This window comes from Bos javanicus, chromosome 19 (genome assembly GCF_032452875.1).
Source record: "Bos javanicus breed banteng chromosome 19, ARS-OSU_banteng_1.0, whole genome shotgun sequence".
NCBI classification, from domain to species: domain Eukaryota; kingdom Metazoa; phylum Chordata; class Mammalia; order Artiodactyla; family Bovidae; genus Bos; species Bos javanicus.
The window spans coordinates 10438633-10509800 of NC_083886.1; the positions used below are offsets into that span (position 1 = coordinate 10438633).

The window sequence follows — 71168 nt, forward strand, 5'->3', positions numbered from 1 at the left end:
CCAATACTTTGGCCATCTGATGAGAGGAACTGACTCCTTGGAAAAGACCCTGATGCTTATAAAGATTGAAAGCAGGAGGAGAAGGGGAAGACAGAGGATGAGATGGTTGGATGGCATCACCAACTTGATGGGTATGAGTTTGAGCAAGGTCCAGGATTTGGTGATGGAAGGGAAGCCTGGTGTGCTGCAGTCCATGGGGTCACAAAGAGTTCGACACGACTAAATGACTGAACTGGACTGAACATAGGTAGCCAAATATTTCTCCAGGAAAGCTTGCTTTATTCAGGATCAGCAAAGAATTGCAATTCAGTGCCTGCACCCACCATTAGCAATATGCATGTTCCCTGTGGGAAGGGAAAAGAATGTATTTAGAGAGAGAAATGAGGCCGGAAGTCTGCAGTAAACAGAGGCCATGGCTTTTCATTGGCTGAGACCTTGCCGGGAAAGAATAGGAGACTTTCTTCTTCCTATTGGGCTCTTTGATTGTCACAGGGTTTGAAAGCTCCCCCTTCTGGTCTCTCAACTCTATTTAACTGAAATTTCTGTTTATCATATTTTACACAAAGATTTATTGAACATCCACAATGGGCCAAGTACAGTAAGTCCAAAACAATAAGCCACATAGTAGCCAATTTCTAAAACAGATTTATCGGGACTCTCCTGGTGATCCAATGGTTAAGAATCTACCAGGCAATGCAGGGCACATGGATTCTATCCCTGGTCAGGGAACTAAGCTCCCAGGTGCCACAGGGCAACTGAGCCTACATCTGCTGAGCCTGATCTCTCTAGAGCCCATGCTCTACGATAAGAAGCCTGCCCAATGTAACTAGAAAAGCCTCTGCATAGCTGCAACAAATACCCAGTGCAGCCAAAATGAAAAAACAAAAAAGTAAAAAAATACAACAGATTTTATGATCCACAATAATGCTCTAAGGAATCAGCTTTGGGTTGAAATGTGTTTACAAACAATTATATGCTGTAAGAGGAGAAATATATAAGGTAGAAAATATAAAGGGTTTCTTATTGAAAACCAAATCATAATAATAATGAATTAATCCAGGTAATTTAATTAGTCACTGTTAATAATGTTACAGTTAGTGACATCTGATAGTCCAGGAGGTGGATAAGACCTATTCTCTTCCCTAACATCAACTCATGCTATTTTAATGAGTGGTTGATTTTTAAAATGGAATAAAGCTCTAAATTTGGGAGAATTCATGTTTTTAAAATCTGTACTTCTTGTGGGCTGGAGGAAGCACAAGCTGGAATCAAGAATGCTGGGAGAAATATCAGTAACCTCAGATATGCAGATGACACCACCCTTATGGCAGAAAGTGAAGAGGAACTCAAAAGCCTCTTGATGAAAGTGAAAGTGGAGAGTGAAAAAGTTGGCTTAAAGCTCAACATTCAGAAAATGAAGATCATGGCATCTGGTCCCATCACTTCATGGGAAATAGATGGGGAAACAGTGGAAACAGTGTCAGACTTTATTTTGGGGGGCTCCAAAATCACTGCAGATGGTGACTGCAGCCATGAAATTAAAAGACACTTACTCCTTGGAAGGAAAGTTATGACCAACCTAGATAGCATATTCAAAAGCAGAGACATTACTTTGCCAACAAAGTTCCGTCTAGTCAAGGCTATGGTTTTTCCAGTGGTCATGTATGGATGTGAGAGTTGGACTGTGAAGAAGGCTGAGCACCGAAGAATTGATGCCTTTGAACTGTGGTGTTGGAGAAGACTCTTGAGAGTCCCTTGGACTGCAAGGAGATCCAACCAGTCTACTCTAGAGGAGATCAGCCCTGGGTGTCCTTTGGAAGGAATGATGCTAAAGCTGAAACTCCAGTTCTTTGGCCACCTCATGCAAAGAGTTGACTCATTGGAAAAGACTCTGATGCTGGGAGGGATTGGGGGCAGGAGGAGAAGGGGACGACAGAGGATGAGATGGCTGGATGGCATCACCGACTCAATGGACATGAGTCTGAGTGAACTCTGGGAGTTGGTGATGGACAGGGAGGCCTGGTGTGCTGCGATTCATGGGATTGCAAAGAGTCGGACATGACTGAGCGACTGAACTGAACTGAACTGTGTTTGGTTGAATCCAGAGCTTCAGATAGTGTTTTTCTAAGTTCTTGCTAAGCAGAAATATTTATAACAAAAGAACTCAGATCATCCTGGAAGTCCCATGTAGAATGGGAAACTCTATCAAAGAAATCACAGTTTTTACAGTGATTGTCATTGTTCAGTTGCTAGGTCAGGTCCAAATCTTTGGGACCTCATGAATTATAGCATGCCAGGCTCCTCTGCCCTCCACTATCTCCTGGAATTTGCCAAAACATGTCCATTGAGTTAATAATGCTGTCAAGCCATCTCATCCTCTGCTGCCTCCTTCTCCTCTGGCATTCAATCTTTCCCAGCATGAGGGTCTTTTCCAATGAGTCAGTTGTTCACATCAGGTGGCCAAAGTGTTGGAGCTTCAGCTTCAGCATCAGTCCTTCTGATGAGTATTCAGGGTTGATTTCCTTTGGGATGGACTGGTTGGATCTCCTTGCTGTCCAAGGGACTCTCAAGAGTCTTCTCCAACACCACAATTCGAAAGCATCAATTCTACAACACTCAGCCTTTTTTATGGTCCAGCTCTCACATCTGTACATGACTACTGGAAAAACCATAGTTTTGACCATATGGACCCTTGCTGGGAAAGTGATGTCTTTGCTTTTTAATATGCTGTCTAGGTTTGTTATAGCTTTCCTTCCAAGGATAAAGCATCTTATAATTTCGTGGCTGCAGTCACTGTCCATAGGGATTTTGGAGCCCAAGAAAATAAAGTCTGTCACTGCTTCCACTTTTCCCGCTTCTATTTGCCATGAGTGATGGGATCAGATGCCATGATCTTATTTTTTTTGAATGTTGAGTATTAAACCATATTTTTCACTCTCCTCTTTCACCTTCATCAAGAGGCTCTTTAATTTCTCTTCACTTTCTGCCATGAGAGGGGTATCATTTGCATATCTGAGGTTGTTATTTCTCCCGGCAGTGTCCAGCTTGTGATTCATTGAGCCCAAGATTATAAAACCACTAATCTGACTCTGACGGATTCATCACAATAAAAAAAAAATGCATTTCCTGTACTAGTCTTTGTATAAAAGGGAGGATTTTATTGAGTAATAATTCATATGTAAAGAGCTTTATAAATAGTGCGATAAAATTGCATATGGATGGGGAATTAATCTTGCAATCTGTTTGACAAAATAAAATGCAAAGTTTACAAGGTTTGTTTCCAATGTCTTATATAAACATTTTCTCATCTATGATGTTGTCCAAGTTAAGAACAATTAATTCTTTTTTAAAAATGGAACTGTTAAACCAGTTCTCTTGTGATGCTGTGAGACAGAACTGTTTATTGTGCTGACAAGAGCAGTGAAACTCAAAGTCAGTGGTTCTCAAAACCGTGACCTGAGATAAGCAGCATCGGTGTTAACTAAGAACTTGTTTGAAATGTGAATTTTCAGGCTCCACCCAAGACCCACCAATAAAAAATTCTGTTTGGGAGTTTCTGAGTTTTAACTTCACCTCCAGGTGATTCTACTGGGCTTTGCAGGTGGCTCAGTGGTAAAGAATCAGCCTGCAATACAGGAGACGAGGGTTCAATCTCTGGTTTGGGAAGATGCTTTGGAGAAGGAAATAGTAACCCACTCTAGTGTTCTTGTCTGGGAAATCCCATGGACAGAGGAGCCTGGTGAGCTACACTCCATGGGATCTCAAAGAGTCAGACATGACTAATCAATCTACATGATTATTATTCATTATATACTATATATATATATATATGTATATATATATATAATATATATTTGGACATGGGGTCGGACTTAGCAAATAAACAACAACAGCAACCAGGTAATTCTAATACATGGTCAAGTGTGTGAATCATTGTTCTATGAAATGAAATGGGTCCTTCCTAGAAATCCCAGAAATGTTGTTTCTTTTGGAGAGACTCTATCCTTTCTGATCTTGGTCTCCTAATCCTTGTTGCTCAGTCTCTCCAGTTCAGTTCAGTCGCTCAGTTGTGTCCGACTCTTTGCAACCCCATGAATTGCAGCACGCCAGGCCTCCCCGTCCATCACCAATTCCCGGAGTTCACTCAGACTCACGTCCATCGAGTCAGTGATGCCATCCAGCCATCTCATCCTCTGTCGTCCCCTTCTCCTCCTGCCCCCAATCCCTCCCAGCATCAGAGTCTTTTCCAATGAGTTAACTCTTCGCATGAGGTGGCCAAAGTACTGGAGTTTCAGCTTTAGCATCATTCCTTCCAAAGAAATCCCAGGACTGATCTCCTCTAGAGTAGACTGGTTGGATCTCCTTGCAGTCCAAGAGACTCTCAAGAGTCTTCTCCAACACCACAGTTCAAAGGCATCAATTCTTCGGTGCTCAGCCTTCTTCACAGTCCAACTCTCACATCCATACATGACCACAGGAAAAACCATAGCCTTGACTAGACGAACCTTTGTTGGCAAAGTAATGTCTTTGCTTTTGAATATGCTATCTAGGTTGGTCATAACTTTCCTTCCAAGGAGTAAGCGTCTTTTAATTTCATGGCTGCAGTCACCATCTGCAGTGATTTTGGAGCCCCCCAAAATAAAGTCTGACGCTGTTTCCACTGTTTCCCCATCTATTTCCCATGAAGTGATGGGACCAGATGCCATGATCTTCATTTTCTGAATGTTGAGCTTTAAGCCAACTTTTTCACTCTCCACTTTCACTTTCATCAAGAGGCTTTTGAGTTCCTCTTCACTTTCTGCCATAAGGGTGGTGTCATCTGCATATCTGAGGTGATTGATATTTCTCCCAGCAATCTTGATTCCAGCTTGTGTTTCTTCCAGTCCAGCGTTTCTCATGATGTACTCTGCATATAAGTTAAATAAGCAGGGTGACAATATACAGCCTTGATGTACTCCTTTTCCTATTTGGAACCAGTCTGTTGTTCCATGTCCAGTTCTAACTCAGTCTCTCAGTCATATCCAATTCTTTGTGACACTATGAACTGCAGCACACCAGGCTTTCCTGTCCTCCATTATTTCCAGGAGTTTGCTCAAACTCATGTCCATTGAATTGGTGACGCCATTCAACCATCTCATCCTCTGTCATCCCCTTCTCCTCCTGCCTTCAATCTTTCCCAGCATCAGGGTCTTTTCCAATAAGTCAGCTCTTCGAATCAGGTAGTCAAAGTATTGGAGCTTCAGCATCAGTTTCAGTCCTTTCAATGAATATTGGGACGATCCCCTGGAGGAGGAAATGGCAACCCACTCTAGTATTATTGCCTGGAAAATCCCATGGACAGAGGAGGATTAGGCTACAGAGAAGACTCTTGAGAGCCCTTTGGACTACCAGGAGATCAAACCAGTCAATCCTGAAGGAAATCAATCCTGAATATTCATTGGAAGGACTGTTCCTGAAGCTGAAGCTCTGATACTTTGGCCACCTGATGTGAAGAGCTGATTTATTGTAAAAGACCCTGATGCTGGGAAAGACTGAGGGCAGAAGGAGAAGGGGGCAACAGAGGATGAGATGATTAGAGAGCATCACTGACTCAATGGACATGAATTTGAGCAAGTTCTGGGAGATAGTGGAGGATAGAGGAGCCTGGTGTACTGCAGTCCATGGAGCTGCAGAGCTGGGCATGACTGAGGTACTGAACAACAAACCTAGGAGTAGAATTGCTTGGTCGTATCATAGTTCTAGGGGCTTCCCTGGGGGCTCAGATGGTAAAGAATCTGCCTGCAATGCAAGAGACCCAGATTTGATTCCTGGGTCAGGAAGATCCCCTAGAGAAGGGAATGGCAACCCACTCCAGTATTCTTGCCTAGAGAATCCCATGGACAGAGGAGCCTTGGTGGGCTACAGTCCATGGGGTCACAAAAACTTGGACATGACTGAGCGATTAACACACACACATGATAGTTCTATTCTTAGTTTTTTGAGTAACCTCCATACTATTTTCCATGTGGTTGTACCAATTTACAGTCCCACCAATAGTGCACAAGGGTTCCCCTTTTCTCTAAATCCTGGCCACCATTTGTTATTTGTGCTCTTTTGGGGTGATAGCCATTCTGACAGCTGTGAGGTGATGTCTCATGGTGATTTTGGTTTATATTTCCATGATGATTAACAACATTGAGCATCTTTTCACGTGCTCATTAGACATCTACATTTCCTCTTCGGAAAAACGTCTATTAAGTTTTGCAAATTTTTTCATTGGGTTGTTTGTTTTATTGAGATTGAGTTGCATGAGCTGTTTACATACGTTTGATATTAACCCATTATCGGTCCTATTATTTCCAAATATTTTCTCCTGTTCTGTAGGTTGTCTTTTCATTTTATCAATGATTTTCTTTGCTGTGCACAAAGCTGTTAAGTTTAATTCAGTCAGTTCAGTTCAGTTCAGTTGCTCAGTCATGTCCAACTCTGTGACCCACAGACTGCAGCAAACCAGGCTTCTCTGTCCATAACCAACTCCTGGAGCTTATTCAAACTCAGGTCCGTTGAGTCGGTGATGCCATACAACCATCTCATCACCCGTCATCCCCTTCTATTCCCCACTTCAATCTTTCCCAGCGGGTCTTTTCCAAGGAGTCAGTTCCTCTCATCAGATGGCCAAAGTATTGGAGTTTCAGCTTCAGCATCAGTCCTTCCAATGAATATTCAGGACTGATTTCCTTTATGATGGACTGGTTTGATCTCCTTGCAGTCCAAGGGACTCTCAAGAGTCTTCTCCAACACCACAGCTCAAAAGCATCAATTCTTCGGTGCTCAGCTTTCTTTATAGTCCAACTCTCACGTCTATACATGACTACTGGAAAAACCACAGCTTTGACTAGATAGACCTTTGCTGGAAAAGTAATATCTCTGCTTTTTATTTTTATTTTTTTTAATTTAAATTTATTTATTTTAATTTAGGCTAATTACTTTACAATATTGTATTGGTTTTGCTATACATCAACATGAATCTGCCACGAGTTGCTGTCTAGGTTGATCATAGCTTTGCTGCCATGGAGCAAGCATCTTTTAATTTAATGGCTCCAGTACCATGTGCAGTGATTTTGGAGCCCAAGAAAATAAAGTCTGTCACTGTTTCCATTGTTTCCCCATCTGTTTGCCATGAAGTGGTGGGACTGGATGCCATGACCTTAGTTTTCTGAATGTTGAGTTTTAAGCCAACATTTTAGGTTCTATTTGTTTATTTGTGCTTTTATTTCCTTTATTTTAGGAGACACATTCAAAAAAATATTGTGGCAGTTATGTGAAAGAGTATCTGCCTATGTTATAGTATATGGTTTACATTTAGGTCTTTAATCCATTTTGAGTTTATTTTTGTGTATTGTGTGACAGAATATTCTAATTTCATTCTTTTCCATGTAGCTGTTCTGTTTTCCCAGCACCAATGATTGAAGAGTCTGTCCTTCTCCATTGTGTATACTTGCCTCCTTTGTTGGAAATTAATTGACCTTAAATGCGTTGGTTTGTTTCTGGCTATCCACGCTATTCCATTGATCTATGTGTCTGTTTTTGTGCCAGTACCATTTCTATATTTTTGTAGTATATTCTGAAGTCAGGACGCATAATTCTCATTCTCAAGATTGTATTGGCTATCAGGGGTCTTTTTCACTCCCTACAAATTTTTTATTTGTTCTAGGTCTGTGAAAAATACCAATGGCATTTTGATAGGGATTGCATTGAATCTAGGTTGCCTTGGGGGGTATGGTCAAATAGTAATTCTCAAAGACTTAGAAAATTTTTAACAATTCCCATTGTTCCCTCATCCCCAGCAGGACTCATTCCGTCTCTGCTTCCTGTGCCCAGTCCAACAATTTCTCCCTGAGGATGCACACTCTTCCCCAGGGTCATGCCCGTGAGTAGTGTGTGTGAGGGATGGGCAGAGATCAGGAAGCTGTGAAGCTGCATAGAGAGGACCTTCCAGAAAGATGTAAGACCTCAAGTCTCTTTTGCATTTGGGCTGTAGGAAGGTGAGAGCCTGAAGGTTTCCACATCTGCCGATAGGTCAGTGGTAATTAGGTTCTTTAAACACCTGCTAAAGACTCTGATGCTGGGAGGGATTGGGGGCAGGAGGAGAAGGGGATGACAGAGGATGAGATGGCTGATGGCATCACTGACTCGATGGACGTGAGTCTGCGTGAACTCTGGGAGTTGGTGATGGACAGGGAGGCCTGGCGTGCTGCGATTCATGGGGTCGCAAAGAGTCGGACATGACTGAGCGACTGATCTGATCTGATCTGATCTGAGAGGCTGGAGAGAAAAGACAAGTGATAGACTTGATGGTACCAAGTTTAAAGGTGGAGGAGAGCCTTGGGAAGTAGCTGGGGTGCATATGCTTTCAAAATAATTGCTTCTGTTTGCATGTAAAACCCATTAAGTTTAACAAGCATGTATAGATCTGACCTTGTGAGACAGGAAACAGAAGATAAGGAAATTCAGTTTAAAAATCTCCGCAGAGTCAGTTGCCCACTTACTACATTAACTTGACAATATTTAAAGAGCACGTGCTGTGTCAGAGTTGCTGTTCCAAATTACAATGTAGGGAATGGAGGAGGGAAGCTGGGGAAAAAAAAAAAAAAACGAATGATGGTAAACCTATAACAGCGGTCAGTTCAGTTCAGTCGCTCAGTCGTCTCTGACTCTTTGCGACCCCATGGACTGCAGCACACCAGGCTTCCCTGTCCATCACCAACTCCTGGAGAGGAGGTAGCAGGGATAAATTCAAAATATTATAAGATTTATTATAAGACCTGAATAACAGAGGTAAATTCAAAATATTATAAGAACCCTGAGAAATGGGAATTTGTTCTGCATGGGAGAAATGGTGAAAGCAGAGACAGAGAGGGTGATGTTTAAGTGGGGCTTTTCCAAGGTTTCAAAGGTATGAACAGAGTTCCAGGAAATAAACCTGGAAATAAAAAATATGTGGCATGTTTGAGACTATAATCCATTAAAGAACTAGTGGCTCAGCAGAGACACAGATACTGACTTGAAACACAGAAGGAGGTTATGTTTTACAGCCATGTATGACATGCTAAGTTGCATGCACATGTGTATTTGTTTCTACCCTGACTTGATCCACAAAGTATTGGATCCACAAAGCCTAAAAGGCTCTGGTGGAATCTCTACAAGAATAGATATGAGAGGGGAAAGTGATCAGATCAGTGTTTAGAAAGGTCTCATGGACAGCTATGTAGAAGGCGGACTGGAGTGAAAAAAAGATGAAAGTGAAAAGTAAGAAGGCAGTGATCTCTAATGGATAATGGAATGGGGGAGGTCAGGGTGGGAGCTAAGTAGAAGCAGGGGGTGGGGAGGGCGCTTATCCTCACCTGTCACCTCTGTCTCTAACCCTGAGTCCTTTTTCATCTTAAGTCCCATTCACACCCCGCCACATCACCTCTCCATTCCTCTTCTAGTGTTCCATTTTCCTTTCTTGTAATTTCCTTCCTCCCTTTAATTCTTTATGTATTTTCATTTCTCCCCAACATTCTCTTCCTCTTGTACCCTTGAATTCAATATTATCTTCTAAAACTGCTGTTCTTTCAGAAGAACTCTAAGTCTAATATATTCATCTATTTCTTCACTAATGTTGTTACCCCTGTGCCTCTTTGTCTCCATCTATGACCTGGGGAGCTTCACCAAGTAAGGGGGCACTTACTGTGGAGGATGGAAAGAAATGGAATGTCCCAGGTGTCCAGCTGTGACCAGAGGCTATTCTGAATGGATCTGCACACACAGTAGCTTTTCACCCACTCAGCAGTTAACATCAGGTATTTATCAAGTACTAACTATGAGCAACAGAGAAGGCAATGGCACCCCACCCCAGTACTCTTGCCTGGAAAATCCATGGACAGAGGAGCCTGGAAGGCTGCAGTCCATGGGGTCGCTAAGAGTCTGACACGACTGAGCGACTTCAATTTCTCTTTTCACTTTCATGCACTGGGGAAGGAAATGGCAACCCACTCCAGTGTTCTTGCCTGGAGAATCCCAGGGATGGGAGAGCCTGGTGGGCTGCCCTCTATGTGGTCGCACAGAGTAGGACACGACTGAAGCGACTTAGCAGCAGCAGCAGCAACTATGAGCGAGCCCCAAGGAGAGGCACAGAAGGGCACAAATAAATTGTGACCCAAGACCTATGTCTGTAGCACATTATGAATTGGAGAGGAAAAGGGGGACACATGAGAAGTTCACTAACGTAATGATGTGTTAACTATTGCATGAAAAATGATTGGTATAAAAATCAAATAGAGGCTGGAAGAAGGGAAGATCTTTAGAGTAGGAGAATACACAGAGGAGAGTGATTACCACTTAATATTCCAGACACTGTTCTAGGAACCTCATGTGTTACTTTCCTTAATCTCCTAGACCAGCAGTCCCCAATCTCTTTGGCATCAGGGACCTGTATTGTGGAAGACAATAATTCCCCGGACCGGGAAGAGGGAGATGGTTTCTGGATGACTCAGGCACATCACATCCATGGTACTCTTTATTTCTAATTGGATGCTGCTGCTGATCTGACAGGAGGAACCGATCCATAGCCTGGAGGTTGGGGATCCCTGCCCTAGACTATTTCTACTAAGAAAACGTTTTTCCTATAGAAGTGGAAACTGAGATTCAGAGAGATCGAGCAACAAGCTCAAGGCCAAATCTCAAGGAAATAGAGGCTGTGAAATTGGACTGCAGGTCTTTTGCACTCCAAGTGTCTTCCCACCCGCATATTACACTGAATCTTTGAAAAGCAAATGACATGTGCCACTGGATGGCTCTAAGATATCTCAAGAATGTATATTCCAGCACCAACTAGTGAACTCGCCAGAGACAAGGCCATTTAATCAGCACCTGGTATTACAATCTGCACATAAACATCCATTATCTAGACCTGGACAATAAAAGCACTAAAAGGACAGGGAACAATTTCATGCATCTCTCTCTCTGGTGTGTTTCCTTTAGGTGTATGGAGAAGACACCATGGCATCAGGGAACCTCACATGGGTGTCAGAATTTGTCTTCCTGGGGCTCTCCCAGACTCAGGAGCTCCAGCTCTTCTTATTTCTGGTGTTCCTGCTAGTCTACACCACCACTCTCATGGGAAACCTCCTCATCATGGTCACAGTGACCTTTGATTCCCGGCTCCAAACACCCATGTATTTTCTGCTCCGAAACTTGGCTGTGTTAGAGCTCTGTTTCTCCTCAGTCACTGCCCCGAAGATGCTCGCAGACTTCCTCTCTAAGAAGAAGACCATCTCCTACCAGGGCTGCATGGCCCAGATCTTTTTCTTCCACTTTCTTGGAGGTTCCATGGTCTTCTTCCTCTCAGTGATGGCCTATGACCGCCTTGTTGCCATCTCCCGGCCCCTTCACTATGTCACCATCATGAACACTCAGGTCTGTGTGGGGCTGGTGGCGGTTAGCTGGGTGGGAGGCTTCATTCATTCCATTTCCCAACTGGCTCTGATGCTCCCACTGCCTTTCTGTGGCCCCAACATCCTAGATAACTTCTACTGTGATGTTCCACAAGTGCTGAGACTCGCCTGCACTGACATCTCCCTCCTGGAGTTCCTCATCATTTCCAACAGTGGGGTGCTGGTCCTCATCTGGTTCCTCCTCCTCCTGGTCTCCTACTCAGCCATCCTGGTGATGCTGAGATCCTACTCTGGGAAGGCGAGGAGGAAGGCAGCTTCCACCTGCACCACCCACATCGTCGTGGTGTCTATGGTCTTTGTTCCAAGCATTTACCTCTATGCCCGGCCCTTCACCTCCTTCTCCATGGACAAGGCTGTGTCCGTTAGCCAAACTGTCATGACCCCCATGCTCAACCCCATGATCTACACCCTGAGGAACCAGGAGATGCAGGCAGCAGTGAAGAGATTAGGGAGGTGCCGGCTGGCTTCTAGAAAGGAGTGACAGCGGGTGGGTCACTTTGGCTTTCTTTTCCATTAATAAGGTAGAGAGAAAGTTGCTGTATGCCTCTTCATAGCTTTGGAAATGTTGTGAAGTTCATCTTAGAACTTTATAATTTTGAAATTAAGCAACTCAGATTTTTAGGAAAAAGGATAATATCCTTATTATTTTTGTGTGAAGGTTGATTTGAATATTCCTATGACAATAAGATATGTTCTCTTGGAAAGCCACACCCTCCTTTCTCTCTTTTGGACAGTCTCCTCTTAGGATGATAGCATTTCCCCAGAAGAGAAGTCCTGTTTTCTGTGTTTTGACCTCTTTGCCCAGTAACCCTTTTGTTCTTTGTTCAGAATGATACAGCACACAACTTGGAGACTTAGCCCTAAACTGGGAGTCTGTGACCCACTATTTAACACACTAGTAACCTGGAATGACCCACCTGGTCTCTCTTGCAGTCCCCAATTCTTCCTCACCAAGCTAGCATAAAACAATATCTGTCTCATTAATCTCACTTTTGTTAAAGATTCAAATAAAAAATGTGTAACATATATTTTATAAATCATAGAACCTATGTAAGGATTATTTTTATGGCTAGTATTCTGAAACTATTCTTTATCAGTTGAGTAGTGTTTTGGAAGTAGGGCAGATATTCCTCAGTGCAGTGAGAGAGCTGTGGAGAGGGTGAGGGCTGGACTCCAGAGGGGCCACGCAACATGCCTAAGGGTGATATTGAGATTAGAGAGTGACATCAACCGAGCGCTATGTCTGCAAGACTCTGACTACCTACAGCTATTACCCCATCCACCCCAATCTTCAGACTCAACACTTTTTGCAACAGGAATGGGAAGATCCACTCACTTCCTCATTCATTAATTTGTATTTGTAAATATTCCAGCATCCATTTGGGACTTAATGCATTACTTTATCCATAGAAAGTGCTTTATGAAGGTTTGTTGATTATCTATCTCTCTATACACTCCTGTTCCCCTTCCTTTTTCCCTCTCTCCCTCCCTACACGATTTCTGCCAGTTTAGCCTTCCTATATCCATCTGAGCCTTTTCCCCCAGTTCACTGGTGTGTGTGCCTTGCTTCCTTTTTGCTTGGGCTTTCATAGTACACACCTGTCATGTCTTTCCTCCATTATCAAACTGGGGCTTTGGGGTCAGGTTATTAGAGCTGAAGAGAAGAAATAGTTTATGGTTAGAGTTGCAAGGGGCTATGAACCCAACAAATTTAAATAAAAAGAAGCCGTTTATTGTAATGATGTAAAGCTCTCACTGAAATAAGGTGAAGGCGGGTATTATGGGAATAAACAACTGTCAAGACTGACACAGCTGGTCCTCCTCCCCGCTCCCTCCATTCATCATTCCCTGCCTACGCAGTCACCTGTATATGGCTCAAACAGGAGCCTCTCCCGAAAAAGCTGAACTTTTCTTTCTGCTTTCACAATCAGCTAACTCAGTCTCTCTGGATTCAAATTCCAAAGTCTTTTGTTGAGGTTGGACCATGTATCCCAAGTGGCTGAGGAATGTAGGGGTCATGTGACATAAGCCCACCCCTTGAGCAGGGATTGTGGGTGAGGGTTGTCCCCTGAGAAGGAGCTTGTGGGTGCCAACTCCCCCAAAGCATGGCTATCATGAAAGGAACAAGCAACATACCTCTGACATGGCACCATCCAAGAAACCTGTCATTAGTTATGCCTAGACATTCATGTTTTTATTCATTCATCAGATAAGTATTTACTGTCTACAATTACTCCTTCTGTTCTACTTTGTTCTCTTTGCCCCCTAGGTCTTTGGGGAAAGTTCCTGAGTTTGTTTTGGCTGAACCAATTAAAGGAAAGACAGGAGCCTGAGGAAGTAGGGCATTCTAAGAGGACAGGTGGCTGCGGCTGTGGCAGTGGCAGGGGCTGACCCAGGAGGAGCCATCAGCAATTTCTGAGAGAGCTGGAATGGAGAGAGAGCTAAGAGCAGGAGGAGGCACCTGGACACCCAGGGACAATGATGTGACACCTGCCTGCCTGGATCTCAACCCCTGGCCATGTCTTCTAACTGCATGGACACTGGGACACACCAAGTACAGGGCAGAGGGTGCCCATGCAAGACAAAAGTGTTTTCTGTTTTCTTGTTGAATTTAAAAACAACAATAAAACTGACTAAAGGTGCTTGTTATAATTACCGTGTTCATGCAACTCTAAACAATGTCAGCACTAAAATAGTCCTTCCTGTCAGATGGGTTGTTCCTACCACCCTACTCCTCATAAACCCTGTGTGTTTGTGGGTGCATGTGTGCATGCACGCACGTGTGTGTGTGTGCACACGTGCATGTGTGTGTGAGAGAAACAGATGGGGTCCTGAGAATCTGGGGGTACATTAGAATTAGAGAGGGAAAACCAAGGGTATTATGAAGAGGAGTGTTAAGTGGTTGAAATAGGTGATCACATATACTTTCGGACTCTTCAAGGGTGTCAATAAAGCAGGTGAAGCCTTGGGTGAGGGAAAAGGTTGAGTTGGAGCCTGTCTCCCGTGACAGAGAATGTGCCCCAAGATCCCCTGTACAGCTCTCCCAAGAATCTGAACATGGATGGGCCCATGGCCTGTGGTTTGACCAGCAGCATGAACTTCATGTAGGAAATAGATGGGCTCCAGGTTAGACATTTACAACTGGCCTCCTGTTTACATTTCATGGGGTACAAAGAAGTGGGCTTCAGGCTGGATACTTAAAACTGTTAGCATTTTCTGAGACAAGAGATAGGTGGGCTCCAGTTAAGGCATTTACAATCAGCCTTCTGTTTGCCCTCCAAAATGGAAGCAACAACAGAAACAGGGTATAATAGGCAGCATTTGTCTCTTGTATACACCTTAAGGTAATAATCATGGCAATGGTCAAGGTAATAGCCGTGGCAAGGACAAAGAGGGGAAAACCTTGTTTGAGTGAACGATTAAGGGATCTGCTTCCTCCCTCTTTTGGGACAAAGGAGACACTACACATGCACAGAAAGACTCCTTGTGGGTTAGAAGTCAGGGGATAACACCAGACCATGATGAGTCTTGCTTCTCCCAGAAGCCTTCACTTTGAGATCCACCTCGGCTGAGGTGTGCATGCCCACTCCGAGGAAGGGTCCCAGAGTGGATCGGGTGTGGGAAAAGAAGCCAGATAATTGGCCTGAATTCAGTTCAGTTCATCTGCTTAGTCCAACTCTTTCCACCCCACAGCCTGCAGCACACCAGGCTTCCCTGTCCATCACCAACTCCTGAACCTTGCTCAAACTCATGCCCATTGAGTTGGTGATACCATACAACCACCTCATCCTCTGTCGTTCCCTTCTCCTGCCTTCAATCTTTCCCAGCATCAGGGTCTTTTCAAATGAGTCAGTTCTTTGCATCAGGTGCTTCAGCATCAGTCCTACCAATGAATATTCAGGACTGATTTCCTTTAGGATTCACTAGTTGGATCTCCTTGCAGTTCCAAGAGACTCTCGAGAGTCTTCTCCAACACTACAGTTCAAAAGCATCAAATCTTCAGCACTCAGCTCTCTTTATGGTCCAACTCTTACATCCGTATGTGACTACTGGAAAAACCATAGCTTTGACTAGATGGACATTTTTTAGCAAAATAATGTCTCTGTTTTTTAATATGCTGTTTAGATTTGTATTTGCTTTTCTTCCAAGGAGCAGGAGTCTTTTAATTTCATGGCTGTAGTCAGCATCTGCAGTGATTTTGGAGCCTAAGAAAATAAAGTCTCTCACTGTTTTCATTGTTTCCCCATCTATTTGCCATGAAGTAATGGAACCAGATGCCATGATCTTACTTTTCTGAATGTTGAGTTTTTAGCCAGCTTTTTCACTCTCTTCTTTCACCTTTCTTTCACTCATTAAGAGGCTCTTTAGTTCCTCTTCACTTTATGCCATATGGGTGGTGTCATCTGCACATCTGAGGTTACTGATATTTCTCCCAGGAATCTTGATTCCAGCCTATTCTTCATCCAGCCCAGTATTTCACATGATATGCTCTGCATAGAAGCTAAATAAGTAAGGTGACAATATACAGCCTTGACGTACTCCTTTACCAATTTGGAACCAGGAATACAAACACCTGGAAGAACTGACTTGTATAAATGACTTAGTCGCCTCTTTACTGTGCTCCTCCTCCCTAGAGGTGATGCCCACACCCTTTCTCTCTAGGTGTGCACCTCTGCCTTGCTTCTCTTAACTAAATGAACCATTTCCCTGTGTGCTCTCCCACTTGTTGTTGTGCTGTCTCTAATAATAAACTTGTACCTCCATTGACAGTTTCTGCCTTCATGATAAATGCATATTTCCCTGGGGGCAAAGATCCAGGGAAAATAGCTTCTAGCCTCTAGGCGTTGTTGGTCTGGTGGCTAGCATTCCTGGTTCTCATCCAGGTTACCCAGGTCCAGTTACAGGGCTGGGAATTAATCTCACTTCACACCACTGCTCACAGCTGCCTTGCTGAGACCAAACTGACAGAGCAGCCACAATGACCAGGAGACCTGCTCCTTCTCACTGGGAACTGTCATGAGGAAAGGATGTATTGTTTCCCTGTCTCATCCTCCCCACATCAACACCAGACAGGAGGGGCTGGAAAGAGGAAGAAAGAAGTATGAAGGACAGATAAGCAATAAAAGGACAAATAAGTAAATAAGATAATTTCATGGAATAAAAGCTTTGAAGGAAATGCTTTGGGGTAATGTGGCTGGTAGGATAGGCAGCATTATAAAATGTGGTCAGGGAAGCACTCTCTGAGGAGGGGATATTTGAGCAAAGACCTGGACAATGAGAAGGAAACAGTCAGACAAAGGTCCATGTGATGGGCACGTATTCCAGAAACAGCAAATGCAGAGGTCCTGAGGTAAGAATGAACTTGGTGCCCAAAGGAGAAAGAAAGAGGTCAGCATAACTGGAGTGTGATGAACAGAGAGGCTCTTGGGAGGAGGCGAAGTCTGAGGTGTTGTGTTAGTTATCTACCACTGCAGCTAAAAACAGTAATGTTTTTATCTCATAGTGTCTGTGGGCCAGGAATTCTGACAGGGCATGGTGGAGACAGCTCATCTCTGCTTCTGGAAGTCTTGAACCTCAACTGGAAGACTCAAGGCCAGGGACGGAATGGCTTGCAGTTTCATTCTCTCACATTGTCTAGCTGTTGAGGTTGGTGTTGGCTGGATGCATAGGTGAGGCTACTGACGTCTCTTCATGTGGCCTGGGGCTACCATCACAGCATGGTAGCTTCCAAAGGACAAGTGTCCCAAGAGAGAGAGAGCCAGGTGGGAGCTCAATTCTTTTTACACCTAACCTAGAAATCACATAGCATCACTTCCAATACATTCTATTAGACAGAAGTGAACAAGCAAATTAGACTCCATTTTTTGAATGAGGAATGTCAAAGAATTTGTGGGCATACCTTTAAATTACCACTGATTGGATAGGAACCAGATTCATGAAAGAGTTTGAATTTTATTCTAACTGCAGTGAAAGTATTAGGAGGGTTTGTGTGTAGAAAGGGGTGGTGGCGCTATAAAATTTATATTTTAAATAGGCCATATTGGTTTCTGGGCAGAGGATGGTGACAGGGTCAAACCTGGTAGAGTGGATTAAGAACTTGACTTGGATTCAAATTCAAGTTCCTACACTAATCCGCTGTTCATTTCAGTCACCCAGTCGTGCCCGACTCTTTGCGATTCCATGGACTGAAGCACGCCAGGCCTTCCTGTCCGTCACCAACTCCTGGAGCTTGCTCAAACTCATGTCCATTGAGTCAGTGATGCCATCCAACCGTCTCATCCTCTGTCGTCTTGGGCAAATCACCTACACTGAAGGGTAGGAGGACCCTTTTGCGTTTATATGGATTTACCTAGAGCTTTTTCCTTCCTCAGACCTGCAAGGGCATGTTTGTTTCATGGTTCTCCTTTGTTAGATGGCTGTTTTTGTTCACTACTATAACCCTACCACCAGCGCAGGCCCTGGATTGTGAAGACTCTCAATAAATTTTGGTCAAAAACATAAACAAATAAACAGTACTGTAAACCCCTCATTAGTCCTGGAAGACAGTATACATCAGCCCAATCAGCCTTCAGTAATTGGGAGAAGCGTTGGGGGAGCACCTGGCTCCATCTCTTCTGGGATAATCCTGTGCCCACGCTGGATGTGAGGCCTGATTCCATCATCACTGCCCAGATGGACACAAAGAAGTGAAGAGCTGCCCTAGCCCAGAGCCCAGTACAAGTGGCAGACCCAGGGCAGCCCACTCTGGTGTCAAGTCATGTTGCATTCATGAGACTTGTGCCCTCCAGGAACAGGGAAGAGCAGAGAAGGGTCTCATTTCTCCCCATGCCCATCTCAGAAGACTGAATTAGGGGTGTAGGATGGGAAGAGAGGAGAGAGAGAGCAGGCCTCACTTAGCACAAAAGGCTCTGGCCAGCGGATTGTCTGCCCTTGACATTGGATGCTGACACCTGCCACCTCCAGTGCTGCCAAGACACTGGGACCACCGACCCCCAAGCTAATAACCACACCAGAAGCTGAGGCGTCTGTGACTGGGGTGGGGCAGGACAGGCAGGGATAAAACCTCTACAGTCTTTCAAGCCATTGTTTGCATTTTTGAGCCTTCTAAATTATAAGTGCCCCAGGCAGAGACTATTGCATTCAATGGGGTGTCTAAATTCCTACAGCTTTCAGGCATTCATTCTTTCCGGAAGTATTGAGATGCCAGGAGGCAAAAATGGATGCCTCAGGCCCTTTCTGGTGGCAGCTGTGCAGCCAACACTCTCAGGCTCGGGACGCCTCCCCTGCCCGCTTTGCCCCAGATTGGCTTTCATCCCACGCACAGTGGCCACCCTAGAGGTGGGGGTTGGGGATGGGAATGGGAGCAGCCAGGGCGGCCTGCCAGCGCCCCCTCCAGGCCCTCTTGGGGGGACCTTCTCAAGCCTGAGGCCCCCTCCCAGCCTGTGTGAGGAGGCTATCTCATCAGGTCTCACCCACACCCTTGGGAGCCAGGGGGAGCAGAAAGGCTGGGAGAGTCAGACACTGGTGGAGAGCCCTTCCTGGCTCCAAGATTGTTCCCACTCTTTCCCCCAACAATAAAGCTAAGGTCTCAGGCGGCCAAACCTGCCTCGCAGTGGTGTTGCGAGAACTCAGCGAGAACTCACAGAGAATGGGCTGGCGGACAGCAAGAACAGTGGATCACCCCGAACCAGCTGCAGTCCCTGTTACTGGAACCCCACCTCCGGGCCTGTTACCCTACCAGTGGCAGTGCCCTCCGGCTCTTATGCCCCACAGAACCTGAGGTATAAGACAAATGGGCTCCAGGCGTGGTGTTTACAACGGGCCTCCTGTTCACATCTCCTGGAGTGAGGAGAGTTCCAGGCCCCCATTTACATTTCCGGAAGCAAGAGACAAACAGGCTCCAAGACTACAAATTCATGACTAGACTCCTGCTATATTTTGAGATCTATACCTTGATACAAAAACCAGCAACAGGAATAGGGTAAATAACTGGACACTGGGCACTTTTATGGCAGGAAAAGAGTGGGACTAAACCCTTCTAAAAGATTAAAGGTCACACACTTCCCATCCTTGGGGCAAGGAAGACACTGTGCTTGCTCAAAAGTCTTCATGGATTCAAACAGGTAGGGGATGCCAGGCCTTAATAAGTCTTGCTACCCTCACCCATAAGCCTTTTCTGTGAGATCTACCTCCACTGAGGGGGGCGTGTGCACCCAGAGGAGAGGCCCAGAGGCAAATTAGTCATGGGGTCAAAACAATACAACTGGCCACAAAGAAGACAGACCCGGAAGACTGGCCCCTTAAAGAGGACTTAAACTTCCCAAGAGTGCGACTCTCTCTGAGTTCGCCTGTGCATCTTTCCACATGTACTTATCTTTTCAACAAACTTTTTGCTTTACTCTTTACCTTCTGCCTCCTTGCCTGAATTCATTCTCGACAAGGCAGGCAAGAATGAAGGACTCAGGCCCTCACTGCTGGCCCCTGTGGTCCAGTGGTTAGGACTCCCAATCCCAGAAACAAAGACCTTGCTTCCAGCTACTGCTCGCTGCTGCTTGCTGCAAGCTGCCGCTTACTGCGGCCTGCCTCCGAGATCAAACCTTCTCACTCTTCACGTTGCTCATGCACAGCAGGGTCTGCCTGGTGAGAAAGCCCAGGGCCCTCCTCTCCTGCCCCAGGCCCTGCCCTTGGGAGTTTCCTGACTGATGGAGGAGGCGAGGCACAACTCTCACATGAGGTCAGGGCAGAAGCGAGGAGAAGGGAGGTGCAGTGGCCCTCAGTTGACCCTCATCCCTAGCCTGGACCTGCACATCTCTAGTTCTCACCAGGACTGCTCCTGCCTCCTAAATATCCCTGCCCATTGCTGATATTGCCAGCTGATCAGAGAGGTCAGGCAGCTGGGGTGGCATGGTGGGCTCCCAAGCCAGCTCGCCAAGGCCCCACAGTGAGTTTTTCCTGGTTTCACTAAAAACAGAACATTCAGAGCTGCCTCTCTCAGGGGAGTCCTCGACTCTAGAGCACACATGTATACACAGGCACACACATGCACACCCCAGCCTGCCCCAGCCTCAAGCACAGCCTGCAGCTGCAGCCACAGTCCCTCAGGCCCCCGGCAGACCTAAGTGTTCCTGTTATAATAACAGAGCCAAGGGCCTCATTCCCAGGAATCCCTGGAACCAGGTCCTGAGTCCTGGCCACCACAGTGTCTCCTCGGGGGTCGTTGGAGCTGAGCAGATAAAGAGCTCCAATCAGACCTGTGGCCAGCAGTTCTACCAAGCCTGGCAGATGGTTCCTGTGAAAGTGGTTGTAGAATCTCGAGGTTTCAAGAGGGCCAGAGGAGGGCAGGAAGAAAGGATCTTGGGAGTCTCAGCTGAAAGATGCCAGGATGGGAAGGCTCCCTCATGGTTAAGGATCTGGGGGTCAGCCTGGCAGGGCCAGGCCTGCAACAGCATCTACTGCCCCAGGGCTGGCCTGGCCCAGGAGCCACAACACCCCTGACCCGAGTCACCAGGTCTTAATAGATATACAGCACAAATCCACCCCTGACCCGAGAGCTGTGACAGGCGAGGTCACAGATGTGTCCCTTCCACAAATACTTGTTCAGGACCTGCCAGGCAGTGGGTTAGGTGCTGAGGCTACAGTGAGCAACACAAGAGGCATGTGTCTTCTCTGTGTGCCTGCCTCTCACAGATCTAATCAGATTCAAGCACTGAAATACAAGTATAGTCACAACGATGCTAAGCTCTAGGAAAGGAGCTGTAAGAGCTAGGATGAGGAAGACCTGGCTGCCCAAGTCATGGCCAGTGGGTGGGGACTGGAAGGTCAGCAGGAATCACCAGGCACAAAGGGAAAGGGGCCTTTGTGTTGAGACCCGTCGTGGCAGGAGACCTGTCTCTGGAGCTGAAGTCAGGGGTATGGGAGGAGTGGTTAGAGGACAGAGGAGCAAAGAGATGAGATGGGGCTCTGGAGAGGAGAGGTGGCAGGAGCCAGACTGCGTAAGTCCAGGGAGAGCCCGTCTCCTTAGAAGACACTGCGTGGAGGGCCAGGAGGTGTCCCAGAGGGGCCAGCATGCTGGGACCAGTGGGGTGAAGTCCCTCATGGCCTCATTTGGCCATGGTCACCAGGGAGGGATGGAGGGAATGCAGGTGGGGATCTGGCTGGTCTGGGCCACAGTCCCCAGACGTTCCTGACCCTTCCTACAGCCCCCTTATCCCTAGTGTCCAGGCAGCCTCATCCCCTGTCACCCTGTTAGGTAGTTAGAATAGGAAACAGAAGTCCAGAATGGCGGTGGCTAGGAAGGAAAAAGCCCGCAAAAATAAAACAAAGGAAGGTCAGGGACCGGAGAACAGGTAGAACAAACAGCACTCCTGGCTAGCCCAATTTACATAGGGCAGGTCCGGGGGGAGAAAAAAAAACATATAAAAAGAGGAGCCGAATGGCCGGGGGTCTCTCTCTCCCTCTCCCACGCGCCAGTGTGCTCCCCCACTCTCTTCTCTTTGAGTCTTTGCAGGGGATGGATTTTCCTGCTATTTTCTTAATAAAATAGAGCTGTAACACTGATCTGTCCAAGAGCTATAACACGGTCTGTCTGAGACCTGAGAGCTATAACACGGTGCATCCTAGAGCTATGACACGCCGAGTTCTCTAACATCCGTCGCTTCAAGTTTTTGTTCGGACAAGACAGAACCGAGGAAAATACCACTCGCCTGACAACCCCAAGTGATCTTTTTGATGAGTCTCACTACAAATCTTTTTCTCATGTGGCTCCATCTTGGACCCTCATTTTGCTCATTTTTCTTACCCAAGAAGAGCTCTCCCACATGACTCCCTAACCCCTGAGGTCCAGCTGTTACCGAGTCACGCTTGCTCTGCTTGCCGCAGGGTAAGCCAATAAGTCTGGGAGATGAGGTGTTGAGGGAAGGAATATGACTTTGTTCAGAGAGCTGGCTGACCAAGAAGATGGCAGACTAATGTCTCAAAACAATCAGCTTGTGGGTGCCTGGATGCCAGGTTCTTTTATGGATCAGAGGTGGGGGGGGCGGTGAGGAAACAAAGTGAAAAGACCATTTAATTCTTGCAGATATTTCCTAGACTAGCAAACCTCTGGCAGGGGGATGTGTTAGTTTCACTGCCTTATAGCCATTTCATGGGTGGTGTGAAATGGAATATCTCCTGTCATGTCAATAAACAAAAATGCCATCAGTTCAGTTCAGTTCAGTCACTCAGTCATGTCTGACTCTTCGCGACCCCATGAATCGCAGCATGCCAGGCCTCCCTGTCCATCACCAACTCCCGGAGTTCACTCAGACTCACGTCCATCGAGTCAGTGATGCCATCCAGCCATCTCATCCTCTGTCGTCCCCTTCTCCTCCTGCCCCCAATCCCTCCCAGCATCAGAGTCTTTTCCAATGAGTCAAATCTTCGCATGAGGTGGCCAAAGTACTGGAGTTTCAGCTTTAGCATGATTCCTTCCAAAGAAATCCCAGGGCTGATCTCCTTCAGAATGGACTGGGTGGATCTCCTTACAGTCCAAGGGACTCTCAAGAGTCTTCTCCAACACCACAGTTCAAAAGCATCCAGTCTTCAGTGCTCAGCTTTCTTCACAGTCCAACTCTCACATCCATATATGACCACAGGAAAAACCATAGCCTTGACTAGAATGAACCTTTGTTGTCAAAGTAATGTCTCTGCTTTTGAATATGCTATCTAGGTTGGTCATAACTTTCCTTCCAAGGAGTAAGCGTCTTTTAATTTCATGGCTGCAGTCACCATCTGCAGTGATTTTGGAGCCCCCAAAAATAAAGTCTGAGACTGTTTCCACTGTTTCCCCATCTATTTCCTATGAAGTGGTGGGACCAGATGCCATGATCTTTATTTTCTGAATGTTGAGCTTTAAGCCAACTTTTTCACTCTCCACTTTCACTTTCATCAAGAGGCTTTTGAGTTCCTCTTCACTTTCTGCCATAAGGGTGGTGTCATCTGCATATCTGAGGTTATTAATATTTCTCCCGACAATCTTGATTCCAGTTTGTGTTTCTTCCAGTCCAGCATTTCTCATGATGTACTCTGCATATAAGTTAAATAAACAGGGTGACAATATACAGCCTTGACGAACTCCTTTTCCTATTTGGAACCAGTCTGTTGTTCCATGTCCAGTTCTAACTGTTGCTTCTTGACCTGCATACAAATTTCTCAAGAGCTATCTGCAATTCTAGCCCCCCAGAAGTGAATTTATGAGCTGGTAAGCAGCAGATAAGTGGAGCCATTTCCCACACAGAGAACTCACAAAGAATGTCACAGTCCTTCACAGGTGGGCAGGGTCAGGCTATCTGGCTGTGAGCCAAACAAAGGCACCCTAGCCCAAGGGTCAGGCGAAGGGGGGCAGGGGCAGGGCTCCCTAAGGCAGGCCATTATGTATGTCTCTAATAAGAAAAGTGGCAAAATAAAAGTTAAAATCACAGAAAAAGATTTAATACAGAGTCAAAATTAACCCACCTGGGTTATATAGCCAGGCCCTGAGCCTGTGAGGAACCTGGTCCATTCCCAGCAATAGGTTCTGGACTCCGCATATAGAGGGAGGAGCTCATACGTGCCTCACAGGGAGCCAAGCTTCCCAAACAGTCCACCCAGGGGAGTGTCCCACCCTGGCCCCCAAGCTCAGTGGACCACCCATTCTCATATCTCTCGGGCAGCACAGCTCCTGGCCTCTCGGCCTTGCACCAGAGATAGTCACGGGGTCCACCTAGTGCCCACCCAAAGGCTCCAAGTCACCACCCTGTGGCCCCCAACCCCCTGCGCCACTTCACCTAACTGGCCTAAATGGGGTCAAGACCCTGGGAGCTTCAAATGGTCACCTGGAGAAGGTGGAAATCCTATCTGGTGGGGAAAGGGACATGTCCTCCTTTCCAGGGTGGAAGAGGGTGTGTGAATTCATGGAGTTGAGCCAGGACAGGACAGGACACGGTTTACTTACATTCCAAACACTGTTTACAAACATTCCAAACACTGACAGGCCCAGGGCACTGGGTCCACAGCTGCAAACAGGGTAGGGGCTGGGGTCGCTATGGCCAATCCAAGAGGGGACAGCATGCCTTCAGCACAACCAATCATGTGGGGCAATGCCATGGTGGTAGAGAGCTTCCCTTCCATCCCTCCTCTGTCCATTTGTCCTGACTGCTCAGCTGGGGCTCTGCTCAGTAGTGTGCTTCCTCCCTCCAGCCCCCCTTCCTCCTCTGCTGGGCAGCATCAAGCAGCACCTTCTCAGTGGCTCGGCCAGCCCCACGGACCTCCTGTCCTTCTTCAAACAACCGGTAGCAGCCACCAGGACAGTTGTTCATGTGGCCTTGGGGCTGCTGGAAGAAAAGTTACAACTCCAGGCATCCAGATCCTTCACTGTCATGGGTACTGTGGAGTGGAAGAAAGCCAGATGGCGGGGAAAGGTGTGGGGTGCAGGATGCACTCCTTGGGGTGTCGGGAGGGGAGAGAGGAAAGGGATGGGAGGTATGGAACGGACCTGCTCAAGAAGAAGCTGGAACCCTGCCCACCACCCCACCCCGAGATGTGCTAATGAACCCCAGCTGCGGCTGCTGTCCCAGGCCAGTGACTGCGCTCCCCAGGAAGAAGCTGAGAAGTGCGGCAACCAATATCGCACCATCACTGGGAGATGCAACAACGAGTGGGTGCTGGAGTGGCACTTGACCTGGGAGGGGGTCAGATCCGCCCGCTGCTCCTTCCCAACCCTACTGACCCCAACCCACCCCCTGCTGCAGGAGGAGACCCTGGCTGGGGGTCTCCAACCAGCCCCTGGCTTGCTGGCTGCCAGCTGAGAACGAGAACAGGCTGTCTCTCCCCTTCGGCTGGACCCCGGCAAGATGGGCAACAGCTTGCTCCTCCCCATTGTGAGTCAGGACTGAGGGGCTGGAGGATACTTCATCTCTTCTAAACATGGAGAACAGAAGCACAGACAGAGTCGGCCAGACAGGGCTTGAACCAGGCTCTCCCATGGGCTGGCGGATAACTCTGGGCAAGGACTCCAGCTGAGTCAGTTTCCTCAGCTGTAAAACCCACTCCAGATTTCTGTTATGACTATTAAAGCCCTTGATACAAACATCATTATAGGATGTGATATATTAGCACTTGTGTTTCCCTGGTGGCCTAGACAGTAAAGAATCTACCTGCAATGCAGGAGACCCGAGTTTGATCTCTGGCTCGGGAAGATATTAGTAGTAGCCATTATAGTACTGTTTTTTCTGAAAGAATTCATGTCAAAGTACCTTCAAGAGCAATACAGCTTAATGTAGCTCTATGTATTGACCTATTTCTCATTTAACAATTTATCAATTTTCTATTCATATGTCAATATCACAATCTATCCATCATCATCTATTTATCAATTTTTCTTCCATTGCTCATTCCATCTATCCAATTCTCTATCATCCATCACCTAGCAACCAATCCTTACATCTCTCAATCAGTTCTATTATCTAATTATCCACTAGTCTGTATAAATCAATCTATCATTTATCTCTCTAGAGGAGCTGGTGGGGTCTGAGTCAGCCAATCTGGTCTGTTCCCCTTTCTTTCCTCCTGGAATCCTCAGAAGCCAGGCTGGAGAGCATCTCTGTAGGAATGACAGCCACATAGGAAGTGGGACAAAGCAGGAAAGGGGAGGGGAGGGTGGGAGAGGAGGAGAGACTGTGTTAACTCCAGCGGGGGCAACCTGTTGCCCCCTGAGTCCTGGCTTGGCTCTGACATGTGTGGGGTCACAGCCCCACACTGATTGCTCTCCCACCAGGTCCAGGCTGTCTCCAACCATATCATGCACTTCTGCAGCGAGAGGCTGACCTCCGACCACAGCCGGTCCCTTAAGTTCATGCAGTGTGGCCAGTTCATTGACTGTGACTTGGACTTCACCCCTGAGTCCCCAGCCAGAGTAGCCTTCACTGAGAGTGTCGACTGTGAGAGCACCTGTGTCCACCTGCCCGCCTGCTTCCTCACCAAGGTACTGTGGTCTCCCAGGCTCCATCCCTGGCCAAGAGCTGGGGCTGGGCATCTGGAAGCCTAGAGCACCTGCCTTAGGGAGCTGCCTGAGATGCTGGAGTCTCAGACAATAACAAGATGCACAGTCTGACACATACACCTAGTTCTGTATGTGTTTGAGGGGTGAGGGTAGGGCAACCTGCCCGGAGGTTCAGTGCAGGTTTCACGAAAGGGGAAGCAATTGAGACTGGCGTTGAGCTGTGGGTGGCATTCCAACAGGGGAAGCCTCCGGGCTGCTACTTTTGGAAGCCTTTAAAGTCTCTTAGCAGTTGTCCTTCCCTCCCTCTGGGGTGGGCCAAGGCCCTGCAGTTCCCACAAATTCCTGGGTCCAGCTGGGAGGACAGGGCTCTGCTTCATGCTGAGAGCAAGGATGCTGCGGGACACTAGGGAAGAAATGATGGACTCCAAGGAGCAAAGCCTCTGCCGGGCACTGAGCCACCACCACACACACACACGCACATGTTCACTCACCCCTACTGTTCTCGCAATGTGTCATGTGAGGGCCCCTGGCTGGCTCCTTCCTCTGGCTTCTCTGGGGGGCCATCCCCTATCTTCCTAGTATACCGTTACTGGCTTCACTGCTGGCTCAGATGGTAAATAATCTGCCTGCAATGCAGGAGACCTGGGCTCAATCCTTGGATTGGGACGATCCCCTGGAAAAAGGCATGGCAACCCACTCCAGCATTCTTGCCTGGAGAATCCCATGGACAGAGGAGCCTGGCGAGCTACAGTCTATGGGATCACAGAGTCAGACTTGACTGAGCGACTAGCACTTCTGACTTTTAAATCTAACACAGCAAACACCACCTTAATTTAGAGTTACATTACTCTATGTGCAGGTCTGTGTTCAGTGAACTGCCAGCTTCCTGCAGCCTGTCTGGAGTTTTCTTGACCTTCACGACCTCCAAGGCACCCAGCACAGAAAGGGGCTGATGTCTGCTGAGCGGGGTGGAGTGAAAACAGCACGAGCCTTCATGTCAGAGAACTAGTTTCCACTCCCCGCTCTCCAACTGAGTTGTCCTTCCTCTCTCTGAGCCTCAGTTTCCCTGTCTGTAACATGAGGATCTAAGGCCTCATCCATGTCTAACCTTTCATGACTCTGCAGCACCAACTGCTAAGGATGCTCAGATAACCTGATGAGCAGCCTGAGTCTGGATGAGTCAAGGAGGATTTCCTGGAATAAGAGAGTTTTTGCTTTTGTTTTCAATTGGAGTATAGCTGCTTTGCATGTTGTGTTAGTTTCTGCCGTAAAACAACCTGAATCATCTATATGTACACATATGCCCTTTCCCTCCTGAGCCCTCATCCCACTCCTGTAGGTGTCATGGAGGCTGGAGCTGAGCTCCTGTGCTATATATAGAGCAGCTAAGAAGGGAGTTTTGAGCAAGGCTCTGAAGCACGTGGGGGATGACCTGGAGGGGTGAGCTTGCTCATGAAGGGCCCCCGTGTAAGTGACTCCTCTTCCACCTCAGACCCTGCCCAATGACCCAGGCATCACCAGTCAGCAAGACTGCATCTCCTTCTTCCGCTTGGCACAAAAGCAAAAACAAAGTCCGCAACCAGATCAATGGACTCACCTCCTTCGTGGATGCCAGCATGTTGTATGGCAATGAGGTCGCCCTCGTCATGTAGCTCCGCAACCAGACCAACTTCCTGGGGTTTCTCACACTCAGCACCCGCTTCCAGGACAATGGCTGGGCCCTGCTGCCCGTTGACAACCTGCACAATGACCCTGCCTCTTTGCTGAACCACTCGGCATGCATCCCTTGCTTCCTGGCACATCAGACTCGGGAGTGGACAGTCTTGTCTCCCTAGGAAAGAGCCAGTCCCAGGTTCCAGGAGGGGAAGCCCAGAGGGTACTCCATAGGGGATACATGACTTCATACCTCAATATTAGGTACACAGATCTGTGCGTGGTTCCCAGAATCAGTATGTCGGAAGGAGTTCTTTTGCAAAACAAGTGTGTGTCCAGAGATTGTTGCTTGACTCTCTGTACCATAAGGGCCTCATCCCCTACACAGTCCATCTGGAGTGGTGCTGATTGTTTCAAAAGCCTACCTCATATTGATCCAGCGTCCATCTCTTGCTCTTCACTGAGCTTCTAGACCCCCAGAGAAGAAGCTCTCTCTCTTTCACACAGTAATAGCCTCTTTAATTACCTGAAAGCAGCTTTCACTTCCACCTAATAATTTTTCTACTGTAGGTTAAATTTCCTTAGAAGCCAGTTTCCTCCCTGCACTAGCTAGACACTGGCATTTGGTACCTTCTTCTAGATGCATAATCTGAAATTTCCTGGGGGTCTTTCCCCCATCCTCCGCTTTCTATCGTCATGATGGCCATCACTTCTGCTTATTTAAGATATTTGAATGTGCCATCTCTCATCCTTATAGCAGCCCTGAAAAGGCAGCATTAGCATCACCCTCGTTTTGCAGACGAGAAGCTCAGCAAAGATAACTAATGCACCCCAGAGCAGAGTGTCCGATGGCAGAGTCCACATGGGGACTGGAGTCAGTGCAGTGGCCAGGTCTGGGCTCTTTCCACTCTGCACTACCACCTCCTTCATAGGGAGTTGGCTCCAGCCCCCTTTCTAAGGACTGTATGTTTCTTTGTTCCTGTTAAGAGCAGCAGGCTCCTTGCTCTGCTTAAGAGTAGATTGATTAAGACCACACACAAGGGCTTAGCTCAAAAACAGCAAATGACCGTGTGTAAGGCCACCTTCAGTACAGCACTTTCCTTCCTGGCCTCAAGGAGAAGGTCTGGCTACAGAAACAGGCTCTGCCCAACTCTCCTTCTTTCTCCTTCCCTGGGGCTCCCTGGGAAGAACAGTATGATACCAAGCCCAAAGCTAAGAACAAGTCCAGCCCCCAGGAGAGACCCTGCAGAGGGATGCAACTCACAGGACAGGTTGACTCAATCTCAAAGGCAAGGCTTGTAGAATCACCCAGGATCCCCACCAGCCATGGCTCTGATCATCCTGCCAAGCAGAATCATCAGGCAAAGGTTTTCCTGCCCCAAACTGGCAGCTGCCCCATGCTTGCCCACGGTACACAAACCCCTTCTAGAAACATAGGGAGCTGAGACTTAGGCACTGCTGTCCTCCCCCTCCAGGCTGTTGTGTGGGTCAGTGGAGCCTCGCAGCACAACTGAGGAGATGGAGGTCCAGTGGGGGCCAGGAATTTGGCGCAGGTCACTAAGTCTCACTGCCTCTTTCTAGTCCCCAGACTTAGTGTCTGGGGACTAGAAAGACATTTCTCTGGGAAGGACTGTGGTGACTCTGAACTTGGGGTTTTCAAGGTGATACCCAGTCAACTGAAACCCCAAAACTGGCAGTCATGCACACTCGGCTGGTGACTGAGCTGAGATGCCTGAATCCCTGGTGGACCGGAGACAAGCTGTACAAGGAGGCTCGGAAGATCGTGGGGGCCATGGTCCAGGTAGGAGGCCCTGGGCCCCAGCATCCCTTAGGAGCCATGAGAAGGCACAAACCAGATAGATGTGCCTCAAGTCAACTAGGTCTGGGTGATTGGGGGTGTTCCTGAGCTACGACCTGTACCCTCAACTCTGCCACTAACTTGCTCTGTGACCCTGTTCATGTCACCCAACCCCTCTGGGCATCAGTATCGCTCATCAGACAATGGGAAATTAACACTGTCACAATTAACATAATGCCAAGAATCAGTGTGTCTGAGCAGCCCTTCAGAAAAGCAAAAAATCTGTCCAAAGACAATGGAGTAGGTGGGCAGCCACTAAAGTAACGTTCCTCCTCCATCTTTTCTTTCAGATCTTCACCTACCAGGACTTTCTGCCCCTGTTTCTGGGAGAGAACAGGTCCAGGAAAGCCCTGGGGCCCTCCCAGGCATACCATGCCAGTGTCTTCACCCTGGCCTTCCACTGCAGCCACACCACGCTCCAGCCCTTCATGTTCCACCTGGACAGCCAGTACCAGGCCTCAGCACCCAACTCCCGAGTCCCACTCAGCTCTGCCTTCTTTGCCAGCTAGCAGATCGTGTATGATGGTGACCAGGTTCCCCAGGGGCAGGTGGGAGTAGGGGTGGAGCCCAGCTTAGTGCCAGGAGGCCAGGCCTCTGCTGATTGTCCCCCCCAGGACTGTGAAAATAAAGCAGGTGTCACCAAGACCTTCAGTCACGAGTCTGCCACCCCCTCCGGGATTAGAGGATTTCTAAAAGGGGAGGAGATGGGTGGCTGTGGTCCTGAAAGGAGCTTGCCTTCCACTTCTTCTCAAAGAAGTATGAGAGACTTCTTGCCCTGCCAGGTCCAGATTCCTACGTGTCCACCCAGGCCCCTGTTTCCTGATACAAACTTGATAGATGCAAATGACTGGCTTGTCCAGCTCTGAGCTAGCTTGGCATCATGTGATGACTCTGGGGCTTCCAAGAGGCTGGTCCAATCTGTGCTCATATTCCCTGCCACCCAGTGGCATTGACCCCATCCCTGGAGGCCTCATGGCCACCACCCCCGCCAAGCTGAACCCTCAAGATTCTAGGTTAGCGATGAGCTCCAGGACTGGCTGTTTCAGCAAGTGAAAAGGACTGGGCTGGACCTGGCTGCCCAACATGCAGCGGCAGCTGGTACCACAGCCTTCCGGGTGAGGGGGCTGCCGGCCCCTCCTCCCAGGCTGCCCCAGAGCTGGGCTGCTGGTGATGGTGGTGGGAAGCAGGGTGGGTCAGGGAAGATCCCTGGTGCCTCCTTTCTGACTGGGACTGTCTACAGGATGTGCTGAGGCTGATGCAGTAAAGCATCCCCGGGACCTCCTTTTTGTTGTCCTGCCACATCTTCTCCATTCTCACCAGGGTCTCTAGCTTTAGGGACACAACAGGTTGGACACAGGAGCTGAACAAGCACATCAGGATTTTCCAAGTAGGAAAAAAAAAATCAAAACACAGTAGCTTTAAAAGGCAGGGAAGAACTGCCCCTGCCCATCACCCTGGCAAGATCCAAGGAGGAAGTCCCAGGGATACAGAAACTGGATCTTGGCTCTGAGTGGGGAAGGGCAAAGAGCCTGAGAAGTAGAGAACCAGTGGAGTAAAAGTAGGCCTGCCTTAGTTGTTTGGTAAGGACACAAAAAGACTTTATCCCAGGAAAGAAGAAAACTTAGGCACTTTGCTAGGGTCTTTAATGGACATTAACTCTTCCAATCCTCCCAATGACCTTGAAAGCAGCTGTGACAGCCATTTTTATAGATGAGGAAATAAATTCAGAGACATCTAGTAATTGGCCCAAGCCCACATAACTAGGAAGTACTACAATTCGAATTAGGTTCAAATTTTTTCCTTTCTTCCTCCTGTTCAGTCCACCATGTTATTGTTGTTGTCCAGTCACCAAGTCTGACTCATTGCGACTCTATGGACTGCAGCATGTCCGGCTTCTCTGTCCGTCATCATCTCCCAGAGTTTGCTCAGATTCATGGCCATTGAGTCAGTGATGTCATCTAACCATCTCATCCTCTGCTTCCCCTTCTCCTTTTGCCTTCAATCTTTCCCGGCTTCAGGGTCTTTTCCAGTGAGTCAGCTCTTCACATCAGGTGGCCAAAGTATTGGAGTTTCAGCTTCAACATCAGTCCTTCCACTGAATATTCAGGGTTGAAATCCTGTAGAAGTGACTGGCTGGATCTCCTTGCAGTCCAAGGGACTCTCAAAAGTCTTCTCCAGCACCACAATTTCAAAGCATCATTTCTTCAGTGCTCAGCCTTCCTTATGGTTCAACTCTTGCATCCATACATGACTACTGGAAAAACCATAGCCTCCACTATAATGGGCCTTCGTTGGGAAAGTGACATCTCTGCTTTTTAATATGCTGTCTAGGTTTGTCATAGCTTTCCTTCTGAGAAGAAAGCATCTTTTAATTTCATGGCTGCAGTCACCATCTGCAGTGATTTTGGAGCCCAAGAAAATAAAGTCTGTCACTGTTTCCACTTTTCCCCCTTCTATTTGCTATGAAGTGATGGGACCAGATGCCATGATCTTAGTTTTTTGAATGTTGGGTTTTAAGCCAGCTTTTTCTCTCTCCTCTTTCACCCCCATCAAGAGACTCTTTAGTTCCTCTTTACTTTCTGCCATAGGAGTGGTATCATCTGCATATATGAGGTTCTTGATGTTTCTCCCGGCAATCTTGACTCCAGCCGGTGATTCATCCAGACTGGCAGTTTGCAGGATATACTCTGCATATAAGTTAAATAAGCAAGTGACAATACACAGCCTTGTCATACTCCTTTCCCATTTTTGAAACATGTCCAGTTCTAACTGTTGATTTTGACCTGCAGAGAGATTTCTCAGGAGACAGGTAAGGTGGTCTGGTAGTCCCATCTCTTTTTTTTTTTTTTTAATTTTATTTTATATTTAAACTTTACAATATTGTATTAGTTTTGCCAAATATCGAAATGAATCTGTCACAGGTATACCCGCGTTCCCCATCCTAAACCCTCCTCCCTCCTCCCTCCCCTACCCTCCCTCTGGGTCGTCCCAGTGCACCAGCCCCAAGCATCCAGTACCGTGCATCGAACCTGGACTGGCGACTCGTTTCATACATGATATTATACATGTTTCAATGCTATTCTCCCAAATCTCCCCACCCTCTCCCTCTCCCACAGAGTCCATAAGACTGATCTATACATAGGTGTCTCTTTTGCAGTCTCGTACACAGGGTTATTGTTACCATCTTTCTAAATTCCATATATATGCATTAGTATACTGTATTGGTGTTTTTCTTTCTGGCTTACTTCACTCTGTATAATAGGTTCCAGTTTCATCCATTTCATTAGAACTGATTCAAATGTATTCTTTTTAATGGCTGAGTAATACTCCATTGTGTATATGTACCACAGCTTTCTTATCCATTCATCTGCTGATGGGCATCTAGGTTGCTTCCATGTCCCATCTCTTTAAGAATTTTCCACAATTTGTTGTGATCTGCACAAAGGCTTTAACATAGTCAATGAAGCAAAATTAGATGTTTTTCTAGAAACCCCTTGCTTTCTCTGTGATCCAACGAATGATAACAATTGGTCTCTGAATCCTCTGCCTTTTCTGAATGGAACTTGTTTATCTGGATGTTCTAAGTTTACATACTGCTGAAGCCGAGGGATTTTGAGCATAACCTTACTAGCATGTGAAATGAGTGCAATTGTATGGTAGTTTGAACATTCTTTGGCATTGCCCTTCTTGGGATTCTTTCCTATCCTGTGGCCACTGCTGAGTTTTCCAAATTTGCTGTCTTATTAAGTGTAACACTTTAACAGCATCATCTTTTAGGATTTTAAATAGCTCAACTGGAATTTCATCACCTACACTAGCTTTATTCATAGTAATGCTTCCTAAGGTCCACTGAATCTCACACTCCAGGATGTCTGGAGTGACCACAGCATCATGATTATCTGATCATTAAGAACTTTTTTTGTATAGTTCCTCTGTGTATTCTTGCCGCCTCTTCTTAATCTCTCCTGCTTCTGTTAGGTCCTTACCATTTCTGTCCTTTATTGTGCCCATCCTTGAATGAAATGTTCCCTTGGTATCTCCAGTTTTCTTGAAGAGATCTCTAGTCTTTCTCATTCTATTATTTTCCTCTACTTCTTTGCATTGCTCATTTAAGAAGGCCTCCTTATCTCTCCTTGCTATTCTTTGGAACTGCATTCAGTTGGGTAGATCTTTCCCTTTCTCCCTTGCCTTTCACTTCTCTTTTTTTCTCAGCTATTTGTAAAGCCTCCTCAGACAACTTTTGCCTTCTTGAATTTTTCTGTGAGATTTGGTCATGTCTTCTGTACAATGTTACAAACCTCCATCCGTAGTTCTTCAGGCATTCTGTCTACCAGATCTTATGCCTTAAATCTGTTTATTATTTCCACTATACAATCATAGGGGATTTTATTTAGGTCATATCTGAATGGCCTAGTGGTTTTCCCTACTTTCTTCAATTTAAGCCTGAATTTTGCAAGAAGGAGTTCATGATCTGGGCCACAGTCTGCTCCAGATCTTGTTTTTGCTGACTGCATCGAGTTTCTCTGACTGCAAAGAATATAATCAATCTGATTTTGGTATTGACCATCAGTGATATCCGTGTGTAGAGCTGTCTGTCTTGTTGTTGGAGAAGGGTGTTTGCTATGCCCAGTGTGTTCTGTTGACTTAATGTTAGGGGAAGGCTTCAGCCAGAGCCTTGCTTCTCTCTCCCTCTCCCCATCTCCTAATTTCCTGTCTAAATGCAACCTGAAAAAAATAAAAATAAAAAATAAATGCAACCTGAAGCCCCATCTGCCTCTGCTAATCTTTGGCAGTATACAGTAAAGGGTGGGCAATTCCTAGGGCACCTAACACAGGACCAGGCAGTCACATAGCAGACTCTCAAGAACCTGTCTTTCCTTCCCTCCACTTTGGTGCTCTGACAGAGTGGTGGTGCCTCCTGCTGGAGATCTGAGATTGCTAGCTGCCCAAGTTAACCGCACAGCGAGTTCCTGTTCCCTTTAAGCTGTTTCATCCTAGCTCTTGCAGTCTCCACTAATCCCTCCCCAAGTCCAATACCAAATTTGGAGTTGGAAGGCCTGGTTTGAGCTCCATGGAATGGTGGGGGTGACCTTGGAAAAGTCACAGTTGCTCAAGCTCAGCAAATACCGATTGATAACATGAGGATTATAAAGCACTTCAGAAGTGTGAGGATCCTGAGGATATTCACACAGCAGTGCCTATTAATGGGAAACATCATATGGTTTTCCTTTGTTCAGCTTGGGGATGGTGTTTCGGAGTTGTAATTCAGTGGATAGCACTGGGCTGACGTCTCTTTGGGTCATGGCAAAGCTATCTCCTATCTTGATGGTCCCATCATATCATGTGATTTGGTCCTGGTGTGGGATCCTGATGGCTGAAAAATCAATATGGCTAATCTTTGTTAGTTTCTCAGTGGGTAAAAATTATTTTTTAATTAAAATTTAAATTTTAATTAAAATTTAAATTTTAAAGTTTTAATTTTAATTAAATTTTAAATTATATTGATATAATTAATATATCATAAATTTACCCTATAAAGTATATAAATAAGTGATATACAAGTTTATACTTGTATATCATATGTAATATCAGAACATTTTCATCACTCACAAAAGAAACAGTAGTAATAGTCACTCCCCATCCCCACCCCAATCCCTGACAATTAGTAACCTAGCTTTACATGTTTGCCTATTCTGCACCTTTCATATAAATGGAATTATGCAGCAGGTGGTCATCTTCTAAGCAGCTAGATTTTACCCATGCTCTTCATTCCTTGGTTTGTTCATTGACTTATTCAGTCATTCTACAAATCTGGGAGTCTTTATGTTCTGGGTACTGTCTCATTTATGCCTAGTTAATGCCCTGATCGTATGGTGGTGGTGAGTTTGTTGGTTTACAACAGCTTCCTACATTAGGACATACTCCTCAGTGTACACACGAAACACAGCTGTCTGCTCAAATTGAAAACCAGAGAGCAGTGGTTCGGTCTTTGGAAAGTTCAAGGCCTCTTCTGCCAGCAGGGATTTTGTTCTGCCCAATATTGCCTGACCACACAGCTCTCCTGGGACAAATCAGGACAAATCGTGGTGAGCAGACGCCAACGGGAATCCGCAGGGGGAAGACGAAACTGCTCCTGCCCTTTGCCCTACAGAGTACAATGCTTGGAGGTGCTTCTGCAGGCTCTTTCAGCCTCAGAATCTGGCACAGCTTAGCCGGGTTCTGAAAAACGAGGGTCTGGCAAGGAAGTTCCTGGATCTGCACGGGACACCGGACAACTGCCATCTGAATCGGGGCCATCACAGAGCCTCTTTTGCCAGGGGCCCGAGTTGGGGCAGAATCGAGGTGTTTTCACCGAGAGACAGTGTGTGGCCCTGAGCCACTACTCCTTGTCTCGAACTGTGTGTGACAACCCTGGTATCACCACCGATCCAAGGGGCATCTTCAGGGCCAGCTCTGCCCCCAGGGCTTTGTGCCCTGCTCCTACATCCCCGGCCTGAATGTATCTGCCTGGAGAGGCAGATGAGGCCTCCCCAGGTAAGGGGGTCTCCTCCAACAGCCGGGGCTGGCTCAGAACTTCACATCCGTCCCTGGACTTGGCTGTCCTTTCAGGCCTCTAAGCAGGAAACACAGAACTCGTCTCGAGGGACAGGACATGCTTTCCCAGTGGCTCCCCAGTATGCTAGCCTCTGGGTCGACAGCTACTCCCAGGGCCCAGGGCTTTGGGGGGCAATTAGGAAGCATCCACCTAGCCTCGGCCAAGTCGTCAACACCCTAAAAGAGCTCTGCTTCTGGACATCCAGCAAGTCCCTCACTTGTTTGCTTGTGCTGCTTCCGCAGGAGTCCAGCCCAGGCCTCTGACCTTGGAGACCAGGAAACCTGGGGAAGACCACAAGGCTACCTTCTCGCCTGGAGCAACCGTTTCCTGCTCATGCTTTTGCCGGCTATGGCCGGCTCTGGCCGGCTCTCTGGCTGGGAGTGGTGGCCGAGGCACCCGGCAGCGATGAACCCTTCCACCAGGCAACCCTCTCACGTGTCAGGTCACATATCAGCGCCGCATACAAGGGCTCGAGAGCCAAGCAAGGGGTTCTGGGAGGCCCAGGCGAGAAGGAGGGTTTCCAGCCATTTTTGTCCACTTTCCAGCCTGTTCCTGACCCCTGCCTAATGGGAGGCCAGAGTCCCAGCCTCCAGCCACCCCACGATCTTCCTATGAAGCCTGCAGGGTGGGCAGCACTCGCTGCTTCTCCTAAGAAAGCACCACTGAGGGCAGAAGCTGTTTCTGCTTTGGGCTGGGGATGGGGCGGCGTGGAACTTGTCGTACACTTCACTCCAGATGTTTCAGAGGAATGCTGCTAAGACACAGCCGGCACTAACCTTGAAGACCCTCCTAGGGGCTGAGTTTGGAGAATCCAAAGAACCTCTGGAGTAGGAAAAGGCAGGGAAGGGCGGCAGTGTTAGGGGCCCCGACATTAAGGAGAATACCTTTGCCATACCAGAGACTTGAGCAGAAAACAAGCCGACAGAATGTCAGATGGTAGAAAACCTTTTTATGTACAAAAAACACAATAAAAGCCACTAGCCAGCTAGCAGAAAGGACTGCCTTCAGCCTTCACTTACTCCGGCAGCCAGCCCCTCAGCAGGAAGAGGAGGTGGGCTCCCGGGGTGGGGATGGAAGACCTCCCTCGCCTGCCTTCTCTCGGGCCCCCACGTGTGCAGCAGGTGCAGAGCAGGACGGACCACAGCGCTCTGCCCCCAAGACCCAGAGACAGGCCGGAGAGCAGGCAGAGCTGAGGACAGAAGTGACTCTGGCCTTACCCCCAAACGGGTCTCAACCCCGAAACACCTGTCCTCTTGTGAGGGGCACGTGCAGGGGCTGACATATCAAGAGGCAACCACCTGTGGGCATTTGGCAGCTGAAGAGCAGGTGAGGGGTCAGGATTCTCAGCTCCTCTGGTTCTCAGCAGGTCAGTGGGGTCTCTAACCAGAAAGATGAAGAGGTGGCAGGGCCTGGGCCGTGGTGGGTATCACTCATCACAGAGGCCAGGGTTGCAGCGAGCTAGGAGACCGAGGTTTCTGAGGGACTCACAAGGTCCTGGGGGAGGCTTTCTCGGGCCTCCTGCATACGGCGCCGGGCTCGCCGGAAGGCCTCTGTGAGGGAAGTAGACACGGAGTCAGGACCACGGTGTGGGGACGATGGGGCCCACATGGATGTCGGGAGGGGTGGGGTGGCTGGACTTGGGTGGAGGGAGAAGCCTACCCAGCACATTTTGAATGGAACTCTGCTGGCTGAATCCCTCCAGACGGTCCAACACACTCCGCATCCTCTTCCGGAGGGAACTTGACTCCATGAAGGCCCTGTGGGGGAGCCAGCCACCTGACCATGGCTGCTCTGCAGCCCTGGGGACCAGGAGGTCTGAGGCAGAGGGCCGGGGCCGCTCACCGGGACTGCTGCAGACAGTGCAGGCGGAAGGTGACGCTGCCTGTGGTCTCGGTGCGGAGTCCGAAGCGGCTCAGACGCTCCCCCTGTGGATCCGGTTAGTGTCAGGCTTCGGGTGGTTTCCAGACCCCAGGCACCATGCTGGCCTCACTCCCATTCTTATTCCCATTCTTGGGGAGAACAGGTCTGTTGGGGAAAATTCATCCCAACACCCAAATGCCATCACCTCCCGACTGTCAATCAGGGAACAGTCCAGCCTCATTTGAGAATTAGCAGTCTTCTAAGAAGCCGGCTGACCCTCTGCTTCCTGAGGTTTCAGGGATGGGCTGGGGGAAGGGGCCAGTTACTCTGATGGGGACCAGGGGAAACCTCTAAGCGTCCTACTTCTCAGAGCTCTCCTAGGAGCGCATTGCTGTCTGTATGTGCTTCAAGGTATGGCTGAGATTTCCCACTGGAGCCACAGAAAGGAAGAGACTAAGCACTGATGAAGCAATGAACGATTAAGGGGACTTAACCCAGACTGCACCTTTCCCAGAAGACAGGGACATAACTTCCCATGATGAAATCTACCCAGAGACAAAAGTCACCTTGAAGGTTCCTGGTATCCACACGTAGGAGAGGTCCTCCAGCTCCAGAGAGCCACCAATGAAAAACCTCCGCAGTTCAGCCACCGGGCTGAGCTCCAGGGGCCTCCAGGTGGAGACCGTCAGGGTGTGAGAGCCTGGGCAGAAGAGGATGCAGCCAGGGCTGGGAAGGGCCTGCGGTCCCTTGCGGGCTCCCCAGCAGTGACACGGGCCTTGCAACCACTAAAACACCTGGTCTGGGGACGGCCTGACCTCTGGTGAAAGTCACCACGGAGGTTTAGGGGACCCACGTGGGAATCAATCAGACAGAAGCTCAGATCTTAGCTCTGCCAGTTACTACCTGGGCGCTGGCACAAGTTTCTCAGCCTCTCTGAACCCCATTCTCCTCGTCTAGTAAAACGGAAATAATACCAACACCTATGCCTCAAAGAGTGGTGGGGAGAATTAAACAAGAAGCACTCAGCACACTGCCTGGCACACAAGGGAAGACAGTGGCCATTATTTCTAGAGGAACGGTGACCCACTCAGTACACGTCTGTTCAGAGCCCATCTTGACACAGGGTGCTCCCCTAAGCTGCTGCTGCTGCTAAGTCGCATCAGTCGTGTCCAACTCTGTGCGACCCCATAGATGCCTGCCCACCAGGCTCCCCTGTCCCTGGGATTCTCCAGGCAAGAACACTGGAGTGGGTTGCCATTTCCTTCTCCAATGCGTGAAAGTGAAAAATGAAAGTGAAGTCGCTCCCCCAAGGCTGCAGGTCAAATCAGAGGAGCCGGAATCAGAGTCCAGAGCTGCTCAGCTGTCTCTAACGGAGACAGAAAATGCCCTCAAAAGGAACACAGAATCTTGCAAGTTAAGTGCTTCTAGTTCCCAGCCATCCCCGCTTTTCCCAGGAAGTGGTCGAGTCCTCTGAAGCATCAGCCTTGCATCTAGGAGTGGGGGCAAGAGGGCTGCGTGCAGGGCAGGGACGAGAAGTCACCTGGGGTGGCGGGCAGCACCACAGCCCCGTAGCCTTCCACGCGGTACCGCTGCCAGAAGTCCAGTGAGAGGACCTCGCAGTAGAGCACGGGCCACTCTGGGAGCGCATCTGTGGAGGGGAGAAGCGGCCAGGTCCTGGGAGGCCCCCACAGGAGAGGGCGCATCTGAGGAGCCCCAAGGCCGAGGACCGGCCAGGCCACTCACCGACAGATTCATCCTCGTGGAGGAAGGAGGCCTCGAACGTGAAAGGGTAGGAGAAGTAGGCCACGTTATCCTAAAAAGGAGGGCTGTTGTTTTAAACTCAGTGCCACGGAGTGGCAAGGCCTCACCTGGCACTCATTTTTCCTGTGGCCAGTGACAAGGTCATAGTCCCAATGGAAAAGGAAAAACTATCACTCCACACAGGAAATAAGAGGCTAAGAGGGGAAGGGACACCCAGACGCAAGCTGTTGCCATTCTCAAAAAGGCAGACAATCCAGGGACAAGGCGGCCCTGCAGGGCCCACAGCAAAGCACCAGACCCAGCTCTGGAGTCCTCCCCACACTGCTAGCCCGATCATCTTTGGATGTCATGCTGCGAGCAGCCCTGTTCCCTCCAGGCGCCCCTCTTGTTGCCATACCATCCCCCGGGACTTGGTGGCACAGGTCTGTGTTATTCCTGAGAGCTGCTGGAACGCTGGGCTTGACCAGTCTAAAAGCCAAAGACCACACAAAGTCAACCAGGGAGGAAGGCGAGCAGTTGAGAGAAACACAAAGCTCCTTTCTGCATTCAGTCATTCAGGCACGTGACCAATCACTCATGCCATGTTCACTGGGCCCACTGTGTGCTATGACTGGCCCCTAGGGACACTGCAGTGACCGGATAGAAAAGCTTCCTGTCTCTCAGGGAGCTAACCTTCTAGCTGGCAGTGGGAGGGGGCACAGAAAGCCAACCAACGACAGACCATCAGGGAGTGATAAAAGCTAAATATAAAACAGCATGAAGAGACTGAGAGGCCTGGAGGCCCATTTAGGGATGCTGAGGGACCACTCGGAGGTGAAACTTAGGCTGAGACCTAAACTGAAGCAGAACCAGTCATGCAAAGATAGGATTCAAAAGGTTTCGGACAGAGGAAATGGTCCTGAAAAGGCCCTAGAGTGGGAATGAACTTGGCCTGTTGAGGAACAGGAAGCATGACTGGAATGTTATAAAGGAAAGACAGGCCGGGGCCAGCTCATTCAGAGAATGGGGTCTGGACTTTGCTCAAAGTGGGAAGGGAAGCTGTTGGGGCTTTAAGTTGAAGAGAGACAGCTGGTTTACATTTTATAGGCTCGGTTAGGCTGTGGTATGTATGGCAAATGAAATGTAAGGCGGCTTCCCTGGTGGCTCAATGATAAAGAATCCACCTGCCAATGCAAGAGACACAGGTTCAGTCCCTGGTCCGCGAAGACTCCCACAAGCCGAGGAAAAACTAAGCCTGTGCACCAGAACTACTGAGCCTGTGCTCCAGAGCCCGGGAGCCGCGGCTACTGAAGCCTCAGTGCCCGAGAGCCCGTGCTCTGCAACGAGAGAGGCCACTGCCATGAGAAGCCCAACCACCACAACCAGAGAGGAGCCCCTGCAGCAATGAAGACCCAGCACAGCTAAAAATACATAAATAAAAATTATTTTAAAAAAGAAAAGAAAAGAAACATAAGAGCGAGACAGGAAGCAAGAGGATAAATTAGACATTTAATGCTTTGGCCTAAGTAAGAGATGATGGTGGTTTGGTCCAGGGTCCTCAAGAGAATAGGACATTCAGGACATCTTCGGGAAACAAGCCTGACAGGAATTGCTGATGGCATGAGTGGTGGTAGGGACTAGAGAAAGTGGGGAATCGAGGATGTCCCTTATATTCCTGGTATTAGACACCAAGGAGATGATATTGTGGTTCTGCTAAGATGGAGAAGACCGTGATGGCAGGTTTGCGGCAAGAGGAGGATCAGGGATGCTTTCGGTCACGTTAAGCAGAAACAACAAACAGGTAAGTGGGCATGAGTCTGGAATTCAGGGGGAGGCTAAGAGTAGAGAGAGAAGTCTGGGCGTCTGAGACACACACACAGCACTGAAGCCACAGGAAGGATGGGGCCACCTAGAAAGACTGTGGAGAGACAGTAACAGAAGGCCAGGCCCGGCTTTGGATGCTCTAATAGTTTTAGGTCAACAGCAGACGAGGAAACAGCCAAGGAGGCTGCTGAGCCACCAACGAGAGAGCTGAGTGGAGCACGGAGCCTGAAGGCAAGAGGAGAGGGGCAGTGAGGAAAGTGAGCTGTGGCAACTGGGAGACCAAGGAGGGCAAAGGCAGACACGTCCCCACAGGATTCCACATCTTGGAAGTAACCTATGACCTTGATAAGAATGGTAACAATTTCAGTGGAGGAGTGGGGAAGGAAACCTGACCCAATGCTTCTGGAAAACTGTCAGAAGGGGTAAAAAGAGAGACTTGCGAATACTACTTACTAGAAGCTGGCAACTCCACAAAGAAGTGGACGTAGAGGTTGTCATACTCATAGCCTTGGGCTGAAACTAAGAAAACAGGAAACGGATTCAGTGTATTGCCCTATCACCCCTAACGCCTGACCCAGTCCTGCAGGGCCTACCCACTTGTGGAAGCAAGGCTCCCGAGGGCCAGGGACTCTCTGTGTTTCCAGGAAAGACTCATGCCTGAGTCTCCCGAGCACTGCGGACAACCCAAGGCCACCACTGCGGTGGGGAGGACTATTCCACACTGCTCTCTCTGGCACTTGCCAAGCCTCAGGGGACCTCCATCTGGTGAGACACTTACCCACCTCTCCATTCACGAAGAGCCGGAGGGCACCTGGTGCGGTCTGGGGTAGAGAGAAGTGGGGACCGGTCAGGAGGTCTGAGGGAAGCGACCCCTCTCCTCGAGCCTGTCCATAAACCCCACAGGACCTGTCACAAGACGTCCGATTCTGGCGAGCGACTACCCACGCTTCCTTCCCACCTGCCATTTCTCCACAGATCTGTTTTCTTCATTTCTCAAATGCGTTAACATAGGGGCAAGTTCAATTCAGTTCAGTCGCTCAGTCGTGTCCGACTCTTTGCGACCCTATGAATCGCAGCACACCAGGCCTCCCTGTCCATCACCAACTCCCGGAGTTCACTCAGACCCGCGTCCATCAAGTCAGTGATGCCATCCAGCCATCTCATCCTCTGTCATCCCCATCTCCTCCTGCCCCCAATCCCTCCCACCATCAGAGTCTTTTCCAATGAGTCAACTCTTCGCATGAGGTGGCCAAAGTACTGGAGTTTCAGCTTTAGCATCATTCCTTCCAAAGAAATCCCAGGGCTGATCTCCTTCAGAATGGACTGGTTGGATCTCCTTGCAGTCCAAGGGACTCTCAAGAGTCTTTTCCAACACCACAGTTCAAAAGCATCAATTCTTCAGCGCTCTGCTTTCTTCACAGTCCAACTTTCACATCCATACATGATTACTGGAAAAACCATAGCCTTGACTAGACAGACCTTTGTTGGCAAAGTAATGTTTCTGCTTTTGAATATGCTATCTAGGTTGGTCACAACTTTCCTTCCAAGGAGTAAGCATCTTTTAATTTCATGGCTGCAGTCACCATCTGCAGTGATTTTGGAGCCCCAAAAAATAAACTCTGACACTGTTTCCCCATCTATTTCCCATGAGGTGAGGGAACCGGATGCCATGATCTTCGTTTTCTGAATGTTGAGCTTTAAGCCAACTTTTTACTCTCCTCTTTCACTTTCCTCAAGAGGCTTTTTAGTTCGTCTTCACTTTCTGCCATAAGGGTGGTGTTATCTGCATATCTGAGGTTATTGATATTTCTCCCGGCAATCTTGATTCCAGCTTGTGTTTCTTCCAGTCCAGCATTTCTCATGCTGTACTCTGCATAGAAGTTAAATAAGCAGGGTGACAGTATACAGCCTTGACATACTCCTTTTCCTATTTGGAACCAGTCTGTTGCTCCACGTCCAGTTCTAACTGTTGCTTCCTGACCTGCATACAGATTTCTCAAGAGGCAGGTCAGGTGGTCTGGTATTCCCATCTCTTTCAGAATTTTCCACAGTTGATTGTGATCCACACAGTCAAAGGCTTTGGCATAGTCAATAAGCCAGAAATAGATGTTTTTCTGGAACTCTCTTGCTTTTTCCATGATCCAGCGGATGTTGGCAATTTGATCTCTGGTTCCTCTGCCTTTTCTAAAACCAGCTTGAACATCAGAAAGTTCACGGTTCACGTATTGCTGAAGCCTGGCTTGGAGAATTTTGAGCATTACTTTACTAGCATGTGAGATGAGTGCAACTGTGCGGTAGTTTGAGCATTCTTTGGCATTGCCTTTCTTTGGGACTGGAATGAAAATGGACCTTTTCCAGTCCTGTGGCCACTGCTGAGTTTTCCAAATTAGCTGGCATATTGAGTGCAGCACTTTCACAGCATCATCTTTCAGGATTTGAAATAGCTCAACTGGAATTCCATCACCTCCACTAGCTTTCTTCGTAGTGATGCTTTCTAAGGCCCACTTGACTTCACATTCCAGGATGTCTGGCTCTATGTCAGTGATCACATCATCATGATTATCTGGGTCATGAAGATCTTTTTTGTACAGTTCTTCTGTGTATTCTTGCCACCTCTTCTTAATATCTTCTGCTTCTGTTAGGTCCATACCATTTCTGTCCTTTATCGAGCCCATCTTTGCATGAAATGTTCCCTTGGTATCTCTAATTTTCTTGAAGAGATCTCTGGTCTTTCCCATTCTGTTGTTTTCCTCTATTTCTTTGCATTGATCATTGAGGAAGGCTTTCTTATCCCTTCTTGCTATTCTTTGGCACTCTGCATTCAGATGCTATCTTTCCTTTTCTCTTTTGCTTTTCGCTTCTCTTCTTTTCACAGCTATTTGTAGGCCTCCCCAGACAGCCATTTTGGTTTTTTGCATTTCTTTTCCATGGAGATGGTCTTGATCCCTGTCTCCTGTACAATGTCACGAATCTCATTCTATAGTTCATCAGGCACTCTATCTATCAGATCTAGGCCCTTAAATCTATTTCTCATTTCCACTGTATAATCATAAGGGATTTGATTTAGGTCATACCTGAATGGTCTAGTGGTTTTCCCTACTTTCTTCAATTTAAGTCTGAATTTGGTAATAAGGAGTTCATGATCTGAGCCACAGTCAGCTCCCGGTCTTGTTTTTGTTGACTGTATAGAGCTTCTCCATCTTTGGCTGCAAAGAACATAATCAATCTGATTTCGGTGTTGACCATCTGGTGATGTCCATGTGTAGAGTCTTCTCTTGTGTTGTTGGAAGAGGGTGTTTGCTATGACCAGTGCATTTTCTTGGCAAAACTCCATTAGTCTTTGCGCTGCTTCATTCCATATTCCAAGGCCAAATTTGCCTGTTACTCCAGGTGTTTCTTGACTTCCTACTTTTGCATTCCAGTCCCCTATAATGAAAAGGACATCTTTTTTGGGTGTTAGTTCTAAAAGGTCCTGGTGCACGGGGACGACCCAGAGGGATGGTATGGGAAGGGAGGAGGGAGGAGGGTTCAGGATGGGGAACACATGTATACCTGTGGCAGATTCATGTTGATATATGGCAAAACCAATACAATATTGTAAAGTTAAATAATAAAATTAAATTAAAAAAAAAGTTAGAAAAGAAAAAAAATAAATAAATAAAAGGTCTTGGAGGTCTTCAAAGAACCGTTCAACTTCAGCTTCTTCAGCGTTACTGGTTGGCGCATAGACTTGGATTACTGTGATATTGAATGGTTTGCCTTGGAAACGAACAGAGATCATTCTGTCGTTTTTGAGATTGCATCCAAGTACTGCATTACGGACTCTTTTGTTGACCATGATGGCTACTCAATTTCTTCTGAGGGATTCCTGTCCGCAGTAGTAGATATAATGGTCATCTGAGTTAAATTCACCCATTCCAGTCCATTTTAGTTTGCTGATTCCTAGAATGTCAACATTCACTCTTGCCATCTCGTTTGACCACTTCCAATTTGCCTTGATTCACGGACCTGACATTCCAGGTTCCTATGCAATATTGCTCTTTACATAGGGGCAGCACCTAATTTAAATGGTGGAAGGGGCAATGGAGTGTGGGGACCTTATGAGAATGGTCAAGAGAAGCAGGCACAGCTGCCACTGCCCTACAGCAAGAGGCCGGAGACCCTGCTCCCTCTGGGGGCTGAGGCCAAGAAGCTAGGCAGTTTCCTTTTAAATTATTTGTGTCTCTATCTTAGCTAACTTTTTAACATTGAACATCTGTTGCTAATACAATATGAAAATAGTGAAAGCTAATTTTTACAAACAGAGAGGGAGACCACAGGCTAACTCTATCTTTGTTTCCAGATCAAGAAATGGAACTCCTGGATTAACAGAAGACAAAGAACAGGACCACGGGATTACGGACTTAAACTGTTTTGTCTTAAAAGCCAAACTATCTGACGAACAGAAATGAGATGCCTCCCTCCTTTATGGGGCATGTAGGGAAAATATCTACATTAAGAGTAAGGAAGACATTTTTCATTTTTATACTTATTTACAAAAAAAATTAATAGATAGCATCACTGACTCAGTGGACATGAATTTGAGCAAACTCCAGGAGACAGGAAGCCTGGCATGTCACAGTCCATGGGGTCGCAAAGAGTTGGACACAACTGAGCAACTCCATAGTAACAATAAAATTAATTATAAAGTAATACATGAATGCATCACCACTGATAAAAATTCAAAACTATCTAAGTTTAGAGAATAAAAAGGAAACATTCCTGAAATATCCCTCTCACCCCTCAATAGCCACCTGCTGTCTCCCAATTCCACCCCCTTCCCAGAGAAAGCCCCCAGAAGGCGTGTGCCCTTTGAGACCTCTTCCTAGGCATCGACAGTTCTATATCAACATGCAATGCTTCGAAAACACAGCAAGGACTATACTCTGTATGTTATTTTCTACTTTCTTTTTACACTGAAGAGTGTGTCTTGAGGACCTTGAAGAGAGGACCGTCACTCAGCTAGAGTCAGAGCGCTCTTATGGTGGTGCGGGAAGCTGGGCTACTCACCATCTCAAAGTCAGTGCCCACGAGGCTGTTGAGATACTCCTTGTGCCGGCCATAGAGCTGAGGAAACAAACCACACTGAGACTCAAGATGCAGTCCCAGGCAGACCAGGGTTCAGGTCTGAATGGGAGGGAGAAACGCAGCAGGAATGGGAAACACCACAGAGAGCCAGGTGCCTGAGTGCTCCTGCCACCGACATTGGACAGTGAAACACAGAGGCTCTGGAGTCCACTGGCCTGGGGCCAAGCCAGCTCCCACGCTGCTGCGACCTGGGGCAGACTCAGCTTCTTGATCTCCATTGCCTCACTTACAAAATGGTCATAAAATAAGCATTCCCTCGAAGGGCTGTGGTACAGTCTAAATGAAATTAGGCATGTGAAGGCCCTAGCACAGAGCACAGGCCATGCTCAGATAGATCATCATTAGCATAATGATCTTATAACAGGCTCAACGCCTCATGTCTGATAGGTTAGAAGGGCTTCCCAAGTCAGGAGAGGCCATCAAGAGCAAGACCCGGCTGCTGCTGACCCACCCTCAGGCGCGGCCTCAGCTCCCAGCTCTCCGGTTCTCAGATGAATCAGCACTCACGTCCTTGAACACGCGCTGCTCCCGCTCCTCCTCCTCAGGCTGGGCGAGGGAAGACACGTTGTCGATTGTATACTTCCACAGCTCCTGCTTCTCCCCCTCTGTCTCGATTCTGTAAGGTCAAAGCCACAAAGGGATTAACTGGAAAAACAGGAGACGAGGCACTCCAGACCCAACCCAGGGACAAACAAACTGTCGGCTGGGAATTTAAACGTTAGGAGAGATGAAGGGCTTTCTGAGAACTTCCTCAACTCGAGACAAGAAGTGAAGCCCAGCAAAGGAATGCTAGTCTCCACCACCTCTTTCTTCCTCTTCTCACCTGTAGGGTCCTTTGGAGCCAGTGAAGTCAGGTTTTACTGTGATCACTCCGTTGCTGTCCACCTTCAGAGTACAGAGGACATGTTCATGCTTCTTATAGCCAAGCCTAGAAACCAGAGGTAACACCAGAGTTCAAGATTGCTGGTCCCATTTCCGGGAAAGAGGATGAGGTATTCAGTTCACATCAGGGGAGAAGACAGAGGCTGGGGTGAGAACAGTCAGAGTAAAACATTTCCTTCCAAAGAAAAAGAAGGAAACAAAATCCCTCCCTCCAAAATACCTGGGATGACCGTAACAGGAGGGTGATGGTTAGTGACAGGAGAAGAGGATGAAGGTCTGAGTTGGGCAGTGAGAAGCTTCACTCACTTTCCATAGGGCCCCAGGTCTGCCATGATGTACATGGTCTGAAGAGGGGTGTTGATGACATGGTTGTTCCTGATGAATTCTTCTGAGGGCTCCCAGGTGACGATTCGTGACTTAAGAATGCCACCTTCCCTGGGAGACACCACAGGAAGGGTCACTTCCCTGGCACCCCCTGAAGACCCTGAAGGAAGAATGCAAGGGAGCACACCCAGGAGGAGTACAGGGGAGCACTCCACTGCAGAGTGGGACACTCGCGTCGGTGAGCACACCAAGAACACTGGCACAGAAGGAACACCGGGACCTCCCCAGCCCTGTACACACTTGCACTCACGTTCCTCGCCTGTCCTGGCGTCGCCGCCTGACATTTGCCATTCGCTCGACCAAGAAGGACGGCATCTCGCTGGCTGCAGTGGTCATTTTCTGACAGTGCTGGGAAAACAGAGCAGCTTGGTATAAGCCAGCAGCTCAGGGCCACGTGGGACCAAGCACCTGGAGGGAAATCTTCCTTCTGAAACTTCACAGGACCTTGAGAGCGCAGCCACCTCACAACAGCACACGCTGATGGAGGGTGCAGAGGCACAAACAGCTCAGAGAAGAGCCCAACCATGCCCTGATTTGCCCTAAGGTTGTAGCAGCACATTACTCTTGAGAAATGAGTCTGCAGTCTGTAAGCCCATACCAACAGAGTTGGGGGGGTCTACCCAGGAGATGCTGACATCACTAGGTAGTTGGAAGATGCCAAATATAACAAGGATTCCGTGAAAAACGCTCCGTAATTTTCCTTTCTTTACCAAAACAGACAACCTAAATTTTACATGCTACCAACCCACAACTTTCAAAAATATTCACTTAACACCTGGCTTAGAAATCTACAGACTCATAGACAAAAATCAGAAAATATAGGCTCTCCCCTCCTTCAAGGAGTTTATAATCTCACTGAGAAGATAGAACATATCATACAGTGACTGAAGAAAATCTAAAACGAGGCCACGAGGGTACGCTGTCATCGGCAAACTGAGGACACAAGCCATTCCCTATACAGTACTGAATTCCTCTTCAAATCTGTATGTTCGGTTTTGGCTGAATCCCATGATGAATTTAATCTAGATGGTTCTAGACTCCATCCACCTGTCTGATCTCATAATGCACGGGGAAAATCAAACCTAGTGGCTGCTCCCCGCAGTGTGCAGTCTGCAAGCCTAGCATTAGAGACACTGCCGGCTCCCCCAGGCCCTCCAGCAGGTGGGGCAGGGAGCAGCAGCCACACAGACCTGCCCACCTACCTACTCCAGCCTGGCTGCCAGAAACACACGGAAATTCCTAGACAGGCTCACTTAACAGGCTTCTGAGTTAAAGCACGAGGCCAGAAAGCCAGGGGAAACAAGGTGAAGGGAGCTACAGAGCTTGGGTAAGTCTCCCTGAGTCTGTCTACTTGGGAAAGAATGATACCTCCTCCAAATTGGTGTATCTATCAGAGTCAGTGTAGGTAAAAATCCGTCGGTTCTTCCTGCCACCTGAATCTTCCAGCTTTAGAATCTCTTGACGGTATTGATGATCCAAAGGGCTCTGACAGGCTGCTTCATTTTGGTACAGATCTACTTCAAACTGAGGTCACAAAGAAACAGAGTTCCAGTGAGAGTATTTTAATTTTGTCGCTACAACTGTTTGGTCAAATATCATTTGTCATGATGTTTTACCTAAACTGATGGAGGACAGAAAAGCCAACAAAGGTTAGAGCTACAAGAAACCAGAGCGACAGTCTAACTCAATTCTGCTGTTATAGAACTGGCACACCAAGACCATGTGCTGCTTTGGTATGTGGCCCAGAGGTGAAAAGCGTGTTACTCAAAATCATAAAACTGGCTAGTGGCAGGTTTTATGTGTGCCGTGCGTACACTGAGCCCGTACACACAGCAGTGGGAAGTATACACTGCTGTAAGCTTTCTGGAAGTCAGTTTGGCGATATGTATCAGGAACCTTTCCCTGCAACCAGGCAGGTGGACATGGGCCAGGTGCAGGGACACAGAGCAGACAAGGGACACTAGCCCACCTGGCTGAAGAGCTTCTCTTGCCACCCAATCACAACCTCCTCTTCTTCTTCCTCTGGGCGGTGTCCACCTCCAAAGAAAACAGAGCGAGTCACATGTTTGAGCCCAACTAGCCCTACTTCTTGCTCTCTGGTTGGTTATAACCAAAGTCTGTGCTCTTATATTTGCCACAAAACCAGTTGGAGTTCACTGATTATGAAGTCCTCACTCTAGAGAGGCAATAGATATGTGCAGAAGCCAAGGTTAAGACCCAAGAAGTTTTAATCACCCCCACTAACTTTAATAAAAGAAATCACGTCCTCCAGGAATTATTTAATCTAATTCAGAGTAAAGAGCTGAAATTTAGATATAGGCTGAACAGCTCTTTCTCAATCCCGATTGTCTACATTTGCTATGAACCATGGCATTTTTATCTTCACTATTTCTGAAGCCATAAATCTAGAATCACAAACACTGTAACCTTAAGAGACCAAGTATTAAGAGAGAAAAGGAAAGACATATAACAGATTGTTTTTTAAAAAGAACCAAATCTAGTATGTACACTCCTAGATGAGTATGCCTTTCCAAAGATATATGCTTCAAAACCCACCAGCTCACACTTTTGCCCAGGAATATTTCTGAACAGAAACAAAAGCAGAGAGACTAGTGACCTAACACAAACACACTGTCTTCTCTTTCTCACTTTTCTGGCTTCTCAGAGAAAGAAAAAGGCTAGAACACAGATAATACTAATACGCACATTTTCTGAGACTTCCCTGGTAGTCCGGTGGTTGCACTGCAGGGGGCATGGGTTCCATCCCTACAGGGAAAACTAAGATCCCGCATGCCACACAGCAAGGTTAAAAAAAAAAAAAAAGTGCCTTTTCCAAGCAGACCCAAATGTTTAACTTGTTTTTAAAAAGTGTTTATATGGTAAGTTTCAAGTTTGGAGTCATATTTTCTCTTAGAAAAAAAAAAAAAAGTCAGAAATGGCATTTGGGTTTAGAGGTAAATTTATAATATACCCAAAGCACAGTATTTGCTATTTCACTACATTTGACCACAGTTCAGATCAGCTTCTTGATGACAGGAATCAGTTCTTGAATTCAATTTTCACACAACATAATGTAGTAGTTAAAACTGCCTGGGATCAAATTCTGACTTCAACAGTTAGCAGCCCAGTGACCTTGGACAAGAAACCCAAGCTCTCTATACCTTTTCTCAGACTATAGACCTGGGTCTACTCTGTCTTAAGAAGTAACCTCAGCCCTAGGCCCTTCCCCAGATCCCCAAGGGGCCCATCACCAAAATACACCCACTGGCCGTTGGGTGAGGCCTAAAAGTGGCCAAGTCTATGAGATCCTTCCCCAGTTGGACAGCAGGCTGGCAATGGAGGTAGTTGCTTGATGTGATTCTTTGCAGGTGGACTCTGCCAGGAAAAGAGAAGCCCAAAATACTGTTACAAGATACACAAGCAGGAGACGAACACAGAGCAAGGATGGGGAAACGAACCACTGAAGAGATTATGGCTACCAAGAGATGTGGCAGGGTGCAGGCAACAGAGAGGAGGGGAGGGGGGCATGGGGCCTCAGGGAGGAGAGGATGCGAGAGTGTACTGGAGGGAGACATAGGGCTCTGAGGAATTTGGGGGGCGTAGGGTCCTGAAAGGGTGAGTCTAGCAAGTTGCGAGTGAAGAGGGTTCCAGGTAGTGAGGGAGACGCGAGGAGACCGGGATGACAGTGGTCAGTACTGCAAACGGAAGCGAGGGCCCCAGCAAAGGAGAAGTGTAATTCAGGTTCCAATTATCTGAGAGCATAAAAGCACGGGGCTCTGGGGTGATGCGACTACCGGAGGCGGAGGTTGCGCACGGGGTCCCGAGAGCGGTACACGGCCTCTCCGGTATCACTGCTCCAGATGGCCTCCGCCATGACAGCTGCGCCGCGCACGACTGCGCCGGAAAGCGCGCCGCCCCGGTTCCCCTGGCAACTGAGACGCCGTCAGGAGTCTGGAACCCGGTTCCCTAGGCGGCGCGGGAGAAGCCCTGCCCATCGCGGGCCCCGCCCGGGCTGAGTCCCTGCCCACGCCGGCTGGGGTAGTCCTGCGGGGTTGCCGCTGGTCTTTAGTGCGAACAAAGCTCGCTCACACCCAAGGCCGGGCTGGGTGCGCTTGACAAATGAGGAAACTAAAGCCGCGCTATCGGCCCCCATTATGTAGATTCGGACAGAAATGGTCGTAAGCTCCAAATCCGAGTGTCCTGAGTTCCCAGCTACTACTTTTCCCACCACACCACACAGTCTTACACTGAATCATGGGACACTTTGGCCTCAGAATTGGTTGACGGGGACTTACAGAATGCACCCATTCTTCCCAGAGGAGTGACCGGAGGTGAAGACAGTTACCCAGATATGAAAGTGTCAGAAGATTAATTACTCTTTGGGTTGGCATTCACTGAACCAGAGAAAAAGAAACAAGGAAGCTAGCAGGAAGGAAGGAAAAGATGTCATTATTGCACTGGTTTTTCCCCTGCATGTGTTATTTCCCGATTTTTAAGCCACCTTAGATACCGCACAATAAAGTGCCATTCTGAAGACGTGCTTCATTGGGCTGCCAAAGGCGGGACACACCTGTAACCTGTAACCTCGAGTCCGGCTCTCTGGCACCTTGGGGATGGCAGCAGTTATCAGCCTTTGTCATTTGCTGCTGCTTGTCCCCTGAACCCAGTTTGATTGTATGGCATTGGGAGCCATCAGCAACAAAGCTGCTCTTGTATAACACTAAAGACTCACTATAACAATAGCCCTATTTATGTAAGATCTAATACAGCCTGGGCTCCTTGTTTATGTTGTCCCTAATCCTCCTAGAACTCCCTTAAGTAGGTATTTGTTATTCTCATAGTCAGTGAAGTTATTGAAGGCCAGAACGTGAAGGTGGAACTGGAGTAAGTGGCAGAGGAGCTGAGACTCCAGCCCAGGCCTGTCTTTAAAGCCTAATACCTTACCACTCTGCTTCACAACCTCTCACTTACCAATTTATTCTGTAAGAGCACACAATTCCCAACCTGGGAAATAGTAATAATTATTTCAACAGGTGAAACTGTGAAGGCAGACTATCATTCTTAAGAAAAAAGATCACTCTAATTTTTTCTTTTAAAATTGTGAATAGGCAACACTTTGCCATATGAACCACAAATGATGAAGTTGGAGCCTGAAACAACTTTGGTTTTACACCAAATCTAACTTAGAGCAAAGTCAACCTGACATAAGTATAAGCAAAGTACTGTATCACATGATATGCAAATATAAGTGATTTGTCTAAGTAACCATAATTAAATTATCTTTATACAGGTAAACTAGATTTTTATTCCTTTTATTTACTGATATAAATCAGGATTCTTAAAATTGGGATCCATGAGCAGAGTTCAAGGGGTCTACTGATTCCCTTACCCAGTGGGGAGAGGGAAGGGAGAAAAGCAAGATAGGGGTATGAGATTAGGAATTACAAACTACTATGTATAAAATAAATAAGAAATAGAGATATGTTTTATAACACAGGAAAATATAGCTATTCTTTTGTAATATCTTTAAATGGAATATAATCTATAAAACTATTGAATCCGTTTCAGGTTTTATACCTGAAACTAACGATCTAAATTGACTGTGCTGTGCTTAGTCATACAATCGTGTCTGACTCTGCGATCCCATGGACTGTAGCCTGCCATGCTCCTCTGTCCTTGGGGATTCTATAGGCAAGAATACTAGAGAGGGTTACCAGGCCCTCCTCCCGGGAATCTTCCCAACCCAGGGATTGAACCCAGTTCTCCTGCATTGCAGGTGTAGTCTTTACTGTTTGAGCCACCAGGGAAGCCCAAATCAACTAACTATACTTCAACTAAAAAAAAAAAAAAAACAACTCCCTAGGGACTTCCCTCATGGTCCAGTGCTTAAGAATCCACCTTGCAATTCAGGGGACACGGGTTTGGTCCTTGGTATGGGAACTAAGATCCCACATGTCACAGGGCAACTAAGACGGCAGGCCACAACTACTGAGCCTTTGCACCACAACTAGAGAATCAATGCACCACAACCAAAGATCCTGCATGATGCAACAAAGATCCCACGTGCTGCAACTAAGCCCTGATGCGGACAAATTAAACAAACGAAAAACCCTCCTTGAGCTTTTTTCTTTTTTCTCCTTGGGCCATTTTTCTGGAAAGAGTTTGTGGCTTTTATCAGATTCTGGAAGGAGTCTGTATCCTGATATCAAGAAGAGCCTGATCCCCACTATGTTTGTGTACTGACATCTTGCTAAAAATGTAAAGTTTGGATTACATAACATAAAGGCCAAAATCCCCTGTACCATCACCAGCGACCGTTCCTCCCCTATCCCTAATCAGGAATGTTTAGAGTCGATATTTACTGTGTTCTCCCTAAAATAGTGCCATTGTTTGGATAATTTTTTTGGTTAAAAAACGATTGCACAATCATGAAGGGTAAACATGGCTTCCTTTTCACATGTTTATAAGCCAAGACATTAATTGTATTTCTCAATCTTATGACCAGGAAACGTAGAGCCTGGATTTATGTTCAAGATGTTTTGACTCAAACCTATGGGCTCTCCTATGAAGTGGACTGTCTCCTTAAAACTACTCCCATTCCCAAGCCCATTTTTTTCTTTCTTAAACTGGTCACATCTGAGCTACATCATAACAGTCCAATCACTCTCTTTCCCCTCTCCAGCTGATACTTTATAACTTACTTGGAAGTTATAAAGTTAGTGCTTATTCTCACAGAGGAGGAAGAATGTCATACGCTTCTTCCGAAACTTTTCTGTGTCCCCCAGGGTCCGTGCTTTGTGTCTATTAACTGTCCCTTGAACTGACCTTGGTTCAGAGAAGAGATCCTTCTGGAATGCAACAATCTTATGAGGAATAATAGACTTGACTCTTGCTTTTCTCCCTCTGCCTCTGACTTTGAAGATAGAGCTGTGGGCCTTAAACATACCATAAAGCAGAGATTGTCAGATTGGATAAAAAGCAAGCTCTGATTGTATGCTGTCCATGAGACACTGGCTTTAAATATAAAGACATTCATAATTTAAAAGTTAAAAAATATAAGGAAATCTTGCTATTTGTGACAACATGGTTGTAAGGGTATTAAGCTGAGTGAGGTTATTATGCTGAGTGAAAAAAGGTCAGAAAAGATAAATACTTTCATTTCATTTATATGTGGAGTCTAAACACTAAAACAAGTAAATAAACACAACAAAATAGAAACAGAATTATAGATACAAAGAACAAATAGGTTTCAGGGAGAGGGGAGGAAAGAAATAGGTGAAGCAGATTAAGAAATACAAACTTCTACTTGCAAGGTAAACTAGTCATGAGTATGAAATGTACAAGGTGGGGAATATAGTCGATAATTATGTAATATTGTATGATGAGAGGTCATAACTAAACTTATGTTGATCATTTTGAAATGTATAGAAATATCAAACCACTGTTGAATAATAGAAACTAATATAGTACTGTAGTTCAGTTATATTTCAAAAACAAACTCATAGAAAAAGAGATCAAATTTGTGTTTATCAGAAGTGGGGGGTAGAGAGAGGGGAAATTGGATTCAGACACTCAAAAGGTGCAAACTTCCAGTTAAAAGAAAAATATGTGTATGTAAAGTACAACATGATAAATAGAATTAACATTGCTGTACATTACATGTGAAAGTTATTAAGAAGGTAAATCCTAAGCAATCTCATCACAAGGGAAAACATTTTTTCTATTTCTTTAATTTTGTATATGTACTTTTGCATTCTGTAATTTTGTATGAGATTATGGATATTCACTAAAGTTACTGATAATCATTTCATGATGTTTATAAATCAAATCATTATGCTGTACACCTAAAACTTACACAGTGCTGTATGTCAGTTAGATCTCAATAAAACTGGATGAAAACAAAAGTAGAAATGAAAAAGAAAAAAAAATTAGTTTTTTAAAGTTAAAGGATGGAAAAAGATGTACCAAGCAAACATTAATCCAAAGAAAACTAGAAAGGCTATCTTAATAACAGACAAAATAGATTTCAAAACAAGGGATATTACCAGGAATAAGGAAATATATTTTGTAATGATAAATGCACCAATTCATCAAGAGAACATAAGAAAACTAAATATTTATGCACTTAACAATTTCAAAATACATGAAGCAAAAAATTGATAGACTTGAAAGGGGAAATAGGCAAATTCAGTTATAGTTGGAGATAGTAACACTCTTTTTTTTAATTGAAGTATGATTGACTTATAATATTGTATTAATTTCAGGTGTTCAGTTCAGTTCAGCTCAGTTGCTCAGTCATGTCCGACTCTTTGCAACCCCATGAACCGCAGCACGCCAGGCCTCCCTGTCCATCACCAACTCCCGGAGTTCACTCAGACTCACGTCCATCGAGTCAGTGATGCCATCCAGCTATATCATCTTCTGTCGTCCCCTTCTCCTCCTGCCCCAATCCCTCCCAGCATCAGAGTCTTTTCCAATGAGTCAACTCTTCGCATCAGGTGGCCAAAGTACTGGAGTTTCAGCTTCAGCATCATTCCCTCCAAAGAAATCCCAGGGCTGATCTCCTTCAGAATGGACTGGTTGGATCTCCTTGCAGTCCAAGGGACTCTCAAGAGTCTTCTCCAACACCACAGTTCAAAAGCATCAATTCTTCAGTTCTCAACCTTCTTCACAGTCCAACTCTCACATCCATACATGACCACAGGAAAAACCATAGCCTTGACTAGACGGACCTTTGTTGGCAAAGTAATGTCTCTGCTTTTGAATATGCTATCTAGGTTGGTCATAACTTTCCTTCCAAGGAGTAAGCATCTTTTAATTTCATGGCTGCTGTCACCATCTGCAGTGATTTTGGAGCCCCAAAAAATAAAGTCTGACACTGTTTCCACTGTTTCCCCATTTACCTCAAGAAGCTTTTTAGTTCCTCTTCACTTTCTGCCATAAGGGTGGTGTTATCTGCATATCTGAGGTTATTGATATTTCTCCCAGCAATCTTGATTCCAGCTTGTGCTTCTTCCAGCCCAATGTTTCTCATGATGTTCTCTGCATAGAAGTTAAATAAGCAGGATGACAATATACAGCCTTGACATACTCCTTTTCCTACTTGGAACCAGTCTGTTGTTCCATGTCCAGTTCTAACTGTTGCTTCCTGACCTGCATACAGGTTTCTCAAGAGGCGAGTCAGGTGGTTTGGTATTCCCATCTCTTTCAGAATTTTCCACAGTTTATTGTGATCCACACGGTCAAAGGCTTTGTTACAATTTCAGGTGTACCACACAGTAATTCAATATGTTTGTAGATTATGCACCAAAGTTATTGCAATATTATTGATTATATTACCTATGCTGTACATTTATCCCTGTGACTTATTTATTTTATAACTGGTAGTTGGTACCTCTTAATTCCCTTCACCCATTTTGCACATCCCTGAACCCTCCTCCCTTCTGGCAACTCCAAGTTTGTCCTCTGTATCTCTAAATCTATTTCTGTTTTATTCTACTTTTTTGTTTCTTTGTGTTTTAGATTCCAGATATAAATGAAAACATTCAGTATTTGTTTTTCTCGATCTTATTTCACTTAGCATAATACCCTTTTGGTACATGCATGCTGTTGCATATGACAAGATTTCATTCTTCTTATAGCTGGGTAATAATCCATTGTGTATATATGCCACATCTATTTATTCGTCTACTGATGAACTTGAGGCTGCTCCCGTGTCTTGGCTATTATAAATAATGCAACCGTGAACACTGTGGGTATACATCATTTTCAATTAGTGTTTTTATTTTCTTCAGATAAAAACCCAGGGGTGGAATTTCTGGATGGTATGGTAGTTATATGTTTAATTTTTTGAGGACTCTCTATATTGTTTTCCACACTGACTACAACAATTTACATTTCCTACCAAGAGTTTATGAGGGTTCTCTTTTTACTACATCTTCACCAACACTTGTTATTTGTTCTCTTTTTGGTAATTCTTTCTTTCTAATGTATTTATTTTAATTGGAATCTAATTACAATATTGTAGTGGTTTTTGCCATACATTGACATGAATCAGCCGTGGGTGTACACGTGTCCCGCACCCTGAACCCCCTTCCCCGCTTCCTTCCCATCCTGTCCCTCAGGGTCATCCCAGTACACCAGTCTCATTGTGGTTTTGCATTTCCCTGATGGTTAGCAGCTTTTCATGTCTCTTGGCCAACTATATGTTTTCTTTGGAAAACTCCTGTTTCAGGTCCCTTTTAAATCAGATTTTTATCTAATGAGTTGTATGAGTTCTTTGTATATTTTGGATATTTAACATTAACTGCTTATTAGACATATCAGTTGCAAATATATTCTCCCATTCAGTATGTTCCTTTTCATTTTGTCCACAATTTACTTCACTGTGCACAAGATTTTTAGTTTGATACGATCTCTCTCTCTCTCTCTCTTTTTTTTTTTTTTTTTTGCTTTTGTTGCTCTGTACTGAGAAATAAGATCCAAAAATTATTGCTAAAATCAGTGTCTAAGAGTGATTTTTCTTCTGGAAGTTTTATAGTTTCAGGTCTGATGTTTATGTCTTTAATCCATCTATTTTGAGCTTATTTTTGTATACAGGGTGAGAAAATGGTCTGGTTTCACTCTTTTACATATAGCTGTTCAGTTTTCCAACAATTTTTCTCTCCAAAAGAGAGATTATCTTTTCCCCAATATATATTCTTGCCTCCTTTGTCATCAATAAATTGATCATATGTGCATGAGTTTATTTCTAGGCTCTCTACTCTGCCCCATTGATCTATGTGTGTGTATGTTTGTGCCCGTACCATACCATACTACTTTTTTTTAACCATCGTTACATGTGTGCATTTTATTTAACAGTGCTGTGTACATAGTGGGCAATTACATTCTTATATGAATATCTAGTCTTTCTAGATATTTAGAAGTGCTTGATGCATTTAAAAGTAGAAGTAGTAGAATAATGCTATTTATAAATAGCTTTTTTATAGTATGAATTAAAATGATTCATGTCTTGAGAATTACAGAATCTCAAGGGAGTTTTGCTGATTGTAATAGCATTTTTTAATTATGAAAATATGATAGATAACACATTTGCAGGAGACTTGGAAAATACAGAAAAAGGTTACACACAGTTCCACTATATATTATAATTATTTTAAGTAGATAAATTAAGATTTTTAGTTGGAGTTTCAATATCAAACTATATAACACCATACATAAAAGTTAACTCAAAATAGATTAAGGATCTAAACGTAAGGCCAGAAACTATAAAACTCCTAGAGGAAAACATAGGCAAAACACTCTCTGACATAAACCACAGCAGGATCCTTTATGGCCCACCTCCCAGAATATTGGAAATAAAAGCAAAAATAAACAAATAGGACCTAATTAAAATTAAAACTTCTGCACAACAAAGGAAACTATAAGCAAGTTGAAAAGACAGCCTTTAGAATGGGAGAAAATAACAGCAAACGAAGCAATAGACAAAGAATTAATCTCAAAAATATACAAGCAACTCCTGCAGCTCAATTCCAGAAAAATAAAAGAGCCAATCAAAAAGTGGGCCAAAGAACTAAACAGACATTTCTCCAAAGACATACAGATGGCTAACAAACACATGAAAAGACACTCAACATCACTCATTATCAGAGAAATGCAAATCAAAACCACAATGAGGTACCATTTCACGCCAGTCAGAATGGCCACTATCCAAAAGTCTACAAGCAATAAATGCGGGAGAGGGTGTGGAGAAAAGGGAACTCTCTTACACTGTTGGTGAAAATGCAAACTAGTACAGCCACTATGGAGAACAGTGTGGAGATTCCTTTAGGTGCACTGGGATGACCTAGAGGGATGGTATGGGGAGGGAGGTGGGGGGGGGCGGTTCGGGATTGGGAACACGTGTACACCCATGGCGGATTCATGTTGATGTATGGCAAAACCAATACAATATTGTAAAGTAATTAGCCTCTAATTAGAATAAATAAATTTAATTTAAAAGAAAAAAAAAACTGGAAATAGAACTGCCATATGACCCAGCAATCCCACTGCTGGGTATACACACCTAGGAAACCAGAATTGAAAGAGATATGTGTACCCCAATGTTCGTTGCACCACTGTTTATAGTATCCAGGACATGGAAGCAACATAGATGTCCATCAGCAGATGAATGGATAAGAAAGCTGTGGTACATATACACAATGGAATATTACTCAGCCATTAAAAAGAATACATTTGAATCAGTTCTAATGAGGTGGATGAAACTGAAGCCTATTATACAGAGTCAAGTAAGCCAGAAAGAAAAACACCAATACAGTATACTAACACATTTATATGGAATTTAGAAAGATGGTAACGATAACCCTGTATGCAAGACAGCAAAAGAGACAGCTGTATTGAACAGTCTTTTGGACTCTGTGGGAGAGGGCGAGGGTGGGATGATATGGGAGAATGGCGTTGAAACATGTAAATTATCATATGTGAAATGAACCACCAGTCCAGGTTCGATGCATGATACAGGGTGCTTGGGGCTGGTGCACTGGGATGACCTAGAGGGATAGAATGGGGAGAGAGGTGGGAGGGGAGTTCAGGATGGGGAACACATGTACAACCATGGTGGATTCAAGTCAATGTATGGCAAAATCAATACAATATTGTAAAGTAAAAGAAATAAATAATAATTTTTTTAAAAATTAATAGAATGAATATACAGAGAAGTAGATGGATATAGTAGACGAAACACACAGCAAACCAATTCGACATAACTAAGATTTATACAATTTTCACACAACAGTAGGATACAAATTCTATTCAAGTTCCCATAGACTATAAACTAGGAGACATATCCAGGACATAAGACCAGATATTAATTTCTCACTTAAATGCTTTCTTCTCTGCAATCACCTGTGTTTTTCAGTCTTCTTTAATCTAATTATCTGCTGGTGGGTGGCATTGTACTCCCTCCCTGTTAGTTGTTTGGCCTGAGGTGACCCAGCCCTGGGGCCTACAGGCTCTACAGAGGAGTTAATGGTGAGCTCCAAGAGGACTTAAGCCAGGGAGCAGCTTTCAGGACGGCTGCTACCAGTGCCCTGGTTCCTGGGGTGAGCCACTGCCAACCGATGCCTTCCACAGGAGACCTTCCAACACCTGCAGGTGGGTCTGGTTCAATCTCCTGTGGGGTCATTGTCCCTGTCCCTTGGGTCTTGGTGAATGCCAAATTTTCTTTGTGCCCTCTGAGAGTGGAGTCTCTTTTCCCCCAGTCCTGTGGAAGTTCTGTAATCAAATCCCCCTGGCATTCAAGTTCAGATTCCCTGGGGATTTCCAGTCTCTTTGCCAGATCCCCAGGCTAAGAAGCCTGACATGGAGCTCAGAACCTTCACAACAGTAGGAGAACTTCTTTGGTATTATTGTTCTCTGGTTTGTTTGTCACTCAGCTGGCAGATACGGGATTTGATTTTATCATTATTGCACCCTTCCTACCATCTTGCTGCAGCCTCTCCTTTGTCTTTGGATGGTGGGGTATCTTTTTTTGGTGGGTTCCAGCATGTTCCTGTCGATGGTTTTTCAACAGCTAGTTGCAATTTTGGTGCTCTCGCAGGAGGAGATGAGAGAACATCCTCTACTCCATCATCTTATGTAAATCCACACCATATTATTTTGATTACTATAATTTTGCAGGATAGCTTGAAGTCAAACAGAGTATTTCCAGTATTTTCAAGGAGAGTACAAAAGATAAAGTTTATTCTTCTTCATCAAGATTGCTTGGGCTATTCAGGGTCTTTTGTAGTTCCACACAGATTTTATGGTTATTTGTTCCAGTTCTGTGAAAAATGTCATTGGTATTGATATTTTGATAGGGATTGCATTGAATATGCAGATTGCCATGAGTAGGATGGACACTTAACAATATTAATTTTTCTGATCCATGATCATGGTATAGCTCTCTGTTTATTTGTGTCATCTTTTTTTCATCAAGGTCTTATAGTTTTCAGAGTACAGATTTTTTTATCTCCTTGGTTAAATTTGCTTTTAGATATTTATTATTTTTGATGCTATTGTAAATGGTATTGTTTCCTTGGTTTCTCCTTCTGATAGTTCATTATAAGTGTATAGAAATACAAAATGTTTCTGTATATCAATTTGGTATCAAGCAACTTAACTGAATTCATTTATTAGCTCTAATATTTTTGGTAGAAGCTTTATGGTTTTCTCTATGTAATATCACGTCATCTACAAATAGTGATGGTTTTATTTCTTCCTTTCTAACTTAGGAGTCTCTTATTTCTTTTTCTTGTCTAATTACAGTGGCTAGGTCTTCCAGTACTATATTGAATAAAAGTAGCAGGAATGGGCTTACTTGTCTTGTTCCTGATCTTAAAGGAAAAGCTGTCAACTTTCGACCATTGAGAATGATGTTAGCTTCTAGGTTTGTCATAAATGACCTTTTATATGTTGAGGTGTGTTCCTTCTATGCCCACTTTGTTGAGATTGTTTTTATCATGAATGGATGTTGAGTTTTTTCATAAGCTTTTTCTGCATCTATTGAGATGATTATGTGACTTCATTGTATTAATGTGGCGTAGCACATTGATTGATTTATGGATATTGAATGATCCTTATATTCCTAGAATAAATTCCACTTACTCATGACGTATGATACTTTTAATGTATCATTGAATTTGGTTTGCTAATGTTTTGTTGAGGATTTTTGTGAACACGTCCATCAGTGATATTGGGCATTTTTTTGGGGGGGGTGGTAATGTCTCTGGTTTTGATATCAGGATAAATGCTGGCCTCACTGAATGTGTTTGAAAGCATTCCTTCTGGAGTTGCTGACAAAGGTCCATATAGTTAAAGTTCTGGTTTTTCCAGTAGTCATGTCTGGATGTGAGAGTTGTACCATAAAGAAAGCTGAGCGCCAAAGAATTGATGCTTTTGAATTGGGCTGGAGAAGACTCTTGAGAGTCCCTTGGACAATAAGGAGATCAAACCAGTCAATCCAAAAGGAAATCAACTCTGAATATTCATTGGAAGGACTGATGCTGAAGCAGAAGCTCCAATACTTTGGCCACCAGATGTGAAGGGCCAACTCAAAAGCCTGATGCTGGGAAAGACTGAAGGGAAAAGGAGAAGGGGTTGGCAGAGGATGAGATGGTTAGATAGCATCACCACTCAATGGACATGAATTTGAGCAAACTCTGGGAGACAGAGAAGGACAGAGGAACCTGCCAAAGAATTCCTCAAGGGATTGCAAAGAGTCAGATATGACTTAGTGACTGAACACAGCAAATAATAATAAAGGGGCAGCATAAAGAAACTAGGGTGGGGGGTAAGAAACTGTCTTATATGGAACTATGGTGGTGGTATACAACTTACAATCTATAGAACTGTGTGGCACAGTGAGTGGGTGTCCTTGTATGTAAATTGTAAACTATTTACCAAGTTGTGAGTGTGCTTAGTGGGCTTCCCTGGTGGCTCAGATGGTAAAGAATCCACCTGCGATGCGGGAGACCTGGGTTGGAAAGATCCCCGGAGGAGGGCATGGCAACCCACTCCAGTATTCTTGCCTAGAGAATCCGCATGGACAGAGGAGCCTGATGGGCTACAATCCATGGGATCCAAAGAGTGGAACACAACTCAAAATCTAAAGAACTGTGTGTCACAATGAGTGGGTGTCACTGTATGTAAATTGTAATCTATTTACCGAGTTGTGAGAGGGATCCAAAATGGAATGCAGACTACGACCAAGAATTCTAACTGTCTTAAAAGCAACTTACATAACCACACTGAAGGGAGTGAGAAAATAAGGAACTACCTGAAATAACTCTGGAAAGTAGTGCTTTGATGGATTCACAAGGCTAAAGACAAAAAGAGCTGTCCACAAACACTGTATTCTAGTTAGTAAATTTATCTCTCAGAAGGTTATAGGTTCACAATTCTGAAAGTACTTTGTCTGCTAGAGTTGAACAAATAAGTAATCATATTGTAGAGAACAAGAATCATGCTTCTCAGTGTCTGAGAAAAAAGTTACAAATAAGAAAAGGGGGTAAAGCAGACAGTGAAGCCTGTGGTGCTGGATCAGATTTGGAGTTAACAATAAAACTCCTGGAGGTTTAAAAAAATATGTACAAAGACAGAGTCAGACATGAAAATAGGTATGTAAGTATGTATGTATGTGTGTTTGCATGAGCTCCATACATACATATAGTTCCCAGCTCTGTCCATCTAGAGAGTCCAGAAGCAGTCACTCTCCAGTAGAAATGAGCATCCCTAGCAACCAGATTTGGTTGTATATATCATTCTTCATTACAAGGGATCAGATCTCCTTGGAGAATTGATTGATTTCCTGGAAGAAATAGAATGGAACCTCTTAACAACCACTGGGCTAGATGCCTTCCATCAGCCAAGGGCTGAGGTGAGTGCATGTATGAGTTGTTAACAGCCAACATGCTCGGCAGCTGGTCAAGGGGACCTGGGCAGGGTGCCAACAGCATCTGCTGCAAGTGTGTTTTGGTGATCCCAGGAAGCACTGGTACAAGAGTGCTATTTACAAGACAGCTTACCCAGGGCACCAAGAGAGGAAGCATCCTCACCTCTCCCCAGCCCTTTCCAGGCAATGAGTCAACAGTGGAACAGGTGGGACCACATGGGTATTACCGAAAGGACATTACCAGAATCAGTAGGAAAATAAAGGAGATCAACAGCACCCAGGCTCTGAAACAGTTCATTTGTGTGCCCTAGCCAGAACTCAAATACCTTTCCTTAAGAGACATACTTGGCTTTTGATAATCAAATGCTTTTATCTTGGGCAGCCCCATTTTCCCTACAAAGTGTCCCAACAAGTTGGCCAAGGTCTTCAGTGACACGTTCAAGATTTGGAGCACAAGGAGTGTTCTCAACGGTAGGACTCTGATGACATTGGCTCCTATGGCCCCTCCTCCTCCAAGAAGTGATTTCAATTCTTGGAAACACAGGGACTTGAAAATTTTCTTTCCATGCTCCTCCCTTTCTTGGCGTTCTCCTGGAAATATAGAAATACAAAGAAATTTATCTCTTCAATAAATTCTAATAAATGGCAGAACTTTCTGCCATCTATGAGTCTTTCAAGTTTAATTTCATTAAAGTCCATTGACTCCCCCCAGATAAATCTGTATCCAATTATCGTATCTGTATTTACACAATAATTTTGAATCAAGTTTTCGGCTATTACCTCAAAAGAATCATTTGGCTATAGCTACTAAGGTTGAAATTAAGTGATGATACAAATTATTTTGAGTATGAATTCTTAGCAATCCTCTCTGGGCCCCTAAGATGTGATAATTATAAGTTTGGTCCACAATTTATTAATTAATTCACTTGATTCAACAAATATTTAGTGTTGGTCTTTTGTGTATAGGCCACTGTGTAAGCTCTGCGGATATGTGATATACTAAACATTCTCTGACCACATGAAATGAACGTTCTAAGTAGACATGCAGACGGTAAACAAAGAAAAAGGTAAAACACGGTACAATATTGGGTGGCCAGTTCCATGAAGAAAAATCAAACAAGGAAGGATAATAAGAATTGTGGGAGTAGAAGAGCTTAAAATACTTTTAAGGGAAATCAAATCCCTTATGACTATACAGTGGAGGTGACAAATAGATTCAAGGGATTAGGTCTAATAGACAGAGTGCCTGAAGAACTATGGATGACAGTTCATAATATTGTACAGGAGTCAGTGACCAAAACCATCCCCAAGAAAAAGAAATGCAAGAAGGCAAAGTGGTTGTCTGAGGATGCCTTACAAATAGCTGAGAAAAGAAGAGAAGTAAAAAGGCAAAAGAAAAAGGGAAAGATACACCCAACTAAATGCAGAGTTCCAGAGAACAGCAAAGAGAGATAAAAAAGTGTTCTTAAGTTAACAATGCAAAGAAATAGAGGAAAACAGTAGGATGGGAAAACTAGAGATTTCTTCAAGAAAACTGGAGATACCAAGGGAAAATCTCATGCAAAGATAGGTACAATAAAGGACAGAAACTGCAAGGACCTAACAGAAGCAGAAGAGATTAAGAAGAGGTGGGAAGAATACACAGAACTGTACAAGAAAGGTTTTAGTGACCCGGATAACCCTGATGATGTGATCACTCACCTAGAGCCAGACACCCTGCTGTGTGAAGTCAAGTGGGCCTTAGGAAGCATTACTATGAACTAAGCTGTTGAAGGTGATAGAATTCCAGTTGAGTTATTTCAAATCCTAAAGATGATGCTGTTAAAGTACTACACTCAATATGCCAGCATATTTGGAAAATTCAGCAGTGGCCACAGGACTGGAGAAGGTCACTTTTCATTCCAATTCCAAAGAAAGGCAATGCCAAAGAATGTTCAGACTACTGTACATTTGCACTTGTTCCACATGCTACCCAGATAATGCTCAAAATACTTCAAACTAGGCTTCAACAGTACATGAACTGAGAACTTCCAGATGTACAAGCTGGGTGTACAAAAAGCAGAGAAACAAGAGAACAATATGCCAACATCTGTTGGATCATAGAAAAAGCAAGAGAATTCCAGAAAAACATCTACTTCCGCTTCAATGACTGAGCTAAAGCCTTTGTCTGTGTGGATCACAACAAACTGTGGAAAATTCTTGAAGATATGGGAATACCAGACCACCTTACGTGCCTCCTGAGAAACCTGTCTGCAAGTCAAGAAGCAACAGTTAGAACCAGACGTGGTACAACAGACTGGTTCCAAATTGGGAAAAGGGTATGTCAAGGCTGTATATTGTCACCCTGCTTAGTTAACTTCTATGAACAGTACATCATGCAAACTGCCAGGCTGGATGAAGCACAAGCTGGAACCAAAATTGCCAGGAGAAATATCAATAACCTCAGATACGCAGATGACACTACCCTTATGGCAGAAAGTAAAGAGGGACTAAAGAGCCTCTTGATGAAGGTGAAAGAGAAGAGTGAAAAAGCTGGCTTAAAACTCAGCATTCAAAAAACGAAGATCATGGCATCTGGTCCCATCACTTCATGGCAAATAGATGGGGAAACAATGGAAACAGTGACAGACTTTCTTTTCTTGGGCTCCCAAATCACTGCAGATGGTGACTGCAGCCATGAAATTAAAGGACATTTGCTCCTTGGAAGAAAAGTTACAACAAACCTAGACAGCATATTAAAAAGCAGGGACATTACTTTGCCAACAAAGGTCCATATAATCAAAGCTATGGTTTTTCCAGTAGTCATATATGGGTGTGAGAATTGAACCATAAAGAAAGTTGAGCACTGAAGAACTGATGCTTTTGAACTGTGGTGTTAGAGAAGACTCCTGAGAGTCGCTTGGACTGCAAGGAAATCAAACCAGTCAATCCTAAAGGAAATCAGTCCTGCATATTCATTGGAAGGACTGATGCTGAAGCTGAAGCTCCATTACTTTGGCTACCTGATGCAAAGAGCTGACTCATTAGAAAAGACCCTGATGCTGGGAAATATTGAAGGCAGGAGGAGAAGGAGACGACAGAGGATGAGGTGGTTGGATGACATCACTGACTCAATCAACATGAGTTTGAGCAAGCTCTGGAAGATGGTGAAGGACAAGGAAGCCTGGCATGCTGCAGTACATGGGATCACTAAGAGTCAGACATGACTGAGCTACTAAACTGAATTGATATATATACATATATACACTCTCCCTCTTGAGTCTCCCTCCCATCCCACCCCCCACCCCCCATCCCCCCCCTCTAGGTCATCACAGAGCACCATGCTGGATTTCCTGTGTTAAATAGCAGCTTCCCACTGGCTATCTATTTTACACATAGTAGCATATAAATGTCAAAGCTACTCTCTCAATTCACCCCCTCCCAGGACTTAATGTCAGTGTCACCAGGCAGAAGTTGAAGAATCAGAGTATGAAGACTTATCAGTTGCTAGCAAGTCTAAAAGGAGCCAAGGCCACACAGGGCAAGAAGCAAAATTTCCCAATTCAGTTAAGGGCAAGAGTTGAATGCCCAGGTACAGGAAGAAGAAAAAAGGGATTTCAGAGGTAGACTTCCATTCCTCCCTGCTCCTCTGCAGCCCCAACACCTGAGTGGAACTCCCTGGCTACTGTGACGTAGGTTTTGTCAGTTATGCTGGTGGTAGTGATGGTGGTTGGCAGGTTGATTATCTGCTTGTTTGTTTTTTAAAAAAATGCTTATTAATTTCCTGGGAGGCAAGGAAAATCCAGCCTACTAGGACACAAAGCTTTTAACTGCTCTCTTGAGGGAGGGTGGAAGGAAAAGTATTTTTATTCTTTCAACAGAAGAAAATAGTTAAGATCTCAATCAGTTTGGAATGCTGCAATGAACAGATTTTAAATCTGATGAAACTGGCTGACCTGGAAAGATAGGGCTGGAAAGTTAACAATCCTGTTTGGGACTTAGCATCACAGCTCCCAGTGCTGCTGATCCATGGACCACCCTTTGTATAGCAAGGTGTTAAGCTGGTGTCCTGGAAGAGGGTCCATGTGCCATGCTTGCTGTTGCATTAGGAGGAGGTACGAGAAAGTCAGGATGCAGGATTGTGTTGCCAACTTCTTGTAGCCCTTGATAAGCCTCTTTTTTTCTACAAAAAAAAGAGGCATGCTTAGCCTCACACTGGCTTGTGTGAAAACAGAGAAAGAACAAAACACATTTCTGTTAAGAGAGGTTCTCGTTGCCTGTGAGTTACACTTTTTAAAAATGGCTGAAATGTACTTTTCACAATAGCCAAGATATGGAAACAACCTAAATTCTCATCAACAGATAAATGGATGAAGATGGTGATGATGATGATCACATATATACACACACACAAAATGGCATACTACTCAGCCATGAAAAAAGGAATGAAGGAATGCCATTAGCAGCAACATGGATGGGCCTAGAGATGATCATACTAAGTGAAGTAAGTCAGACAGACAAAGACAAATACCATACGAAATCACTTACGTGTGGAATCTGCAGTATAACACAAATGAACTAATCTGCGGTTCACAGATTCACAGATGTAGAGAACAGATTTGTGGTTGCCTGAAGGACAGAGCTTGGTGAGGGAAGGCTGGATTGGAGTTTGGGATTAGTAGATGCAAAGTACTACATGTGAAATAGATAAACAACAAGGTCCTACTGTATAGCCCACGGAATTATATTCAATATCCTGTGATAAATCATAATGGAAAAGAATGTGTATATATATTTATATATATATATATAAAAAATTGACTCACTTTGCTGTACAGCAGAAATCAATACAACATTGTAAATCAACTATACTTCAATAAAAATTTTTTAATTTAAATGGCTGAAATGTGATAATTGTTTCTCTTGTTCAACTTTTTAGAGTGTGCCCATAGTAACAGAAAATACATGTGAATGAGTGAATAACTGAACTCACTCTAAGAAACAGCTACTCAGTAATAAGAACCACCCACCAAAGAAGCAGGTTGCCATGTAATGAGGTCTCCAACCAGGAGTTTTAAGCAGAGACTTGGTGATCTGTCAAAGATGAGATAGAGCGGTACTTCTCCAGCTTTAATGTGAATAAGTGTTACCTGGGGATCTTGTGGAAATGCAGATTCTGATTTGATAGGTCTGGGGTGGGCCCTGGGAGTTTGTATTTCTAGATAGCTCCAGAGGATTCCAATGCTGCAGGTGCAGACTCTTTTACTCAAAGTGCAGACCACACTGTAAACAGGAAGGATATAGCAGGGGATCTCATAGATAGATAGAAAGGTCAACTAGGTTGCGTGCAAGCTAAGTCGCTTCAGTCGTGTCTAGCTCTATGATCCCATGGACTGTTGCCCACTAGGCTCCTCTCAGCAAGAATACTGGAGTGGGTTGCCAGGCTCTCCTCCAGGAGATTTTCCCGATGCAGTGATCAAATCCATGTCTCCTATGTCTCCTGCGTTGGCAGGTGGATTCTTTACCACTAGCGCCACCTGGGAAGCCCTCTACCAGGTTATTAGTTTCCAAACCTGCCTGTACATCAGACTCACCCAGGAGATGTACTAGAAATAAAGGTTCTTAAGCTCCAATGCCAGAGATTCAAATTCTGTAGATGAGGAACAGAACCTGGACCCTTGTATTTTTAACAACCTTTCCACTGATTCAGACACAATCTTTGGGAAACTCTGAACCAGAGGCTTCCTAAATTTATTTCAAACTCTACACTTCCTTTTCTCAAGAATCTGACAAATATAAAGCAGAATGGGGCAAGTGTAGGCTGACAGCAATCCTTCCGCTGTATGTGTGTGTGTGCTTAATCGCTCAGTGGTGTCTGACTCTTTGGCACCCAATAGACTGTAGCCTGCCAGGCTCCTCTGTCCATGGAGATTCTCCAGGCAAGAATACTGGAGTGGGCTGCCATGCCCTCCTCCAGGGGATCTTCCCAACCCAAGGATTGAACCCAGGTCTCCCACACCGCAGGTGGATTCTTTACCATCTAAGCTAACAGAGAAATCTGTCCTCATGTATAGATGTTGTAAATAGCACAGGGTCAGAACACATCCCTGTTATTTAGGAGTCCTAGCTTTACACTTATTCCCTCTCCTGGGAGTTTGGCATTTTCCATCCTTTTGCAGAGTAGACTTTGCTCATACTCTCAAAATAGCTCTATTTAGTGATTCTTTCCTTGGAAGAAGGACTATGACAAACCTAGACAGCATATTAAAAAGCAGAGATGTTACTTTGCCAACAAAGGTCCCTATAGTCAAAGCTATGGTTTTTTCAGTAGTTATGCATGAATG

The 71168-nt window shown here is 45.6% G+C and overlaps 2 protein-coding genes, 1 long non-coding RNA gene and 1 pseudogene across 5 annotated transcripts in view; 2 read left to right on the forward strand and 2 right to left on the reverse strand.

Moving 5' to 3' along the window:
• The first annotated feature begins 10927 nt into the window (after positions 1-10927).
• LOC133231567 (olfactory receptor 4D2-like) lies at positions 10928-12129 on the forward strand. The gene has a single exon (XM_061389935.1). It carries the CDS (start codon positions 11023-11025, stop codon positions 11956-11958), a length of 936 nt encoding a protein of 311 aa, XP_061245919.1. The 5' UTR covers positions 10928-11022; the 3' UTR covers positions 11959-12129.
• A 9626-nt stretch (positions 12130-21755) lies between these two features.
• LOC133233070 (eosinophil peroxidase-like) lies at positions 21756-36527 on the forward strand (annotated as a pseudogene).
• A 1001-nt stretch (positions 36528-37528) lies between these two features.
• On the reverse strand, positions 37529-52806 carry MKS1 (MKS transition zone complex subunit 1). 3 transcript variants are annotated; one of them, XM_061390085.1, is made up of 18 exons: positions 52211-52796; positions 51682-51791; positions 50386-50453; positions 49785-49940; positions 48667-48764; positions 48339-48467; positions 47974-48078; positions 47658-47766; positions 47073-47129; positions 42802-42844; positions 42477-42542; positions 40618-40688; positions 40203-40272; positions 40000-40107; positions 39026-39159; positions 38442-38524; positions 38259-38356; positions 37529-38149 (listed from the first exon to the last, which is right to left on the reverse strand). In XM_061390085.1, the coding sequence occupies exons 1-18, from the start codon at positions 52288-52290 to the stop codon at positions 38058-38060; spliced, it is 1677 nt and encodes a 558-aa protein (XP_061246069.1). In that variant the 5' UTR covers positions 52291-52796; the 3' UTR covers positions 37529-38057. The 3 variants fall into 3 exon arrangements, with proteins under 3 accessions (XP_061246069.1, XP_061246071.1, XP_061246070.1); XM_061390087.1 differs by lacking the exon at positions 51682-51791 and having other exon boundaries at positions 52211-52291; XM_061390086.1 differs by lacking the exons at positions 37529-38149; positions 38259-38356; positions 38442-38524 and adding an exon at positions 38531-38624 and having other exon boundaries at positions 52211-52806.
• A 12389-nt stretch (positions 52807-65195) lies between these two features.
• LOC133231680 (uncharacterized) overlaps positions 65196-71168 on the reverse strand; it is a 10622-nt gene continuing 4649 nt past the window's right edge. Inside the window, exon 2 of the long non-coding RNA XR_009731197.1 lies at positions 65196-65436. This is a non-coding gene — a long non-coding RNA (uncharacterized LOC133231680). The remainder of the gene's footprint in view (positions 65437-71168) is intronic.

Bases quoted from the DNA above. Each gene is read 5' to 3' on its own strand.
- LOC133231567 (XM_061389935.1), top strand. From the start codon at position 11,023: ATGGCATCAGGGAACCTCACATGGGTGTCAGAATTTGTCTTCCTGGGG.
- MKS1 (XM_061390085.1), bottom strand. From the start codon at position 52,290: ATGGCGGAGGCCATCTGGAGCAGTGATACCGGAGAGGCCGTGTACCGC. The intron at 48,468-48,666 runs GTGAGTGCAAGT...GGTGTCTCCCAG, and splicing joins CGCCAGGACAGGCGAGGAAC to GGAAGGTGGCATTCTTAAGT. The intron at 48,079-48,338 runs GTGAGTGAAGCT...TCTGGTTTCTAG, and splicing joins GACCTGGGGCCCTATGGAAA to GCTTGGCTATAAGAAGCATG.